Source organism: Monodon monoceros, unplaced genomic scaffold (genome assembly GCF_005190385.1).
Source record: "Monodon monoceros isolate NGI ecotype Baffin Bay Population unplaced genomic scaffold, NGI_Narwhal_1 Super_Scaffold_3, whole genome shotgun sequence".
Lineage (NCBI taxonomy): Eukaryota > Metazoa > Chordata > Mammalia > Artiodactyla > Monodontidae > Monodon > Monodon monoceros.
In genome coordinates, this window is record NW_021703780.1 from 78,106,718 (window position 1) to 78,178,806 (window position 72,089).

The window sequence follows — 72,089 nt, forward strand, 5'->3', positions numbered from 1 at the left end:
TTAGCACTTCTGACCTTGCACTATCCTGATTTGTGAGTTGTGCTCAACAATCCTTGAGGGTCTCATACAGGGATTAGAGCACTGCTGTACCTATAATATACTTTTAGTAAACGTCTATCCTTTTTTTTTTTTTTTTGGCTAGCTGGCTGGATGGGTAGGTAGCTGGATGCAGAAGACCCAGTTGCTTTCCTCTGCCCAGCATTCTTATTTCTGGAACTGCATCCACAACGACCACCACCTGTTCTATGAGTGGTCAACCATGGTGCCCATCCCTTCCTTGGTCACATGAACAAAAGTATTTCCAAATTTCCCTGCAATAGCAATTGACCCAGAAAGGGCAGCTGATCCCAAGCAAACTCCTTCCCTGTAGACATTTTCATGATAAAAGGTTGGTAGAAAAAAGAAGGTATGGAGGTCATTAGTGTTAGTCACCAAGTATTTTTAGCTCTCTGCCTTCAAGGCATATGGGGAGTTTATACTTCCCAGCTTCTCTGAACTTAGATGTGGACAAGTAACTTGCTTCGGCCTAGAGGTGTAAGCTAGTGTCCCTTCTGGAAGAACCCGTGTAGGCCTATTTGTGATTCTCCAAGCTCCCATCCCACTGCTGCAATGATCAAGGAAGCATATGTTAAGATGAAACCTCCCTCAACCTGGGTCTGTGAAAGACTGTATGAGAACAAGCCCCAGACAAAGCACAGTGGACATGCAGCTAAGCATGAAATAAGACTGGGGAGTTGTTTGTTATAGCAGCAACACCTAGCTCATCCTGAGGGACAGAGAATAGATGCTACACAGGAAAAACAATACTTCATCCTCTAAATAATAAGAAGCTTTAACCAAAAAATCTCAACTCCTAGACCCTTCCTAAATAGGAGCTTTCAAGCACACACTCAGAGCAGGCTAAAGATACTGATTTTGTTATTGTTTCAAAGGATCGATTCAATTGTGGCCCAATATCAAACACGATGTGCTCATTCTCTTAAGATACCTCTGTTGTTAAATAATATTGAGGAAATGATTCCAATTGCTGTATTTCCTTCTTTGCTATCTGCCAAGAATATACCCCAGAATGGTGTCGGAGCAGCTGGCAAGAACCTTTGCAAAAAGCTAGAATCTCCACTATTAACTGGTTGCTTGTGACTCAGAGTGGGGGAGATGGGGGGGGCGAGCAGCCAGCACAACGGAAGGCAGATCACTGCCCATTAAATCTAACAGTGAGACAAAGAAAAGGGGCAAATGAGGTGGTAACAGGCAACTGGAATTAGACTGAATTCACCAGTAATACCAACCAGAGAAATAAATGGCTTCTCTCCACCACTTAGAGGAAGAAGAGGTAAAGGGTGTGATGGATAGGTCTGTATTAGAAAAAAAAGGATCACAGAGTTTTTGGTTAATGATGGCTCCCTGTCAGGCACAACATGGGAACAGCTCTCACCCACCTTTGAGAGCCCACACCTTGTGTTACCCCTCAGTAATTCCTTCAGCAGCTGTGTCTGAAAGCTTTGTCTTTGTCTAAATTGACTTAGCGGTCATATGATCTCAGGCTGATTACCTAAAATCTCTGCGCCTCAATTTCTCCATCTATAAATCAGGACTAAGACTGTTGTAAAGATTAAATGCAATCAAAATGTTTGATTGAGCTCAGCAAGGCCTGGCACATAGTAAGAGCTCAAGAAATGTTTAGTTAACTATCATTATAGTTTTTATGTCTTCTTTGAAAGGATCTTGTGCATCTACCTATGTTGGCTAGCCCTTTCCCTTCTAACTTTTCAAGGGCTCAGGCCTTTATTTTCTTTCCCTCTTTTATTCAAGGACACTGCATTATGTGCCAGGCACTGTCCTGTTGACAGTGATGAATGAGACACACTTCCTTGTCCCCAGTAGACAATATATAGAAGGTAATGCAATCAGAATGTAATGCAAAAAAGGGCCATGGCACCGGGGAAGAGGGTTCCAGTGGTCTTACCCTGAGTAGGTGATATCTGAACAGCACCCTCTTCCCGGGCTCAGCTCCATCCCCAACCGGAACTGCAAACATCACTCTACAGATATTAGGAAACTAAAGCAAAACTCCCCACCCAGCTTTCAGTGCTATGAAAACTGTCCTGAAGGAAAGAGCTCCAGGAGGCATGGGTAAACTCGAAGGCACTGTGACTGATGGCTTGAGATAGGCATGGTTTTCCTGCTTGTGTACTGCAGATATTCATACCAAAAGCCATAAAAATAGAGCTTCTGTTCTAATAAAATTGGGAAAATGGTTCCAACTGCTCTATTTCCCTCTTTCTACAATTTCTGTGATAGTTTCTCACTGCATGCTCGTGTCATAAAGTTTCATTTGACAGTCTCCCTACATTTAGAATTTGTACGTATTGCTCCAGCAAAACTTGTACATTTTATTAGCATGACCATACATCCTGATTTGGCTAGGATAGAGCGGCTTGATTCCTGTTGTCCTAGGGTAATTATTAATAGCATTACCTTTCACTTGCAAAGGTATTCCAGCTTGAATGGTAAATGCAATTATACAGTCAACCTAATTTTAGTAAATTTAACATTTAAAAGAAAAAGTTTAAGGATATTCTGATGCTGAAGATACCTTAAGGGCTTCCCTGGTGGTGCAGTGGTTGAGAATCCTCCTGCCAATGCAGGGGACACAGGTTTGACCCCTGGTCCGGGAAGTTCCCACATGCCACAGAGCAGCTAAGCCCGTGCGCCACAACTATTGAGCCTGCACACCTAGAGCCCGTGCTCCACAACAAGAGAAACCACCGCAATGAGAAGTCCACCGCAACGAGAAGCCCGTGCACCACAACGAAGAGTAGCCTCCGCTCACTGCAACTAGAGAAAGCCTGCCCGCAGCAACGAAGAACCACTGAAGCCAAAAATAAATACATTAAAATTTTTGAAAAAAGATACCTTAAAATTATAAGAGAAGTTGGACTCATTTTCAGTATCATTCATATCATAGATTGACATAATCATAGTGATAATAAAATTACTTAACCATTTATTAAAAAGGAAGTATGCTAGTCATTATGGTAAGGACTTCGCTCATTTTATTTCATATATAAGCTTTATGGTTTCATTTTTAACAGGTTTCTACAGATGTGGAAATAAGGTACAAGACAGAGCAACGGCTCATTGAGGAATCATCCAGGGGTAGGTGGAACGATGCTGTGGGAGGAAGGCACAATCATGGTACCCAGAGGGGATGAAGAATTTACTAGAAGCAAAAGAGGCCAGCAATTAGGCACAAGGCAGAGACAACAAAGTCTGCTTCATTCAAGGCCAAGCATACTCCTTGGCTAGCACCTTGCAGAAGTTGAAACACTAACACTTCTTGGCTTTGGAGCTTGAGTCAAATATTCAGCTGCCCAGATGGTTACTTGAAGCCCTGAAGTCCACTGACCTTAGAGCAATGGGATACAAGCCTTTGCAATAATAAAGTTTCTTCTGATTTCAACTATCCTCCTCCCCTGTCCCCACTCCCAGCTTTTCCTTGGCCATACACCACCTTTTTAGAGCTCTCTAGAGCACTATCAAATTATAAAGAAAAGCATGACATTTAAAAATCCAAGGGTCATTAAAAATGGATTCAAAAGTTATCATGGCCTGCAAAATCCGTGATATGGCTCAGTTGCAGAAGACTAATTTCCCATCTCCGCTCAGATTAGTCTACTGGCTAATACCATGAAGTGTGGTCAATGGATCTGAGCAGTGGGAGATGGGTTCCGATCTCTCCTCTTGCATTTTTCACGTTCTCACTGCCACTAGCACCGGATCCTCATTTCCAACATCATCATTCATCTAATCCCTCCAGGTTTCCACAACTAATCACATCTTCATAAAGTTTAATTTAATGTAATTTAACGTAATACTGCCCTCTTGTGCCTCACCACATGAGGGGCTTTTTTGGGCAAAAGATTATCTTTAATTAAAAATAAAATTTATAATTTCAGTACCTTATCGAAAATTATGCTGAAGAGCAGAGGGTATATTTCTTGTTTATCTCCCTTCATCACTTATCCCAGTCTTTTTTTATACTGGTTTCCATCATTGATAACTGCAGACCAAGAAAATCAACTCTAAAGGCAGATTTTAACATAAATCCACATGTGATTATTTTAAAGTAGCATATGGACAGAAATAGCAAACAATGAATCCAGGCTGCCCAGGAATGAGGAGTGCAGGAGAAACTGAGTAAGAAATGAGGAAATGAAAAGAAAGTTGTTAAATAGACTCAACCACAGCTGGCTTAGTGATTTCAATATACTTGGTTAATGGGCAAAACAATCAGAGAGAGTCCTTTAATCGCTTTTCTGCTGAGTTCCTTTCCACATCTCCATGTTTGCAGAGATTAAGTAGGAGCTCCAATCAGAACCTAAAACTAAACTCAATAAGACAGATCAGAGAATGTTTTTTTTTTTGATGGTGGTGTGCTCTGGAGACTTCGGAGCAGTGTGTCTCTTAAAACTGACGGTCAGTGCTTTCAGTTTGCAAAAGATTATTTGTAAAAACTAAGTAATGTAAGGGCAGAACCTAACATCAAATAACACACAAATTGCCACTTTCTGAGTCATATTCCTGCTCAAAAATTGGGTCTTAGTATTTTTCTCTTGATTAGTCATCACTCAGCACTCTGGGCAAGAAATGATGGGCAAGAAAATGATCCAGGAAACCTTGAATGCTCTATAAATCACAGAAGCAAAAAGGATGTAACCAAGCTGACTTCTAAGATAAGGTGAAACAGAAAGGTACTGCATAAATGCCTCTGGTGGTGAGCTCTTCTCTTCCAGGGATAGAATTTCTGAGAATTGATCTACTATTTCCATTTGATTTTTTAACTTCAGCATCCATCTCTGTGGTTATCTTAGAAGATGGACACTCTGGCTAGGATAAGATGTCTGAGGACTGCATACACAGCAGGGATACCTAAAAAATCCACTCTATGTGCTTCTCTTCCACTCCCTGACTTATCCCCTACCAGGCCATACTTTGCTTTCTGACGAACTCTTTCTACCAAGTCCAGAAGTTTCCGCTTTGCCCAGGGCTCAGTATATTCCCCATGTCTTGAATGACCAAGAAGCCCCCTTTCCCTTTATCTTCTATTTCCACGTTTTTGTCTTAAATATTGTGCCCCCTGCTGGTCTCTTTCACACAGAGCCCCCTCAGTGTGAGACAAGCAAAAGTATTTTGAGAGGTGATAACAGGGTCATCTTACCTGGTTTAGCAGTTGGGGACAGGTTTCCCTGAGAGACTCTCACTCTCCCTGAGAAAGGGCACCTGATACTGGGTAGGGAAAAGGAGAGGAAGATCATTTCCAAAGAGAGGCACAGCAAAGGTGAACATCATAATAAAAGAAGGAGCTCAATGTGTTGAGAGAATTTAAAAATAGAGTTAAAATCAAATAAGCAGGGAAGGGAAACAATGTCACAAAATGAAACTGGGAAGGTCAATTTTGTGCCATTTTTCAGGGGAGAATAAGAGTTCTTATCATCATTGTACTATCAGGCTCCTCTGTCTTGATTCTTAGTACCTCCGTTTTCAGGGCACACAGAGTTCTGTACCCAGCAATTCCCTCCACCTATCAAAACTACATGTCAGTCACACAGCTGATAAAACTCAGTCACATGGAGAAGCGACTGCAAAAGTATGGCGAGTCACAGTAGTTTCTGAAGTCTCAGGAAACTGCCGAACCCATGGAATCTGTAGGTGGCCGGACTTCAAACCCAGTGCTTCACCCTGGCCTTCAGTTTCCTCATCTGTAAAGTGCGCCTTTCTCGCAAGGCTTTCTGTGAGGATCACCAAGGTGTCAGAGTAAACTGCTTAGCGCAGTGCTCGAGTGTCACAGCAAAACAGTCTTAGCCAACATTGCATTTCAATTATGGACAGAGCTTTAGGCAGGAAGAACAAATCCTGGTGGCATTTTAGGTAAGAGTGAACTGGAAAAGGGATATGCCTTTTGTTCACCTTGGAGCCACGTGCAGATCTCCAACTTCGCACATCGGAAGACCAGGTTTACCACCTCATGAAGCAAAGCAAGATACACTTCATAAACCCACAGCAGTCGAGGCTGAGCTTGGAGCCAGCTGGCCTGGCAGCCAAGCCCACCCACCAGTGTCCCTATAGCAATCACGACCAAACCACAATTGAGAGGCAAACACAGGGGATACCCCTGGCGCGCCTGGCTCTGGTGACCCAGGGGTATTGTGCCACTGGGCCACACAGGACACCTTGTATATAAGGCCACTCTTTCAAGACTGGGAGATTGTAGGTAGTATACCTAATACATAAAAACAAACACAGAGAGTTAGGCAAAATGAGGAGACAACGGAAAACCTTGCAAAAGAAAGGATAAGACAAAAACCTCCAAAAAAGAACTAAACAAAATGAAGATAGGCAATTTACCAAATAAAGAATGCAAATTAATAGTCACAAAGATGCTCATGAACTCAGTGAGAACTTCAACAAAGAGACAGAAAATATTTTTTAAAATCTGATCTAAAGAATACAATAAGTAAAACGAAAAATACTTTATAAGGAATCAACAACATATTAGAGGATGCAGAAAAACAGATCAGCAATGTGGAAGACTAGATAGTTAAAATCACCCAATTGGAATAGCAAAAAAGAAAAAACAAAATTTTTAAATGAGGATAGTTTAAGGGACCTCTGGGATAACATCAACCATACTAACAGTCACATTATAGGAGTCCCAGAAGGAAGAGATAGAGAAAGGGGAATAGACCCTATTTGAAGAAATAATAGCTGAAGCTTCCCTAACCTGAGGAAGGAAAAAGACATCCAAGTCCAGGAAGCACAGAGAGTCTCAAACAAGATGAACCCAAAGAGACTCACGCCAAGACACATTATTATTAAATTGTCAAAATTTAAAGATAAAGAGAATCATAAAAGCAGCAAGAGAAAAATGACTAGTAAGGCACAAGGGAACCTACATAAGACTGCCAGCTGATTATTCAGCAGAAATTTATAGGCCAGAAGAGAAGGTCATGATAGATTCAAAATGCTGTAAGAAAAAGACTAACAACCAAGAAAACTCTACCCAGCAAGGTTATCATTCAGAATTGAAAAAGAAATAACATTTCCCAGAGAAGCTAAAGGAGTTCATCATCAGTAAACCAGCCTTATAAGAAATGGTAAAAGGACTTCTTTAAATGAAAAAGAAATGGGAATAATTAGACACAAGAAAATTATGAAAGATAAAAATCTCACTGATAAAGCAAACATATAGTAAAGGTCATGGGTCAACCACCTTTAAAGCTAGGATGAAGTTTAAAACACAAAAGTAGGAAAATCATCTATATCTCTAATAATCAGTTAAGCCATACACAAAATAAAAAGATTTAAAATATGATGTCACAAACATAAAACTTTGGTGGGGGCAGTAAAAATGTAGTGCTTTTAGAATGAGCTCAAACTTAAGTGACCGTCAACTTAAAATAGACTACTATATATATAGATTGTTATATATGAACCTCATGGTAACCACAAACCAAAAACCTGTAAAAGTTATATAAAAAATAAAGAGAGAGGGCTACAAACACAAAACTAAAGAAACTCATCAAATCCCAAGGGAAGACAGAAGAACAAGAGAAGAGAACAACTACCAAAAAAAGAAAAAGAACACAATGAACAAAATGGCAATAAGTACATACCTATCAGTGATTACTTTCAATGTAAATGAACTAAATGCTCCAATCAAAAGACACAGGGTGGCTGGATGGATGAAAAAAACAAGGCCCATCCATATGCTGCATGTAAGACATTCACTTCAGATCTAAAGACACACACAGACTGAAAGTGAAAGAATGGAAAAAGATATTCCATGCAAATGGAAATAAAAAGGTGATGTAGCAGTACTTACATCACACAAAACAGACTAAAAAAAAAAAAAAAGGCACTGCAACAAGAGACAAAGAAGGCATTACATAATGATAAAGGGATCAAACCAACAAGACAATACAACACTCGTAAGTATCTATGGGCCCAACATAGAAGCACTTAAATAAAAGAAGCAAATATCAACAGACATAAAGGGAAAAATGGACAGAAATACAATAAAAGTAGGGGACTTTAACACCCCAGTTACATCAATGCAAAACAGAAAATCAAGTAAACATGGGCCTTAAATAACACATTAGATCAGATAAATATATACTGTATCTTACTAGATATATAAAGAACATTCCGTCTGAAAGCAGGAAAGTGAAAGTTCATTTAAAGCGCACATGGAACATTCTCCAGGAAAGATCACATGTTAGGCCACAAACAAGTCTCAATAAATTTAAAAAGACTGAAATCATATCAAGCATCTTTTCCAACTAAAACAGTATGAAACTAGAAATCAATTACAAGAAGGAAAGTGGAAAAACACATGGAGGCTAAATAACTGCTTCTAAACAACCAATGGGTCCATGCAGAAATCAAAAAATACCTGGAGACATAAATACAACAATCCAAAATCTATGGGCAGATAACCAACAAGGACCTACTGTATAGCACAGGGAACTCTACTCAATATTCTGTAATAACCTATATGGGAAAAGAATCTGAAAAAGAATGAATGTATGTATATGTATAACTGAATCACATTGCTGTACACCTGAAACTAACACAACATGGTAAGTATACTACAATATAAAATAAAAATTAAATTAAAAAAAATCTATGGGCAGCAAGAAAAGCAGTTCCAAGAGGGAAGTTTATAGTGATATCACAGGAAACAAGAAAAATCTCAAACAATCTAAAGTTACACCTAAAGGAACTCGAAAAAGAAGAACAAATAAAGCCCAAGTTAGCAGAGGAAGGAAATATAAAGATCACACCATAAATAAACGAAACAGAGACTAAAAAAACAATAGAAAAGATCAATGAAACTAAGAGCTGATTCTTTAAAAAGATAAACAAAAGAAGTTACAACCAAACATCACAGAAGTACGAAGGATCATAAGGGATTACTACAAAAAATTATATGCCACCAAATTGGGCAACCTATAAGAAATGGATAAATTCTTAGAAACATAAAATCTTCCAAGACTGAATGGGGATGAAATAGAAACTCTGAACAAATCAATTACTAGTAATGAAACTGAATCAGCAATCAAAAAGCTCCCAACAAACAAAAGTCCAGGACTAGCTGCCTTCACAGGTGAATTCCACCAAACATTTAAAGAAGAGTTAATACCTATCCTTCTCAAAATATTCCAAAAAAATGCATAAAGGAAGACTTCCAAATTCATCCTACATGGCCAGACTTACCCTGATACCAAAACCAGAAAAAGACACTACAAAAAAAGAAAATTACAGGCCAATATCACTAATGAACACAGATGCAAAAATCCTCAACAAAATATTAACTAACCGAATTCAACAGTACATTAAAAGGATCATACACCAGGATCAGTGGGGTTTATTCCAGGGGTTCAAGGATGCTTCAATACGTGCAAATCAATCAATGTGATACACCACATTAACAAACAAAGGATAAAAATCATATGATCTCTCAACAGACAGAGAAAAAGCTTTTGACAAAATTTAACATCCATTTCTGATTAAAAACTCTCAACAACATGGGTACAGAAGGAATATACCTCACCATAATAAAGGCGATATATGACAAACCCACAACTAAAATCATACTCAACAATAAAAAGCTAAAAGCTTTTTCTCTAAGGTCAGAAACAAGACAAAGATGCTCATTATCGCCACTCTTATTTAACATAGTATTGGAAGACCTAGCCAAAGCAATCAAAAGAAAAAGAGATAAAATGCATCCAAACTGGAAAGGAAGAAGTAAAACCATCACTACTTGCAGATGACATACTATATATAGAAAACCCTAAAGACTCCACCAAAAAAAAAAACAAAAACCTATTAGAATAAAGGAATTAAGTAAAGTTGCAGGATACAAAATCAATATACAGAAATCTCTTGCATATCTAAACACTAATAAAAAACTATCACGAAGAGAAATGAAGAAAACAATTCTAATTACAGTTGCATCATAAAGAATAAAATACCTAGAAATAAACTTAACCAAGGTTAACCAAGAGCTGTACACTGAAAACTGTAAGATGGTGATGAAAGAAATTGAAGGCAACACAAATAAATGGAAAGATATACTATGTTCATGGATTGGAAGAATTAATATTGTTAAAAATGTCCATACTATCCAAAGCTAGCTACAGATTCAAGGCAATCCCTATCAAAACACCAATAGTATTTTTAATAGAACTGGAACAAATAATTCTAAAATCTGTATGGAACCACAAAAGACCCTAAAGAGTCAAAGCAATGAGTATGAAGAACAAAGCTAGAAGTATCATGCTCCCTGATTTCAAACTATACTACAAGGACATAGTAATCAAAACTGTATGGTACTGGCACCAAAACAGACACAGATCATCGGAACAGAATAGAAAACTCAGAAATAAACCCACATTTATATGGTCAATTAATTTATGACAAAGGTGCCAAAAAAATACAGTGGGGAAAAGACAGTTTCTTTAATAAGTGGTGTTGGGAAAACTGGACAGATGCAGAAGACTGAAATTGGACCACTTTCTTGCATCATATATAAAAATAAACTCAAAATGGATTAAAGATGTAAATGTAAGATGAAACTGTAAAACTCCTAGAAGAAAACACAGGCAGCATGCTCTTTGACATTGGTCTTAGCAATATTTTTGAAATGTCTCCTGAGGCAGGGGCAACAAAAGCAATATTTTACAAATGGGATCAAATCAAACTAAAAATTTCTGCACAGTGAAAGAAGCCATCAACAAAACAAAAAGGCAACCTACTGAATGGAGGTTATCTGCGAATGATATATTCAATAAGGGGTTAATATCCAAAATATATAAAGAACTCATATAACTCAACATCAAAAAACAAAAATTCTATTAAAAAGGGGGCAGAGGACCTGAACAGACATTTTTCCAAGGAAGACATACAGATGTCCAACAGACACCTGAAAAAGATGGTCAACATCACTAACCATCAGGAAACTGCAATTCAAAACCACAATGAGATACTAATCAATACCTTACATCTATCAGAATGACTATAATCAAAAAGACAACATATAAGTGTTAGCAAGTATGTGGAGAAAAGGAAACCTTTGTGCACTGTTGGTGGGAATGTAAATATATGCAGAATATAAATATATGCAGTCACTATGGAAAACAGTGTGAAGGTTTCTCAAAAACTTAAAAATAGAACTACCATACTATACAGCAATTCTACTTCTGGGCATTTATCTGAAGAAAAGAAAAACACTTATTTGAAAAGAAAGAGGCACCCCTATGTTCATTGCAACATTATTTACAACTGCCAAGATATGGAAGCAACCTATATGTCCACAGATAAATGAACAGATAAAGAAGACGTGGTATATATGATGGAATATTTTTCAGCCATAAAAAAGAATGAAATATTGCCATGTGCAACAACATGGATGGACCTAGAGCATACTATGTTAAGAGAAATAAGTCAGACAGAGAAAGACTGATACTATATGGTTTCACTTATATGTAGAATCTAAAAAACAAAACCAACCAAGCAACAAAACAAAACAGACTCATAGATACAGAGAACACAATGGTGGTCACGAGAGGGAGGGGCATGAGAGGTTGGCGAAATAGGTGAGGGAGATTAAGAGGTACAAACTTCATGTTATAAAATAAATACGTCACAAGGATGTAATATGCAGCACAGGAAATATAGTCAATAATATTGTAATACCTTTGTATGGTGGCAGATGGTTACTAGACTCATTGTGGTGATCAATTTGTAACGTATATAAATGTCGAACACTATGCTGTACACCTGAAACTAATGTATGTCAGCTATACTTCAATTAAAAAAGAAAAAGAAAAAAGAAATATATTAAATGCTAACATATAAAATAAATAATGATAATAAAACAAAGAACAAATCTGACCATACCAACTCCCTAAACAACAGCTTTTCAGTGGCATGCCACCCCTAGTAGATAAAGGATCTAACCATTACTGACAGACCATTTACAATGTTACCCCTGACCAGTAACTCCATAGAAATCCTTTACAAACTTTAATGGGCATCACATTGCTTGAGGGTCTTGTCAAAATTCAGGTTCTGTTTCAGAGGGTCAAGAGTGGGGTCTAAGATTTTGCATTTCTTACAAGCTCCCAGGTGATGCTGAGGCTCCGACTTCAATGACCACACTTTGAAGAGCAAGGGACTACAGCTGTCTCTTACAAGCACTCCAAGCCTTCTTGGCTGACTGCCAATCTGGAAGGAGTACCCTTCTGTGCTGCTTTCAAGCATCCCATGAATACTTTAATCCTAATGTTCAGTACACTTGCATTTCTCCCTCACAGCTTGTAAGCTACTTTAGTACAGGAAATTCTTTATCATTTATAAACCATGGACATTACCCAGTGCCAGGAATGGATAAATGGACAGATGGATGGACAGACAGACGGATGAACAGAGACAGACAGGTAGGTAGGTAAGTAGGTAGGTAGGTAGGTAGACAGATAGATAATGAATGCATCAGGGGCAGATCAGTCTTTTCATCTACACATGTACAGAAGTTCTACTTGAATGAAATTCTTAGTTGTTTAAAATACATCTAGCTAAATGCATGGTGACACAATCACCGTGTGTGCTCATTAAAATCTCACCAAAAAATGTCAAGCATCTTTAAAAGCAGAGCTCCTCTTCCCAAGAAGGGCACTATGCCCTCTATTTTGGTTTCCAACCATGCTAGAGAGGTCACAATATAGCCTGTTCTTAAAAAGTGGTTTGAGAGAGTCTTCTTCCACAGTGCTGTGTGTGGACTTTTTATTCACCTGTATGTAATCCACAAAGCGCATCTCAATTTCTACCACCACAGCTGCTGTGTTATAAGCTAAATCACAGTAACAAGATCAGCCTTTATTAAGCACTTTTCACCATCCAGGAAACTCTGTCAAGCACTTTTACTTTAACTACCTCCTAGAAACTGCAATAATGACCCTGATATATGACACAGTTAAAGAAACTGAGATTAAAGAGGTTAAATTAGCCACGCAAGGTCAAACAGCTGGAAGTAGATTGGAACTTGGAGCCCAGGACTCCCTGACTCAGAAGCCATACTTTTATTCTCTACATCACAGTACCTCCCAAGGAACATGCTTTGGTCACCCATGGGCACATCAAAGCCTTTGGGACATCTGCTTTAATAGAACTTTGGATTTGTTACCACTTCAATGGATGTCCATTGGGCATGTTCATCATTGAAAATTCCTTGACAGAAGAAAATCTTTGCATTTAGTTCCTAAGGGGTAAATCACACTCAAGTTAGCCCCACCTCCCATCCAGACCTCTAGAACCTCACCCTCCTGGATAGCCTTGCATTTCTTTACTTCCATGTCTTATTTTATTAAAGCAGTGAGGGAGAATCAACATGTACCTGGTAGTAAGTGGCACATTAAACTACTCAAAGAATTCCACAAATCCTAAGTCTCCCCCAGACTGAAGGTGTTTTTCTTAGTGCTACAGTTTCTGGAATGATGATGCTTTCAGGTAAAAATCCCCAAATCTGCAGGTGTCCTCTTGTTTTCTGTATGGCTGCTGCTGAGACCTCTCTTCATCTGACATTTAGACTAACTCAGTTTTAACCCACAATTACATTGCCCTCCCAATGTCTTCTACCACTTCTCCATCTCTCCTATATCCCCAGCTTCTCCATGTGTTCTGTTTCCTCTGTCAACCCAGATGAGAAATTCGGTCCCTTGCCAGTTTCTGCAAAAGCAATGCTGAGAGCAAGGAAGAATTTATTAGAGGACAGGGGACCAGGAGAACAGTCACAGCAGAGCTCGTGCCATTTCACCAACCTTTCTCCTTACTGCCCTTTTCACTCACCTCCCAGAGAAGCCAACCTAGTCCCTCTGGAGTATGCAGAATACACACACCAGACACTGATGTTTATATAATCAGCAACATTTCCCTCTTCTGCATTCTAATAGAACCCTGAAATTTTTAGGAATCCACGTATACAAGCAACTCCGTGCTTCAGAGGACGTTTCCTCCCTCCCCAGCTCCAACAGCAGGCATGTCCAAGAGGAATCCCATTCCCCTTCCAGGGATATGTGCAGGTAGGGGCAGCAACTGATGGTCAATGAGAAGTGAGGAACGGTTTGCTGCGGGGCTTCTGGAAAAAGTGTCCTCATTCAAAGAAGACAACCAAAAAAAGAGACAGCTTCTTTTCTTCCCTCAGCCATGGTGATTAGATGTGACACCTGGAAGTGATGGAGCCATCTTGCTACCAGAGGAGAAGGAAGGTGAACTCATGAGATAGAGATAATACAGTAAGCTCACCAAACTCATTTTATTTTCCTCCTGGGCACCCAGCAAACCTCAGTTAATAGCCTCCCCTGAAATCAGGCAGTGCCACAAAATTGAGCCCTCACCAGTGGATTATGGGTGGAAATTATGTTTACAGCTTCCAGGCCTGGACTCTGAAACATCCTGCTTGATCCTCCACACTCTTGCTTTCTCCATCTGCAGGCTGGATTGTGCCTGCAGGTGATTCTGCAGCCATGTTCAAGACGGCAGGGCTACAGCATAAAAGAAGGCAAGGTCCTTGGAGGCAGCAGAAGTCTCCATTTCCATAGAATGATTACACAAATGAGCAGTACTGTTGTATTGTGTGAAGCCATTGAGATCTCAGGACTAGTTTGTTGTAGCACATTATGGACTGAATGTTTGTGTCCTCCCCAAATTCATATGCTGAAATCTAATCTCCAGTGTCATGGTATTCAAGGTAAGACCTTGGCAAGGTAATTAGGTCATGAGGGTGAAGCCCTCATGAACGGTATTAGCGTCCTTAGAGTCCTTATAAGAAGAGGCCAGAGAGCTATTTCTCTCTTTCAGCCTCGTAAAGGTATAACAAGAAGCTGGCAGTCTGCAACCCAAAAGAGAGCCCTCAAGAGAACCTGGCCATGCTAGCACCCTCATCTTGGACTTCTAAGCACCAGATTTCTGCTAATTTTAAGCCACTCAGTTTATGGTATTTTGTTACGGCAGAGCAAGTAGACTAAGACACAGCACATGACATTTCTTATACTGATTAATACAGCCAAATTCCTTGAGTGCTGAATCAACCAACCCTGAAGTCCTTCTACTGTTAGACTTCCTCTTATGAGCCAAACTTTCTCTTAATCTTTAAGCCCATTTGGGGCAAGATCTCATTTTTCCTTTGATGCAAAGCACCTTAACAGAGAAAGTCATATCTCTACAGTTCCCACTTTCATACTTGTATAAAGAAACCCATCTAGATGTTCACAGAACCAAGGCCAGGATCCACTCTGTTAAAGAAGATTATCAGTGTATATAAGAACTTTTTTAACATTCTCCAGGGGTGGTCTGCTTTCTAATTCTCACCATGCGATTTTCTGCCCCCTATTGACAAGATCTATTTCTGTGCTTATTTCTGCTTGACAAGTCCAGTAGATTTTAACCAGCATCCTCTTCCAGCCAGCCAGGCACCTATAGCAATGTGGGTTGTAGCAGTAGGCATTCTGGAATATCTCTCTAGATAAATCTATTGATCAGAACTCCTTGAGCAGTTCCCTCAGATCTCACAATAAGTTAGACTTTCTCTTGAGTCTTAACTTCTCAGTTCTTGGTTCAGTGGCCTCCCCTTAGTAGAAGGACCTTGAAGTGATGCTACCCTCTTTCCTCTGTGCATACTTTTATCTGCACCTAGTCAAAAGGTGCAAGCTTGGCCTTTCTCCCATTGCAGATGTTCCATCCTTCTCAGCCTGGGGTCTCCACTGTACCACCTGGGACTGATGCATCAGTGGATCCACCCACACTCTACTGGCTACCAGGCTAACTCGACTGGTCTTCCTACAGCTCCCATGGGCTATGCAGACATAGTAGACACAGAGAGGAAATGAAAAATTCCCAACAAACAGCACTATGGATATGTATGGCAAGTATCTACATATCCTCCCTCCTTATGGTATTCTCCCTTATAAAATGAAATAATTTGAGTCCAAAGTCTTTTCTGAAACTCCTCCTCCTTTCTCCTCACATTAGAATTCACCACTTCCTCCTTTATGAACCTTATTATGGTACATACAGTCCTTTGGCATATTCATTGATGTAGCAGGGTATAGAGGTTAAGAGCTTGGACTCTGAAGCCAGACATCCTTGGCTATATAACCTTGGACAAAGTAACCTCTCTAGGCCTCAGTCTCCTCATCTGTACAATGGGGTAATAATACTACTGATTTCATCAGGTAGTGGTGAACATTAATTGAGGAAATTGACTTAACGTGACTAGAAGAATACCTGGAACAGAGTACGTGCTCAATAAATACGCATGTCACTATGTGTATATCTGTCTCAGCTCTTCTTAGATTATAAACTCCTTGAGTTGAAGAACAAAATCTTATCCATCTTTGTATCTCTAGTAGTAGACTCTAAGTAGTGTTCTGTATGTGTTGACTGAAAGAATGAATGAATGAATGAGAAATAAGTAACTGAAAGAATTTCCAGTTGTGTCTATGGCTAACTAGCAATTATTTAGAGACTGTCCCACTGAAAATCATAGCTTTATAGTGAGAGAATTCCAGTCTTTGTTTCATCTGTCATAACCCAAACCAAGCTTGCTTCAGTTTTCTTGGCACCAGTGAGCTTTCCGATGCATTTTCTGCTTCCATCCCCACCCTCAACTCCCATCCCTGCTCTGTCCCCTGGCCTGGGTGAAAACTTCCTGCATATCCAACCACAAGAGAATGGTTAAGTAGGTTAAATCATACGATAAGGTCATTGAACAGATGGGTTAGATAACTCATCCTTCTATGGAAAGATGTTTGTAATAAACTGTTAAATGATAAAATCAGGTTATAAGACTGTATTATAGAATGCCCATTTTGGTAAAATATACATTTTGTATACTAAATGCCCAGACCTGTGGTTTTCACCTGCACATCAGACCTTAACTAACGACCCCTGCCCAGGCCCACTCTCGATCACTGGCATCAGAATCTCTGGGAGAGAGGTACAGGCATTGGTATTCCTTAAAACCTCCCCAGGTGATTCTAAAGATATAAACTGATATGTTATCAGAGACTGTCTCTGCCTGGTAGGATTGTTGGTGTTGTTATTTTCTTCTCTTTGCATATTTTTTCCCCTCCTATATACATGTATCGCTTTTGTGATAAGAAAAGAAAAATTGCATGTGATCAAAGTGGCGGTAAGAAGGAAGGTAGAGTGGAGGCAGCTCTTTAACATCAGCTAGTTCCCTACTGGAAGGGGAAGAACTTCCTTTCTAGAAACATTTGCACCCTGCACTGTTCAAATTGAGATTCCACAGGAACTCTGGAGGAGCCAGTGGCACAAACACACCATTGTGTTATAGATCAGTACCAACCTGTGAGGAGATAATTAAACAATAAGCTGGGCAACTCTAAAAGACCAGATTCATTTTTGAAGTGTATTAACCTTGTTAGTTAGAGCCTGGCTTTAACTGTCAACTACCATCAGACCTTAACCAAAAGAAGATACTGCACACAGGAGTCCCCTGATAGTATACAAGGTTGTGTGACAATGAAGCAGATGCCAATGGCTACTATAGGGACAAACACATCCAATCCTCTCCAATGCACAGAATTTGAAAATAATCTCTGAGTTGTCTCTAGAGTTCAAGATAATGATAAATTTAGGGAGTCACCCAAGTAGTGGGGTAGATAGGGAGATCTGAGAAAGCCCCACCAGTAACATTTGCAGGGCCGGGGCAAGAGTACAAATGGAGGTCTCTACATACTATAGGGACCTGTTTTATAAGTCAAGCTAACAAACTTATTCAGTTAAATAAAAGGAGACTAAAGAGACATCACAACCAAAATGTAACGTGCGATCCAAGATTAGATCCATTTACTATAAAGGACATTAATGCAACAATTGACAAAACGTGAACGGGGCCTGTGGATTAAATGAAAGTCATTTATTAATGTTTCCTGATGTTGGTAGTTGTATTCTAGTTATACAGGAGAATGTCCTCTTTTACGTCAAGTATACTCTAAAGGGTTGGGGGATGAATGAGCACTATGTTTGCAACTTACTCTCAAGTGGTTCTAGGGGGGATAAAGTTCTTTGTGTCGTTTCTTCAACTTTTGTTTAAGACTGAAATTTCAACTTTGTTTTTAAATACCCCTCACCCTGAAGTTTCACTATTATTGGCATTACTAGTTGTCTCCAACAGAAGGATGTATTATCTTCTCTTGGCTCCTCTTTTTAAACTACTAATATTCCTGAAGGAGAATAACATTCATTCATTCGTTCATTCATTCAACAAAATTTTACCCATCTATTCAATGATTATTTTTTAGCACTTATTATGCATCAGGGACTCTGTAAGGCAGGAGGGATACGCTGGTAAGCAAAATTAGTCTTGATCCTGGCCCTTTTAGGCTTCTGATCTAGTAAAGAAGAAACAAATTAATCCAAAAGTCACACAAACAACTATAAAGTTGCAATCGTGACAAATATTGTAAAGAAATATGTGATGTCACAACAGAATATAAAAGAGAAAATGACCTAGTTTGTTTGGAGCACTGAAGATAAAAGGGTAAAAGAGATAAATACTCATAGCATAATAAAGGAAAAAACACAAATTAACTTTATTATGATGTGATAAATCTAATAAGAGGAGTGTCAAAAAATACATTCGGAGCTTAAAGGAGGGTGTGAACATCAGGTCATGGAATAAGTGCTACCTGATCCATATCTTCAAAAACGAGTAGGCAAAGAAGTGCATCCGTATCCAAGGGATTCGTGTGAGCAAAGGTAACGGCGGTCATAGGGAGTGGGGGGAATGAAGGCTTGCTAAGAGGTCAATATCACAGTATGCCTGTCACACGAACTCTCTGAGAAAGTACGGTGGGAGCTATGGCTTCGAAGGCACGTTAGGACTGGATTGAGAAGGACCAAAAATTTGACTTTTTTTTTTCTAGGCAATGTGGAGCCATTACAGTTTGTAAACAGTGGAGTTATACAGTCACTCCTTTGTTTAAAGTTAACTACACTCATCCCCAGAGTCGAGATTCCAAAACACTGAATGAATAAATGAGTCTTACACCTAAAAAGGTGCTTGTTAAAAAAGACTCCTGAGAAAAGTACAAGATACAATCTAACATTCACTGCTGATATGGTCACCCCAGTTTTAAATGACACAACCTCATTCACCCAGTGTCCACTCTACCACCACAAAAGGGCTGAACTGTCCACACTCCCACCCACAAGGAGCTCCAATGTGTGCCTGAAGTGAGGCTCTCAGAATACCTCCCACAACGAAATGTGGATTTCTGTGGCAAACAAGATGCTACAATCTCCATGATCATTTTTACAAAAAGAGATGGTTTCTAGCTATACATTTAGGAGGGGGAACATCAAATCATGTTACGTTACATAATTTGAGTCAGAACTCTATATTACAAGTGACAGAAACCCAGTAAAACCAGTATAAGCAAAAGGAAATCTATAGGACCATAAAACTGAGAAATCAAAAAGTTAACAGATTTAAACATAGTTTGACCCAGAGGTCCAAGCAAAGTCAAAGGGATTCTGTGTCTCCCTCCATTTCTTCTATCTTCCTGAATCTATCTGGCTTCACCTTCAGATAGGTCCAGTCTTCATGGTGGCAAACCGTCACGAGCGGCACCCGCATTCATACCCTACATGTTTAGGATTCCACGTAGTAAAAACAAGCCTTTTTTCATAGCTTTGGCAGAGGAACCTTCGTGGATGGAGGAGGAAGACTCTTACGGAACTAAAATGGATCAACGGCACACCTCTAAACCCATCACGCTGTCTAGGTGGACAGGCTTGTCTAGTAGGCAAATCTGAGTCAGCCCAACTCAGATTAGAGAGAGACTCAACCAAAAATTAGAAACCTGTAGAGAATGTTTCAACTCTTTTACCCTAAGTGGTAAAAAAAAAAAATCAGCCTGCGTACACTGAAAGGATGAACCAACCACTTTGAGGAAGCTAAGGGCCAAGAACTTTTGTCTCCCCTCCAAAAAAATCACACGGTGACTGCGAACTCTTTTGTCAAGGAGCACTCTTTTTGTGCTAAGACAGGCAGGCCTCACACAGGAGGCAGCTGCTAGAATGACTTCATTACCGACAACTGCTCTGCTTTCTCCTCACTGCTAACAAGCTGAGAGGTCCTAGAATAGTTCTCCCATGAAGCTTTCTTTGGTCATATTTCTTTTTTAGTTGGCAGTTCAGAAAAGATACGTGGTGGGTAAAAAGCATCTCCTCTCAGTGAGTAAAAATAAAAGCAAGGAGGGGGCTTGACTCAAACATGTTTTACAAAGAATTTAAATTTGAAAGATATGAGACTTTATCATCTTTTGCATGTCTTGCTTTGGCATTTGTAACACACTCTCCTCTAAAGCATATGCCTACTTTAATACCCATCGAAAATCTGAACTGGTCTACGCCTGGATCTCCTAACGGTCACTTGAGAAATGATTTGCATCTGCCATGACGCAGAGGGATAACCACCACAGAGCTTAAAGCCACTGCAGCAGTGAAAACTCATGAAATAGCACTGAGGGAAGCCCCAGATTTTCTGGGTTTATTTCATGGGCAAAATTTTTCATCCCATTCTACAGGAAATAGCATCCCTCCAGGTTGTTCCTCTGGCAGACAGATTCATTACTGCTGAGAAATCAAAGAGCAGTTCTCACGAAACACGAAGGGCTGCAGTGTTGATTGTATTTATTAAGCAACCGAGGATAAAATATTGGTTGCGATGTTTCAGAAATCACACAAAATGATCCATGGAAGGCAGTAAGTTTTAACAGGTGGGGGAGAGGGCTAGAGAGCCTGGTCATCAGAGTTGCCCAGAAAAAAAAGAGAGTTATTATTTGTTTTTAATGAGAGACCTTGTAAATTATTGACTTAGAGGTGATATACAGAAGAATGAGGCATCATCGAAGGACTAAGAAATTAAAAGTCATATAAAATGAATGTCAGAAAGCGTAAAATCTAGGCCTTTGAAGATTAGTTTTTCCATATGTGCGTTCATAATAGAAAAAAATTTTTCCTACGAAAGTGTAATAAAAGTGAGCTCAATGACCCAGCTTGGTCACTTACTAATTGTACGAGTTTGGGCACATTTCACAGTCTTTCTACACCTCAGTTTGCTCATCTTTAAAGTGGGGTTAATAATGGTTGCCATCCTCACAGCCCAGCTGCATACAAAGAGCTTAGAACAGTCTTCGGTATGCAGTAAGTGATCAATATTGTTAGTACTGATGCTACCACATTATTATTAAGTTAGTTTGCCATGAAATCAAAAGCACAAATGTCAAAATGAAGTGGTCCCCATTTAAACTGATATTAGCCAAGGAGGAAAAGAATACAGTGTTTGAAGGCATTATGATAAAACATCTTTAAATCAAAATCCACTTCTTCAGATCCAGTAGAGTTAAGGAAAATGCCTTACTGGCATTTCCCTTTGAACTGCCGATTTTTAAAAAGTGTTTTTAAAACAAACGAAATAATTATACAGATTGGAAGCAAATTATATGGATTGCATATGACCAACTTCAACAGAAAAAGGAGGCTATGTGCCTGGTCAGTATGCAAAGGTGACCCTGCCCCAAGACTTACTTAAGAGAATAAACCATATTTGCCTTGGCAGACAGAGCTCTTTGTACAAGCACCTGTGTGGGTTCTCCTCCCATTTCTCTGACATTTCCATTTTTACATCCTTCACAAAGTCCTCTATGTCCACTTGTCTCTTAGTTTGTACTGTTCTCAGGAGTCCCAGTGGCTTACTCTGCTGAATAAGACGTACCAGTCAGCCCTCTTCACTTACACATGGCAGGACCTCACCTTGACTGAGTTAAACTTTAAGGAGTATTATTGCCAACATAACTAAAAAGGTCAGCAGATCTGTGGGCATCAGCAGGGCAGAATCCAGATGCCTGGATGGTATCCATTAGGAATGTGCTTTTTTTTCATAGCTCAACTTTGTTTTCCAAGATGGTGGCTGGCTCTCCTCACAATAGTAAATTGACCACCAGGTGCTGATCTACTTAGAAACACCAGCACAAAGAGAGAAACCTCCTTTCTCTAACATGTCCATCATATATCTTAGGGCTGACACTTACTGCACTGAACCAATCACTGTGCCAAGAGGAAAGAACACACATTTGGCCAGACCCCAATTACATGCCCAATCCACACAAATGATATTCGAAATAGTTAACAATCTGTAAATTCAGGAACCAACCAGAAAGGATGCTGGCTGCAGGACTGGGGCAGGGCCTGGAGGCCCCCTCCAAGGGCCAAGTTTTGTCACTTCACCTGCTGGACCACGGGGAGACCGCGGGTTATGCAGTGGCAAGCGGAGCGCGTGAAGGCAGCAGCTATTTGCCAGGTGCTATGAAGATATGTCAGCATTTCATCAGCTAGTACAACTGTACTGGTGCACACTTGGTGATTACCAGCTGTACATGTGTTTGTGTGTATTTATATGCATAATATAGTTTATATACAGGTGTATGTATGAAAAATAAGGTTTCCATCAGTTTGCATTTTACACATTCTCTTTTCCAAAAACTTCCAAAAGTATCCACACAGGTATCCAGATTTCTGAGAAATGTATCTTTGCCCGGAAAGATACAATAACTCTCTTTCCCATTATTCTTTCCATCAAAGAACCATCTGCTTTGACTTCAGCTCTCAAAGAAACAGTCCCTGAAAGATCCCTTGAAAGTGGCTCCAAGGTGATGCTAGTCTCAGGGTCTCCTGGTCCTCTCACAAGCCATCCAGTCATACTCACAGCCCTCCCCTGAACTCTCATTCATTTCCCAAAGGGTTCGAAACTCTCCTTTTAAAAGATGGAACAAACACTATGAATCTTAAGTGATCTAAAGGCAACCAGGGAAGCTAACTTTGTATTCACAAAGGAGGCAGCAATGGTCAGGTCCTGCCAGTGGGTGAATTTACAACATATAATTCTTTCAGAATGAGATATGCAAATTAAATCAATTAAATCCTGGCTACCGCTTGGCCATTCAAATGAGCACACTCATTGCCACATTAACTGAAACATCGCTGAAAGAGTCTTAAATTCAGGGTACTAAGTTGTGTCTGAGATAATCAACAGGTAATGCATTCATATTAGGACTGAGCAGGAAGAGCCGATTCTCAATCACTCAGTGACCCAGCCCTGCTCACGAGAGAGGCGAGTCACACGGTGCTGATAACCCAAAAGGAGCTCCATTTTTCAATTCTATTGGCAAGAGGCACCACTCGCTCAGGAGAGAAGCTGGGTTTTTTTTAGTCTCTGGACACTGAGCAGGCATAAGAGTGAGGAAGAATGACGACGGAGACCTAGACTTAGCAAGAGTCTAAAGGAATGAAATGTCAGAATAACACTGGGCCAATAGCTAGAAGTCAAGCCAGAAAATGGCTCTACCACATACCATCAGTAGCTCAAGACAGAAAGCTGGGTATTATCCTATCTTCCTCCCATTCTAATGATCCCTCTCCGCCAGCCAGTCCATCACTAGATCCTCATTTTTTGCAACCGAATTATACCCTTAATCCTTCAGCCTCTCTCAACCTCTATTGGTACCACCACCCTAGAACAAGCCATCACCATGTCTCCTCCTGAGTTTTGTAATTGCTTCCATACTGGTTTGCCTGCTTCCACTTGTTTCCCCCCAATCCATTCTCCTTGTAGAAACCATAGTGGCTTTTACAAATAGAAATCTCATCATGTTACACTTCAAAAACCCCTCAAGAGTTTCCTATTGCACTTTGAGTAAAGTCCAAATTTTTTTATTGAGGTATAGTTGATCTACAATATTAAATAAGTTTTAGGTATACAACATAGTGATTCACAGCTTTAAAGGTTATATTCCATTTTTAGTTACTATAAAATACTGGCTATATTCCTTGTTTTGTACAATATATCCTTACAGCTTATTTATTTTATACATAGTAGTTTGCACCTCTTAATCCCCTACCCTTATCTTGCCCCTCCCCCTTCCATCTCCCCCACTGGTAACCTCTAGTTTGCTCTCAGTACCTGTGAGTCTTGTTTCTTTTTTGTTATATTCACTAGTTTATTTTTTTAGATGCCACAAAAATCCAAACTTTGTATCATGGTCAGGTTGGCGAATCATAATGCTTCCCTTCCTGCCTCTCTACCCATGTCTGGTGCCCAATCTCCCCCTCCCCCTTCATCGTCCTCCCACACACACTGATTTCAGCCACACTGACCACCTTTCAGTTGCTCAAATATACCAAGCTCTTTCCTCCCAGCACTGTTCCCTCTGCCTAGAACATTCTTCCCTACCACCTCCAGCCTCATCCCCAACCTCTTTGCATGGCTGCTCCTTCTGACCTTACCGGTCTCACCCTAAATATGACCTCCTGAATGAGCCCTTCTCTGAGCAGCCTACCAAAGAACATTCTCTATTCCCCTAAGCCCAACCCCATGCAACACCATCTCCCCAAAAAGAAGGTTTGACACCTTCTTCTAGGGTTTTCACATCATCTCCTTTCTTTCGCTTGTCTCAAGAGACTGAGAAACAGAAACCCCAGCTTTATATCCTGGCTCTTTGAAGCCCATCAACGCTGCTGCAGCAGCAGTAAGAGATTAAACACTTCGAGACCTGCTCCTGCTGGGATCCATTTCCTGTATCGGCTGGCACTCTACAAAAGGGATAGCATTCGGATGGTGGGGGACCCACCTGAGATGATTTGCTTTCAATGCAGTCAACAAGGCGAGGCACTTCAGCCTCCCATTTAGTACCCCTTGCTTTGCTAAGGACATTCTAACAGAGTTTTAACAACCTAACTTGGAAACATTCTATCTACATATCAGTTGATTGGCTGAGAACTTTGATTTCCCCACCAGAGACCTCACTATTAATCCATGATTTATTAAGCTATTAGTCAAAGATTTCAACACCCCACACATGCTGTCATTAACACTTATGCTACCCAATCTCTCACGTTTCTTTTCCACTTCTTGGAATGACTTCTGGGGGCTGCTGCCTCTGGGTACCTGCCCCAAGAACCAGTGGCATCCCCAGCTTACTTCATGTTCTACGTACACCCTTCAGCCTGCAACTCTGATTTAGCAGAATTGCCACCAAAGTCTTAACCAACTTCTATGCTTCTTAATCTGACTTCACCTATCTATGCCCTGTAGAGGGTCTTTACTTTTTATAAATTTATTTATTTATTTTTGGCTGCATTGGGTCTTTGTTGCTGCACGCGGGCTTTCTCTAGTTGTAGCGAGAGGGGGCTACTTTCGTTGCGGTGCGTGGGCTTCTCACTGCGGTGGCTTCTCTTGTTGTGGAGCACGGGCTCTAGGCACGTGGGCTTCAGAAGGTGTGGCACGCGGGCTCAGCAGTTGTGACGCACGGGCTCTAGAGCGCAGGCTCAGTAGTTGTGGCGCATGGGCTGAGTTGCTCCGCGGCATGTAGGATCTTCCCGGACCAGGGCTCAAACCCGTGTCCCCTGCATTGGCAGGCGGATTCTTAACCACTGCGCCACCAGGGAAGCCCCCTGCAGAGGTTTTTGATATGCCCAGTGGCAGCTTCCTATTTTTCTCAACTGATTAGCCTAACCCACTTAACCAGATCCATCTTCTGAAAACTCACTCATTTTTGCAAATATGCTTGAGAATATGATGCAAAAGGGGCATACAAAATGTATGCCACCTCTGACAGAGTCCATCAAATTGCTCGTTTTGTATAGTTGTTTTTAAATACATTTTTTAAAACAGAATCTTATCTCTTTTTTTTTTTAATCCCTTTCTGGGGTTAAAGAAATGAAGTCTGGCGGAGGGGGTTACTAATAATCAACTTATTATTACCATTGTCATCTAGTGTTAAAAAGATACTTTCTTCCTACTAACACTAGCATAGATAGTAAGCATCACTCTAGAATTTAGCTCTCCTTCTTTCCTCTTTCTCTTTTGACATTTATTGCCTTTATCAATTAGAATTCCTAATTCCAAGAAACCAAAATTTACTCTCAATGTCTGAAGATAAAATGGAATTTACTGGCAGGAAATTACAAACACAATATCAACCAGAGATTCAAGAGTCAGGACTGAGAAAAGTTAAGGAGCCATGAGACACTGGAAAGCTGGTATCAGGCATAGTTTGGCTAGTTACTGCTCCCACAGACCTCAAAAGACAACCGTGCCTATGGCTGCTGCCAACGCCCTGAGTGAATGCGAATGGACCCTTCTTTGTGTTCTTTCCTCAAGATTTAAAGTCCTTGGTGAGAGAATATGATGGGCTGAGCTCACGCACGTGCACATGCCATAGCAGCCAGGCAAGAGGGAGACAGGGAAACTGGCTGCAGAAATGGGTGCTGTGGTACATCACCAGTGCCTCCCTTCAGGGCCCAATCCCTCATCCCCCAGCTGCTGGAGATGTTGCCTGCTGATGCCTCACAGATGATTCCCTCCCAAGGAATCATCGTCCACTGGGAGGAAATGCCTCATCCAAGGGTACACCCTCTACTAGAGGCAGCCTGTATCCAATGCCAGTGGATACAAGGACACAAAAGTCTGGCCCCTGTGCCTCAATCTGGGACATCTCTGAAGGACCATCCCAGACTCAGAGCTCCTTGTGGCGTTGGCTGACATGTCTATGCAAACAACAGTTCAACATCATCCTGTTTTCCTCTCTCCCTTACAGGCATTGTTCCTCAGAGTGCACCCCAGTGAACCACACACAGGCAAATAAATGTCTGTCTCAGGATATGTCTTCAATCTATGATGGCCGCCCTCACTTTCCCAGAAAGAACTGCCCTTAATAGGAGAGTCTGTGGTAAATATGACAGGCCTTGGATACTGGGTAACCAAAGAAAATGGCATACATCCACTATGTCCCATACTTTTCCATGTTAGACAATGCCATTAGCAAATAGTTCTCAATTTATAGTTCTATTCTTAAAACGCTAGTAAATTCCTATGAAGTCAGGTGAGTTTCCTTACCCCCACTCATCCCCTCCCTCCCTTCCCTGTTCTCCCTCCTAGATCTCACTCCTTCCTATACCTGTATCTATCTATTTCTATGTCTCTATGTACAGCTATCTCTATCTCTAGAAATGATAGCAATGGAGAGATGGAGAGAGACAGATAGCAATAGAGATAGAGTACAGAGATAAGAGACAGAGAGAGAGGGCTGTCCTCAGGATCTTCTCCCTTCCTGGAATTCCTTCTCCTTTTCTCTCTCTGCCAGTATAAATCCTACCTATTCTTACCTGGAAAATCAATCCCTTAGGGAGTTTGGGATTGACAAGTACACACTGCTATATTTAAAATGGATAAACAACAAGGACTTACTGTATAGCACAGGGAACTCTGTTCAGTATTACGTAACAACCTAAATGGGAAAAGAATTTGAAAAAGAATAGATACATATCACCTCACACCAGTCAGAATGGCCATCGTCAAAAAATCTACAAACAATAAATGCTGGAGAGGGTGTGGAGAAAAGGGAACCCTCTTGCACTGTTGGTGGGAATGTAAATTGATACAGCCACTGTGGAGAACAGTTTGGAGATTCCTTAAAAAACTAAAAATAGAACTGCCATACGACCCAGCAATCCCACTACTGGGCATATACCCTGAGAAAACCATAATTCAAAAAGAGTCATGTACCACAATGTTCACTGCAGCTCTGTTTACAATAGCCAGGACATGGAAGCAACCCAAGTGTCCATCAACAGATGAATGGATAAAGAAGATGTGGCACACATATACAATGGAATATTACTCAGCCATAAAAAGAAAGGAAATTGAGTTATTTGTAGTGAGGTGGATGGACCTAGAGTCTGTCATACAGAGGGAAGTCAGTCAGAAAGAGAAAAACAAATGCCGTATGCTAACTCATATATATGGAATCTAAAAAAAAAAAAAAAAAAAAGTTTCTGAAGAACCTAGGGGCAGGACAGGAATAAAGACGCACACATAGAGAATGGACTTGAGGACACGGGGAGGGGGAAGGGTAAGCTGGGACGAAGTGAGAGAGTGGCATGGACATATATACACTACCAAATGTAAAACAGAGAGCTGCCTTTCCACCAACCATGCATCTAAAATATGGCAGCCATCTGTACTTGTTATAGACCACCACAGTCCATTAACATACATTGCATTACACGTATTACCAAAACAAGTATTTTATAAATCAGGAGCAACTCTCATTTTGAAGATGTAGTAACTTCAGCCCAGAGAATAAGTGATTGTCCAAAGTCATGTAGTCAAAAAGTAGCAGGAAGAGGACTAAAATTGAGGCCAGAACCAATATCCCCTCCTCTAGGCCACAAATGAGCAGGGTTATTTCTCATCAGGTTAGCTTACTCTCAAGCCCCATGGTGAAAACTCTGGGCTGTGCATCATTAGAGTTTAATGTTAGTTTCATTTTAAGGAAGGTTCAGAGTTATGTGGTTGCCAGAAATGGAAACCCACCCAGACTGCCTTAACTAAGAGGAGATTTTTTTTTTTTTAAGGTTCAGGAGTATCTCTTGGAATTTTAAGGCTGTTAAGAAACTGACACTAGAAAAGCTAGCTCAAACCAAGGAAGGTATTTTTCTCCATTCTTCACTGCAATGTCATCTCCTGGTCTCTCGCTCTTTCTTCTCCCCTACGTGTGCACATTCTTCTCAAGTCCAGCTTTCTGTTTCTTCTTAACCGTGAATGAAACACAGCTGCCTGAACACCTTTACCGCTTCCCAGTTCCAATGCCACCAACTAGCTCCCTATCATCCCTGTGTCCCAATTACAAATTCCCAGGTGAGAATGCCTGATTAGCTGAGCTCAACCAATGAAAAGATTCACTTTACTCAGGTGTCTATCCTCATCCAAGCTGCTGGAGTCATGGAAGAGTATAGTTACATAATGTAATCATGATTGCAGGACATCACTTCTTTGTGTGCTGAGAGGGACAATTTCTCAGAGAAGGAGCTGCCCAAAAGAAACTATTAGAGGGGCTTCCCTGGTGGCTCAGTGGTTGGGAGTCTGCCTGCCGATGCAGGGGACGCGGGTCCGTGCCCCGGTCCGGGAAGATCCCACATGCCGCGGAGCGGCTGGGCCCGTGAGCCATGGCCACGGGCACATGAATATGAATATGCTCCTTGAGGGCTACGGGCATACCTTTATTTATTTCTGTATCCCCAGCACCTGCCAGCACTTGGCAGACAGGACATGCTCAGGAAATGTTGGGGAAAGAAAGAAGGTCAGGCAGGAGGGAAAGAATGAAGGAAGAAGGGTTAAAGGACAGGAACCGTTTTTTATATATCTCTGCATGTGTCCAAAAATGCTCATCCACAGGCTGCAGTGTATACAGTAGTCTGCCCTTCCTGTCACCCACCCAACTGTTACCAGATATATATTGAGCGCTTACAGTGTACCAGATGGAGAGAGAACATCTCCACCCGACTCGTGCATGTGGTCTCTATCCCGAGCATCACAACACAAGGGCAGTTGATTCTACTGTGGTCACTGTTTCCCAGCATTATTTGGCCAACAAAGTATCCTCTGCGCACTGTGAATTTTGTGAGGAAGAGTGAGGGTCATCGCTTGGGAAAATGGACATTGATGTCACTGACAGTTCCCCCAAGATGGTACAGGGCAACATTCCACTCAATGAGTCACTAGTCATTTTCTGGTACAGCCTGAGCTTTCTCTTCACTAATTACATTGACCTTTCTCAAGGCAAAGATTGACACTGTGAATATATTACCTGTTTCAAAACTCATCTGTTTGTAAATGAAATGGTGGCGTGGTGCCTGCGGAGGTTTGCAGACATGGCCACATGAGTGTGCCTCCCATTTGGAAGATTTTACCACATTTAAGTCATCTGAGGCTTTTAAACCAATTGCCCTGGGACTTCCCTGGTGGCGCAGTGGTTAAGACTCCATGCTCCCAATGCAGGGGGGGCCTGGGTTCAATCCCTGTTCAGGGAACTAATCTCACATGCATGCCGCAACTAAGAGTTCGCATGCCACAACTAAGGAGCCGGTGAGCCGCAACTAAGTAGCCCGTGAGCTGCAACTGAGGCACACACGTGCCACAACTAAGGAGCCAGCGAGCTGCAACTAAGGAGCACACAAGCCACAACTAAGGAGTCGGTGAGCCGCAACTAAGGAGCCTGACTGCTGCAACCAAGACCCGGCACAACCAAATAAATCAATTAATTATCTAAAATAAAAATAAAACAATTGCCCCAACCATTACCAAATCTTGGGACTTTCTTCAAGAAGAAATACTACTAAATATAGCCAGATTTTAGCTCCATCTTTAAAAATTTGTTTTGCTGACTCATCCTAGCTTTGGGTAGACTTCTGAATTCCGGAGTGGAATGACCAGTAATGATGGAGACTGCTTCAGTTCAGTGTCCCTTAGCAACCATCACTTCACTTTCCTGTTGCCATAACAACTATAGCATGAACATCAAGGTCATCAAGCCCACTGAGCCTCTCTCGGGAAGCTGAATCTTTCACAGTCTCCCGTACTCTCTTCTCTGTTTGCTCTCACAGAAGGTGTTTTCTGGAAAATGACATTTGCTTCTCCCTTCCTCCACTCCATACTACCTTAGAAAGCAATCTATTTAAAAGGAACAAGATAATCCCTAAGAAAGGGGATGCAAAGACCCAACTTCATAGATTGATAAAGCCACCATAACCTGGTATTTAAACTGTGCTATATCTTCAAATGGTTCTGTTTTTCAAAAATGGAGAGACAACATGGCTACGGGAAGGATTTCAAAATTCTCAAAGTCTTCGATTCCGGTATGACATCTGTCACCGTCTTAGGACTCACTTAGGTCCTCCGGCTTGTAGTTTCTGGGGAAAAAGTGTGTGGGGCAGGGTGGGTGGGCGCTATATGTGATGATCTCCAAGGTCCCTCTCAGTTCCCACATTTTGTGAATCCACATTCCGACATGTCACCTCTTGCAAAGGCTTGCTTTTAAGTGGTAAACGGAAGCCAGTCCCAGCAGAGGGAGGCTTGTCCACCTCTCATTAAAACAATCAGCCTCGTGGAACAAAGGTAAAAGGCCCCTCGCAACACAAGCTTTTGGGCCCACTCTGGCGCTCCAGAAATACTTAATCACTGCGAATAATTAGGCAGCAGCGAAACTTTCCCTTCTTTGTGTTCGCTTAAGAATTATAAATAATCGACATAAACAACGGCTTTTCACCTCAGCTCTCACCCCCGAAATCAGAAGAATGAGCTAGATATTAGCACTTAGAGACAGCATAATTTTGTAGTTCTATTAAGGCCGACAAATAAATCTCCCAGCAAAATTGATTCTATTTTAGGGGAAGAAAGGGTCTACTTAGACCCTTTCTTCCCCTAAAATACAAGAATAAGTGATCCTTAGCCTGTTCCAGATAAACCCCACTTGCCAAGCTTTCCAAGTCATCACTGTTAACTGCAACCATCTTCTAAAATTCTGCCCTGCTGATCACACAATGTAGCTTTCAATGTACATCAAATAAATTTCATTTCAAGACTTGTGCATTGCACTCATTTACTGAACTAAAGACCTCACCTTTTTCCTTCACTTTTTGATGATTTTTTGTCAGAAAAAAAATATTTCATTAGTTCAGAACAGTTCTTACGGCATCGTGCCTTTTTCTATTTGCCAAAGTGTTTATGATATTGTTATTTATGTTTCCTTTCTTTTTTTTCCCCCAAACAGCAGTGCTAGCTGAGGTTGATGCTCTAAATTATCCTCTGTCCCCTTGCTTGTTCTGCCAGTCCTTGCTGACATGAAAGCCTTAATGCTAGCTAATCAGGGTCCTCTCCCCCTGCCAGCATGGACACCTTGAGAAACTGCTGGGGGGCAGGAGGTGGAAATCGGCACCAAGACGTACCTAGCTGAAACTTTTTTCGTTGGGTAAAGCGAAGACACGGCCGGAAAGAAGGGATGCTTCCTGATGGCCCTTGTTTCGTCAGTGCTTTCTCAGGAGGAAAAAGGTGACTTGGCAAAGGAGGAAGAACACCTGGAAACTAGTCAATGATTTCATCCTGCAGGCATGGAGATCTGAATAGTGTATTCCGCAGAAGTGGAAGATGCCAGCCACGCAGCAAATGATAAATTCCTTATAAAAATGCTCATTAGAAACTCGTGCCTGGCACGTAGTGGGCACTTAATAAAAGTCTCTGGAATGAATACATGAATCCCAATGTCAGTAATTAGCACGTGCTGAGGAGAGGTAGAATAAAGGTGCAACTCTGAAGAATTCAATCAAATTCATCCACTCATGGACGATCCACATAATTCTATCTCATATTTATAGTTTATATGGTATTCTTCCTGCTCAGTGCTCTGCGACACACTCTCACTGGCACTCACGACATCCCTATGAGCAGAAAATTTTCGTGAAAGCGGGGGTGGTGGTGGTGGTGGAATGAACTGGGAGATTGAGATTGACATGTATACACTAATATGCATAAAATAGATGACCAGTGAGAACCTGCTCTATAAAAAAATAAAATTTAAAGAAATTATTTCAAAATAAATCCCTTCCAAGCCTCTGTCTACTGAGTCAGATATATCTGCAGGGAGATAATGATGTAACAATTATCTGCTCATTTGTACTATAAGTTGACTATTTAAATAATTACGTTAACAGAATTGTGGTCTTCATAGAATCTGGGGGAAAAAAAGAATCAAAAGGTAGGATTGGTAAATATGTTTCTTGGAGTCACCCTGGGTACTCAGAACAGTGTAACAGGTACAGGTGTCACAGTACCTGAATATATTGGCATCAGACTTTATAAATCATCTCTTACGAATTTGGCTAATGTGAGTTAGGTCACCAGAGCAAAGTTAACTTCGAACCCACCATACAGAGAGCCAGAACCTGTATCATGATGAATCTTCGAAGGCATTAAACAATATGAAGCTCTGCCTGAGGTCCCAGCTGGCCTCTTTGACACTGCTCTCTAACTTTGGTAGTAATCCCAATTCTCCAACTGCATTGACTGCTACAGTAAGCATATTGTGTAAGTAATTTGTTTTATAGATCAGTTTCTCTCTTTGAGTAACTATAACATACCTACCATGTATTAGTTACGGCAATGCTAACTACTGTAAGACACAAATCCCCAGATTTCAGTCATGTAATAGGACGAACTAAAAAAAAGAAAGAAAGAAAATTATCCTACTCCCATTTTATAGGTGAAGAAACTGAGATGGACATTAAACGACTCACTGAAATCCTACAGTTAAATGGCTAGAGCACTGGGGGTTAAATTTAGTGCTCCTGACTCCCAGCCCAGTGGCTTTACCCTAAGGTCTAATCTTTTCTAGAAAGTGGATGAATTTGGAATTAGAATTCCTTACCTATAAAATACAGTCAAAGCAATTTTTTTAAAAAAACAAAGGCATCAGTTAGGATCCCTGGTTGCTAGGAAAATAAACCAACTGCGATGACCTTTAGCGAGAAGGATTCGCTGGAAGCATGTAAATGGCTCAGTTCCAGGGGGCAGCTGGAAAGTGGGGTTTGGTGATGGCAAGGGCTCCAGGGGCTGATTTGCTAGAAACAGGAAGCACAGCAACTCTCTCTCTTCAGAAATAGTCTAGTCAGAATATTGCAAGTGATACCACTCTTATGGCTGCCATTGCCAACAGTGGCCATGAAAATTCCTCCAAACACTTTGCTTATGCTAATATCAGTACTTCAAGATTTAAGCCCCAGGAGAGAGCATCTGATTGGCTGAACTCAAGTCACACAACGAGTTTCTGGCTCTTTCAGAGAACAGGTAGAGGTGGTATCTGCTCTCCTCTCCTCACCCCTTGGTTTCTGCAACAAGAGAGAGGTACATGGAAGCCCACATCCAATGGAGGAGGGATAATTCTCCAGAAAAAAAGCTGATGGCATTAAGATGAATGATTACTGAGCCAAAAATGAAAGTCAACTGCTTGCCATTCCAGGTTATAGATAAATACATTATTCAAGACAATTTCACTCGGAAGTTAAAGCCTAAATGTAGAAAGCTGGGCCACCTCTCATCACTTGGACCCTTCTTGGCGTCCCTGGAGTGACATAATGAAAACAAGCTAATAGCACACACAGAATCCTAGAAAACCTGGCTGACTTGGTGAGATGTGGGTGGAAGGAGGCATTTCAATGCCCACTTAAGGAAGCACACGTCTACAAATCCTTGTGTTGGTTAAGCCCTGTTCCATCCTGCACTGTCCTGCATGAACAGTGTACTCCTCCCAGTTCAGTGTACGGCTCTTCCCATAATAAACCACAGCTCACAACCAGAGTGAGGTTCTGATTAGGAAAGAAGTGAAGAGTAAGCTGGTACAGGTAATTTCTTCCTTTACTTTGGATTTTGCCATTGAGGGCCTCACCTGGTGATCTAGTGAGTTCTTTTAGTCAATGAGCTCTTCTTTCTAAGACCTTTTCTACTTCTTAACTTCAGGGACACTCATCAGACTTACAGGTAGGTTGGCACCACAGTGAATAACCGTGAGTTTTGTCTATCCAGCACCCCGTCTTCTTCCTTCCAGAGATAACACCTGGGTCCCAGCAAGGAGGAAAACAACCTCCCAGACTCTCAGAATACACAGTGCTGGTGGGGCTGAGCATACCCTCCCTTGATCCTGGGATGGGCATGACCAAAGCCTGGACAACTCACATGACCCTCCCTGCAGGCAACAGTGATTGGTTCAGGACACGAGCATGTTACCCAAGTTGGGCCAGTAACATTCAAGTCTGGGACTTCTGATGGAAGAATCGAGAAAAAGGAGGCTTTTTACATTGAGATGACAAAACTGTGAGGATAGCCTCCTGCAGCTGGTTGCAGTCTATTCACCATAAGATAACGGGCTGTCTAAGCATGAGGATAACAGAGAGAGGCAGAGCTGAGAGATGGAGATTTTGATCCTCACTGTTTGAGCATTTGCCTCCTGCCTCCATTCAGGAATCTACCCCCTGAATTTTCAATTATATGAGCCAATAATTCCCTTTTTGTGATTGAGTCCATTTGAGTTGTATTTCTCTCCACACTTGTTTTTCACAAATATATGAATAATAAATCCATCTATTCACTCAGCAAATATTTTTTGAGTGCCAGGCACTCTGATAGGTACTGGGGATACTATCCTGTGCAAAACAGACACAGGTGCTGCAGTGTGGGGGTAGAGACATGAGTCAAGACACAGATAAATATGCTTTGAAAAATGGTGAGGAGTGCTAAAAAGGAAAATATAGAGCACTACGAGACTATATAGAAGACCCATCTGACTACTCCCTGACACAAAAGAGATTGTAAAACGTCTACAGGTCAAGAGGATGTTGACATGAGACAGCAATACAGGGTCACCTTCAGGAAAGACCAAGGCAAATGAGAGGCAGACCAAACCAGACAGGTAAGGCAGTTTCACCCCCACTTTACGTGAGTAGCCCTCTTTTTTTTAATTGTGGTAAGAACACTCAACACGAGACCAGCTCTCTTAAATTTTTAACCGCACACCACAGTATTGGTCGCTATAGGCACAATGTTATACAGCAGATCTCTAGAACTTATTCATCTTGTGTAACTGTAATTTTATACCTGTTGAACTATAACTCCCCATTTTGCTTTCGCCCAGCCCCTGGCAACCACTATTCTACTCTCTGCTTCTATGTGTTTGACTAGTTTATATCCCTCATATAAGTAGAATCACACAGTGTTTGCCCTTCTGTGACTGACTTATTGCACTTAGCACGGTGTCTTCCAGGGTCATCCGTCACATATGGCAGGCCTGCCTTCTTTTTAAGGCTGAGTCATAGACCATGGTCTGTGGACCACATTTTCATCATCTGTTCATCTGTGATGGGCATTTAGGATGTGTCTACTTTTGGCCATCGTGAATAACGCTCCCATGAATATGGGAGTACAGACATCTCTTCAAGGTCTTGATTTCAATTCTTTTGGATCTTTTTAAGGCTCCCTAACGTAGACCGTGGATACAGAGATGAGAATAAGAAAACTTAAGTGTTCCAGAGCAGGGAATACAGTCTCAACTTCCAATGGAGACATTTCATAGAGAAAAATCCTAAATGAACCCAAACTTGCTCAGCTTGTTTTCACTGAAGGACTCTTTGAGCGTCTGCCCATGACATCTTATTTTACCAGCACGGTAAAATAAGATGGGCTGGGCCATGAGGGAGGCAAAGGAAGGCCCACAAACACCCTCATTGCCCTTAAGATGCTCACAGTGTTTGTACAGGAGAAACAGTAAGTCAGTTTATCCAAGGGCATGGTTGTGTGAAGCAGATAAACCATGTTCAAGGACAGTGATTCTCAGCAGAGAGGAAGAAGGTGTTTGATATTTGAAAAAGCATTCAATACCCTAAAAACATAAGACTTTATTAAACAAGTGTGTAGCCGGTACAAAACACAGAAGACAGCAAAAAGTACTGAGGAAACATGAAATTTTTACAGTTCTAGAACTTTTTCATCTAAAGGAGAGGTTCATAGCAGGTACAGCAGCAGCAGAAGGTAGCACTTATCAGGTACAAGGGCTTTGGGGTCAGATGGTCCAGGGTTCAAATCCCAGCACTGTCACTCACTAGCTGTAAAGAACGGGACTCTGGGCATAGGATCTCACTTTTCTGCATATCAGATACCTCTTTTAAACAACAGGGATACTAATAATGCCTACCTTAGGGAGTAGATGTGATAACGAGATGGGATAATTATTGGAAAGAACCTTGTGCTTTCTGGCACACAGTAAATACTCAATAACTCTTAGCTATTATCATGACTATCATTGTTCTGGTCTTTGCCGGTGTGAACAGATTTGGCTCTTAAAGACTAACATTGCCCTAATAGCTAATAATAACAGTTAACTTATATAGAGTATGAATTGCATGCCAGACATTATGCTGAGTTCTTCCCACACTAATCCTCACTCATGCTCAGTGGGGAAGTACCATCATTACCCCCATATAACAGGTGACAGCACTGAAATACAGAGAAGTTACTAGTCTAGGCTCACAGCTGAGAAGCTGCAAGGCAGGGATTAACCCTATACAGTCTGACTCAAAGTCTCCACACTTTACCACGATGCAACACTGCTCAAGGCAGTTCTGAATTCTGTCCAATCCTCAAAACCTTCTGCAGAGATGTTTTTCAAAGATTTTATCTCAGGCCCACACCAAAGTCTCCCATTCAGTAAGTCAAGGTGGACCTAGGAATCAGTATGCTTAAAGCTCTCCAGGGGATTCTGCAGATCAAAAGAATTTAGAAACTCCAGCTTTAGAGGACCATGACCCTGATGACCCTGGCGGGGAGTTAACTGTAGCTGCCCCCCAGCCCCATCACCATGGTCTCTAGAATAGACAGTGCTGCATCTTCCACCAACATTAAAGAATTGTTTTCCTGCAGAGCTTAACTCAGTTGGGACCAAGGATGTAACTCAGCAGTCAGGGACTCATTCCAGGTGTCAGTTTTCTGCATCGAAGTCAAGAGCTTTCTTTGCCCAGACTTAAGAGCCACTCAAGTATTAATTTCGGTTCCATTATAAATCACAAGTTGTAGCCCATGCCCACAGTCCTTGAAAATATTTTGAGCTCTCTAGACTCATGAAGTCTGTGTTCCACTCCCCCTCAGTTTATCCCACTCCCTCCCAGAATGTTACGCTGTCCATTAATGACCATCCCGGTCCCCCAGATCACAGTCAGGCACCAGCCCCTCAATTGCCGCAAAGAGATATAGAACATTCTCCACCTGATTCCGAGCCAAAAGGTTCCATCACAAGGCTCTGTGCAGGCTCAGAGCAGAGGAGTTAACCACTTAAGTGGTCTTTGTTATATGGTTGGCACTGACTCACCACAACGAGGAAAAGCTCTATCTGATTTTCTGGGAACATTTAGAATGAACATTGCCCTCAGCAGGCCACCTAACCAAGACCAGAAGTTGTTCCCTGAAACCTGTAAAAACCACTGGAGCTGAGGGCTGTATACCTGTGGCTGTCAGCTCAGCCCAAATGAAGCTATCACTTTCACCATATGATCCCAGCAAGTCATTAAAGACGAGTGGCACCCATACTTGTAGATCAATAACCCAGGCAAATACATCCAACAGCAGCCAGACTCAATGGGCACCAAGTCCATGTTTAATCCAGGCCAGGTATTTGCATACGGTGGAACCATACAATTGCTAAACTACTCCCCCCACCCCGCCCCACCTTTTCTAGTATGATATCCCGGCAGTCATTGCTGCTGCCTGCAGCAGCAAAAAACCTTGTTTAGACAAGTTTTTGAAGCACATTGTTCACACAACAATGGAAAGAGAGACACTGAGCAAAAGCTCCGTGCTGTGACTGATGTGTGATACAGCCTAAGGTGACATATTATAAAAAATTTAGTTGAAACAATGCACATAGCTGGAGCTCTTTTGCAAATGTAAACACAAGTACCTTCACAGCAATTTCCTCATTATCTACTGGTGGTCTTTCTGCACTCTTGCTTTTGCTCCGCCCTCCTTGACAGAGTACTTTGGGGGACTTCTACGGCTGACTTTCATGTAATACAGATTTTCAGCTCTATTAAAGATAAATCGATTTTTAACTCTATTCAAAAAGTCTAGGGGCAATGTCTTGTGAAATCAAAAAAAACCTTATTTTTGGCACAGGGGAAATTATAAGGGTAAACAATGATACCTGGTGGCAACTGTCTTCAATCTGTGAAATGGATCTCTTCAGGATATATGTGGACAAGCAGAAAAGTGAACTGCCTTCCAGCTCACCCCACCCCTACCCCCATTCCCTGGAATACACATTGAAAACACATTCTCAGCATGTTAAATACTGAATCCCCATCCATGAATTTCCAGATGAACAAGCAAACCATGAAATTAAATGTAAGCAGGTAAACCTGGGGAATGTCTACTCTAAGATTTTTCTCTCCCTATTTCTGATTCCTCTCCATAAATGTGTTAAATATAACTATGTGCTATTATTCATGTATCCTAAAACTTATTCTTTTGTGCCACTGGGGAAATTTATTCTCCTTTAGTAAGAGTTATTTCCATATTTTGACAATCTATTTCTTACCCCTATTTTTCTTGGTTAATGGCACATTCATGATCCACTTTGGAAAGGCTATTTAATTCTCAGTGCTGCAGTGATTAAACACATTCAAGTGACAAACAAGTATTGAGCATACTCTTCGTGATGAAGACACAGTGTCTACTCACACAAAAAAAACTAAAATCAAAGGAAAGCATCCATCTCAATCTTCCCTCATCCTTCCAAAGGAGCAACATGCCCTTCACAATGGTCACCAAACCATCATTTGAGTACCACCATTTTCTAAGATGTAGCAACCTCCTGGTTTTGCTGTTTATCTGTTTGGACCGCTTAAAGCCAACAACAATCCCTGAGTTGCAAGCAAATTAGTCATGAGAGCTACAACCAGAATAGATAGAGAAAGGAGACTAAAGCTTACTGGACAACTGGTGGTAGTTTCCACACTTCCTCCCTCTCCTTTCTGAACAGCCTTCGATTTGCATTTGGAGATCCACATGGTTCCGGGAAGCTGACTCCACCCGAAACTCCAGCAGGGAAGCGTGTGACCTCAACTGAACCAATCGATGCATTCCACCCTTCAGATCAGTGATTGCTTCAGGATTAGGTAGATGTTTTTAAAAGGATGTGACTGTAAATGGGACAGAGACTCAAAATTAACAGTGACTTAAACAAGATCAAGGTTTGTTTCTCTATCAGATAGAACTCAAGCTGGGATGATGACTGTGCTCTGTGGAGGCAGCAGGGGCCTGAGCTGCTTCTACCTTGTTGCTCTTCTAGTCCTAAAGTCCGGCTCTTATCTGCAGATTTCCAAGATTGCTTACAACTAGAGAGCTCCCATGTTTCCTCTTCTTTACTTTAGGGGAAAAACACGAAAACGGTACACAGTAGTTCTGCTTATTTCTCATTGGCTAGAACTCAGTCACATAGTTACACTAGCAGCAAAAGAAGGTGGAAAATATAGGGGTTTTTTTCAGGCATAAATGTGCCCAGATAAAATTACGTTACTAGGAAAAATGAGGAGAATAGATATTAGAGGTCAACCAGTAGCCTCTTCCTGGCATGTGAACTAAACTATTTCAGATCCTCGTGTTGTAACTTGGAACCCAAGAAAACAGGTGAATATTCTTCTTCTGGATGCATGGTTTGCTGATGTGGGAACCTGAGTGACAGTAGCAATTTTTACAACCATAAGGAAACCAATAATAGGATGAAGCTGGCACCTGGAAGAGGGCAGAATCAAGGAAATCCCAGATAAAAGTATCTAGATATCTAGTAACATCGTAAAATTCTGAATCAAACCACATCTGAAGCTCTATCTTCAGACTTTTTCACTTAAGTCACCCTGTAAACTCTCCATATTTTCTGAAAGCTTCAATTGACATGTTCTTATTTTCAATCAAAACTTCCTAAGATGGGCTTCCCTGGTGGCGCAGTGGTTGAGAGTCTGCCTGCCGACGCAGGGGACGCGGGTTCGTGCCCCGGTCCGGGAGGATCCCACATGTCGCGGAGCAGCTGTGCCCGTGAGCCATGGCCGCTGAGCCTGCGCGTCCGGAGCCTGTTGCTCCGCAACGGGAGAGGCCACAGCAGTGAGAGGCCCGCGTACCGCCAAAAAAAAAAAAAACAACTTCCTAAGATACAGAATGAGAAAGGGACAGAGAAAGAGATGGGGAGAAAGACCCAGATAAATACTGAAGGATGCGAGATAGCCATTAACACAAAATTTGACCAAAGTTACTTTGAGAAACATGAAGGGTATAAACTAAAACAGAAGTGCTGAATATTAACAAGAGCAGAGAATGACCCAAATATTATCAAAACTTCTTAGAACAAAGAAGAGATGACAAAGAATAGCTGGTATTGAGCAGCCGAGAAGTATGTTCTGAATAATTCTTTCCCAAACTGCTAGTGGGGATTAAACTCTACTGCCACATCACACTTTACTCCACCCTCTTCCATAGAAAAGACTTTGTTGGGCGAGATAATGCCTTCAACCTAAAAGCCTCATTAAATTAGCAATTATTCCAGATCAAAGCCTTGGGTAGATGCCACTGGCCTTAACTCTTCAACAAATTCCATTGTGATGGTCAGTGTGAGCCCTTGAACATAGCTTTGTAAATTTCCAAGTATGTCGTCTAGGCTCCTTTAACTCTGGGCCCCATGAGAAGATCAAGCAATTACGACCCTTCTGGCCTTTATTTTCCCCTAAGATCATTATTGGAAGTTATTAGTCAAAACTTACAATATAAGTGAAGACAAAATAGGCACAATTTTTAGAAACTATGAAAGGAGTATGTTTTTTCTCTAAGATAAAGTTGAATAAGACGTGTTTGAATAAGAAGGAAACTGAAGAGGTGAGAAAAAGTAAGTTGGAAGAAATTGTGTTCTTCACGGTCACAAATAAATGAGACGTGGAGATGGAATTAGAATTGGGATCTACTTGTTCTAATAGACATCGTACCTAAAATTCCTTCCATTTTATTGATTTCCAGATTGAGAAGCATTTTAGTAGGGATAAGTACTAACAGAAATATGGCTTAAAGTTGGTAGTATCCTACTGCAAAAGGCCATTCAAATTTGTAAACAAAAACAGACTTTCCGGTAGGTATTTTTATATATTATTTTGCATATGAGACAGGAAGCAGACAAAAGAAGACTGTTAACTGTAGAGATTGTGGAGCAGGACATTTGTTCATTTCACAAATACTGACTGCCCTTAGTATGGGCCATGAACCACTCTGGGCGCTGAGGACACAGCGTTAAATAAAACAGACAAGAAACTCCTGTCTTCAGAGGCTTTAGGTGGTAAGGGCTAAGAAAAAAGAAGTATAAGGAGGCTGGTGAGTTCTGTGATAGCAGGGGAAGGAGTCAATTTTAAGTGGGAGAGTCAGGGAAACACTCCCTGAGGTGACTGTATTGGTTGTCTATTGCTCCACAGAAAATTAGCCCTTAACTTTGCATCTTAAAACAACATTTATTATCTCATAGTTTCTGTGGGTCAGGAATTTGAGAGCAGGTTAGTTGTGTGGCTCTGACTCAGGGTCTCTCATAAAGCTGCTGTCAGCTGGGGCTGCAGGCAACTGAGGCTGGCCTGGGGCTGAAGAATCTACAGTTTGGCAAGCCTCGGTACCTTTCTACGTGGATGGCTCTATGTGCTTCTGAGGGCCCTCACAACCCAGCAGTTAGCTCGCCCCAGAGCAAGTGATGAAGAAGAGAACCTCATCTCAAAAGTGACAGACCACTCCTTCTGCTGTATGCTCTTGGTCACACAGATATAACCTGGGCCACTGTGGGAGATTACTACAGCATGACTACCAGGGGGCCAGTATCACTGGGGGCCTCCTTGGAGGCTGGCTACATTGATATTGAATAAATAGCTGAAAGAGATGAGTTCAACATCACAGAACTTAAGACAAACAACTTAACTTTTATAAATTTTCGTTTTCTCATCAAAACACTAGAAAGTTTTTAACTATCTACACCATCATCGTGTTGAGAAGCCTTAGATAATGTCAAAAATTTCTTTGGCTCAGTGCCTGGCATTTCATAAATGAGCAACACATGTCAGGCTATTATCATTAGTGTGGATGTGGTTGTCATCCTCCTCCTCATTTTACAGATGAGAAAACTAAGGCTTCAAGATTTAAATCCTCACTGATGGTCATGCCCCTGAAACGGAAGATCATCATATTCAAGCCTTCTGAATCCAATAGCTTCTTTTTTTATTTTACTGTGCGGCCTCATAGATACCATGGGAAGGATGGATAAAAGAGTTGAAGGTTATTCCAAAGCAGGAATAAGAAAATTAAAATTATATGAGGAAAGAAAGGCAAAAAGACTCAAAACCTACTCCACTGGCAATTACCAAACAGGGCTAATCAGGAGTGCTTTTTGGCTTAATGTAATAGAAAACCCAACTCTCCATGGCTTACCCAAGAAGTATGAATGTCGGTAATTGCTTTCATTCTCACAGTTACCTTTTGTCCTTTTGTCTTCATGCTTGTTGCTTTATAGTTACAAGATGACTGCTGTAGCTTCTGGCATCACATTGACAATTCAGGAAGAGAGGAGGGTGGTACGCACAAGTTCTGCTTTCCAAGGTGCCTCAGCTGACGTTCATTTACACCTAATCAGCAAGAACTGTATCGATGACTCCCCTAGTACATGGGTAGGTGGCAAAGGCATGGCTTCAACCAATCACGATTCACCGCTAAGCCTAGTCACGTTACTGCCCAAGTAAAATCTGGATTCTGTTTTTGGAAAAAAGGCAAGTCTTTGTCTACTGTAGGCAACTGATAGGTTCATCCACAGTCAAGTGGATTCCCCAAGAGAAAAGCACCCACCAGCATGGTTGTTTGTTCCCACTTCTCAGGTGAAATCTATGTAAATACTCTCTGTAGCTTTTTTTTTAATTAATTAATTAATTAATTTTTGGCCGTGTTGGGTCTTCGTTGCTGCCCGTGGTCTTTCTCTAGTTGTGGCGAGCGGAGGCTACTCTTCATTGTGGTGCGCAGAGTCCTCATTGCAGTGGCTTCTCTTGGTGCGGAGCACGGGCTCTAGGCGTGCGGGCTTCAGTAGTCATGGTGCATGGGCTCAGTAGCTCAGCAGCATGTGAGATCTTCCCAGACCAGGGCTCGAACCCGTGTCCCCTGCATTAGCAGGCAGATTCTCAACCACTGCACCACCAGGGAAGCCCTGGCAGGTGGATTCGTAACCACTGTGCCTCCAGGGAAGCCTACACAAGCCATTTTAGATCTTACAGTTTGGGGTGAATTATCGGAAGATGAATAAAATGACTGATACTGATTAAACTGAAAAATATGAAAGGAATAAAATTGCTGAAGCTACAAAACTTTTAAAAGCCAATAATCTTCTAACAGAGAGGCTTATTGACATTTTGGCTAGATATGGAAAATCAAAGAGATTGGAATTATGAGGAGAAAATTATTCTGCTTTTTATAAAGGAGAGGAAGGAGGGGGAAAAAAGAGCAGCATAAGCTAGGGAAGTAATTATAGCAGGATACATTTCATTTCAGAAAAAGTTCTTTGATAACCAGAAAACACCACATTTTAAAGTTAAGGATTTAATACTCCTAAGTCCATTACAGATAGACTCTTTACCATGCTGGAAATAATTGAAAAGCAGAGGCATGCCATTGACCACTTTATGGCTTCTTTGATTTCTCCAGGCTGTTTGAAGAGTTGAATTCTGGAAAGGATTTGAAAACTGGGCATACCAACCCTGACCAGCTAATTGCCAATGAAGAAGAATGAATTACTCTGCAATTATATTAAAGGTGAAAGAGGTCCGAAGGAAAAATTCTAACAAAAAAATGGACTGACTTGGGATAAAAGCTTGATTGGTAACAGCCATGACTATTAAGATGTTGAGCCTGAGTTCAAAGGAAGGACAAGATCAACTTTATGTCTGACAGTCTTAAGACAAGGTCACCACCTTCTACCAAGTATATGCCAACTTATTCAGATATGTCATTCCATGTCACACATCAGATTTGTTTACCATGACTTGTTCCTGGATTTGCCCTTAAGGTTTTGCATCCAGGTCATTAGTTTGACCATTGTCAAGTTACAGACAAATTTATGACAGAGGAGCACAGATAGACTCATTCTTCTGGACTTACAGGTGGTTAGTCACCTTATGGAACTCATTAATCCCGAAAGCTGATAGAGCTTGAAAATAGAGACAGATTGCAAGCAGGTTTTGATAATTCTTGGATGACAGATCATAATGGGTCCTGAAGAAAAAAGAGGCCCAACAATTATCTTTTGAGCATCTAATACGGTTGCCACATAAAATACAGGACACCCAATTACATTTGAGTTTCAGAAAAACAGTGAACAGTATTTTAGTGTAAGTATATCCTATGCAGTATTTGATATATACTTTAAAATGTATTGTTTATCTGAAATTCAAATGTAACTGACCATCCTAGTTTGTTTTGCTTTTTCTTTTGCTTGTTTGCTTGCTTGCTTACTTGCTTGTTTTTGCTAAGTCTGGCAACCTTAGTCTCTATTAGTGTAGGGTCCAATCTTACATAGTAAGTTAAGGAAAAATTGCCTGTCTTAAAAACTATCACAAAAAACCATTTAAATCGGTCAAAGTCTACTCTACTTGATATTCTATCATTGTACTATCTCTCAGTGATTCCAAAACAGACCATTTTCCCTCAACATTGAAAAGTTCTCAGTTGAACACCAAATGAAGTCTGGGTTGTGTTTATGGGCCATGCTGTATAAAAAAATATACTGTCTGACTTTTTAAATTAATGTTTATCAAAACAGTATCAGCGCATGGTTTTAAATGCAAAAGAGTACACTTAATTTAATGACATAATGAAAAATTACATTCCTCTGCCTAACCTCTCTGCATACTTCAGACCAACTCTCCACAGCCAACACTCAGCTCTTCTAAATGTTTTCCTTAATATTTACTTCCATATTTATAATAGACCTATACTATTCTTTCTTAACTTCCACATTTTAGACATTATCTACACATTTTATGATGCTTCTGAGCCAACCTGTATTTTATGAATATTCCTTCTTTTTTGGACAAGCCTTCATAGTCCTTGGAGTCAATCATTGCCTTGGGTTTGTTTACCTGTTTTTGCCTGGTTTTCTAAGTGAGCTTTGTTCATATTTTTCAAATGGTTCAACATCTCTGCCACACACCTGTGAATAATATTTTCCATTTACCCAAACACATCAGTTCCATTTTCTTTCTTCCCTAAAGATCTCCCTCCCAGAGCTTTCCACCCACTTTACTCCATTCCGGACCTTCATTTCTCAGCCTGCTACTCAACTGTTATTCTAGGTCTTTTCCTTTGCAAGTCTCCTGTGTTGGAGTGCGCATTCCTGAATTCCATGTTTGTTTTTTTTTGTTGTTTTCTAACCAATTGTTTATAGGAGTACACCCTCCAGAATTTTCCCCGGGAAGGCTATCTGAGAATATTTTGAGTCTTTGCAAGCATGACAGTGTCCTTTCTCCAGAAAATAAATATCCTGTCTCTTGTCAGGGGTGCATAGGAAAGGGTAGTCTACTGTCTGGGCAGGGTGGAACAGGGAATCTGGGCTCTAATAGCTCCATATTATTTTCTTTTTTAACCAAACTCTGTTTCTTCAGCCCCATTCATTGCCCTGCTCTTGGTAATAGCTTTTTTGAATACAGAGTAAAAGGAAAAAAAAAAGATGTTACTAATTTTAGGGCTCAGTGTGTACCAGACCCTTTAGCTAATTTTAAAAAGTTCTAACATTTGTGCCTGTCATCAACCAAATCATGTCCTCAAATATTGTTTTAATGATGATAAGAATGACTCAAAAGGTCCTACCCTATATGATATGAAAAGGGAGAGATAGCATTTGCTAACAGTCTATCAAAGCTGTATTGAAGAATTCGAGAACAGGTATGAGGTGAGGATACACCTAAATGACTTAAGAAACCCCTAATGACTAGGGATTAAGAAACCCCTAAATGACTAGGGATGCAATACTAGTTGGTAAATAATATTGGTACTGGACTATAGCTAAGGGCAATAAAGGCTAGTATGTGGGAAGGATGGAGGCTACCATGCTCAGGACTCCAGTGATTAAGAACAGGGATCCACATTCAAGTCCCAGCTTACATATCTTCTCACAAACTCTGTTCCAGTTTCTAGCTCATGCTGAATTCTCCATCACTACTCTGAATCTCTCCCTTCTTGTGCTTTTCTGGACAGCATGAGGCCACGTTGAATACCATCCCAGTGCCTTCACTCCACAAAGTACCTCAGACAAAAGATAATATAGTATATGAACTCCTCTATAGATGGTTTAGAAAAGAGTGATGGGGCAGAGTCAGGGAAGGCGGCATTCACAACATTTTTGTAGTGACAGTCACTAAGGATTGGATTTCGGCCATCATTTTTTTAAATCCCTCTGTAACTGCCACTGGCTCTTAGTTTGTCTCTAGCTAATTTGCTAGCTAGCTCTCTTTCCTCCAGAGCCCCTCTGCCTCTTTCCACAGTGGCTCCTCAGAGCTCTCACATTTTTTTTTTTTTTTAAATGAGTGGAATTTAATTCTCTTTGTTTCAATTTTTCTACCTTCAGGACTTGTACAGAGACCACCATTTTGTTGACAAATAGCCGATGAATGTATTTTGCTAAGCAAAAGGTTATCTGATCCAGAAAGAAATGTTGCCACCTCTTAAAGAGACAGACGTGGCTGTGTATTATTAGTAAAGAACAGTTTTGTTTTGCTCACACCTTCTTATAGTTATATAGTATGATTGCATTTTTATAAATGCATACGTGTGTATGCACGTACACATACATACTTCATATACATAAATACATGTGCATATTATACACACAACTTTAGATACGTGTATAGAGAGAGAGAGGAAAAGAGAAATTTGTAATTATATTTACCAAAAACCCTTAATAAAGGGCCAGTGAAATTCTCTCTAGAAAGTGCTGTTAAAGAAGGGCTTTGGACAGTGTGCTCCGAGGTCCCGCGGATCTGTCTTTTGTTTCAACAGCGTTTGGACAGAACAGACCCAGGGACACCCCTTGCTCCTGCCTCCCACCACCCTCCAACCTTTTTTCCAGTCACAGCCTTTGGAATCAGCCACTCCGCTATCCTCGCTCACAGGGACCAGCCAACACCATTTTTTGGAGCTTAACTCCTCATTACCGATCAACCACGAGCTCCCGGATTCCTCAGAATTACTCCACCGAGGTGGAGGCCAACACCTGGCCAACGTGCATCTGCGAGCCTCCTACACCTACCTCGCTCTGGGCTTCTATTTCGACGATGTTGCTCTGGAGAGCGTGGGCCACTTTTCCGGGAATTGGCCGAGGAGAAGCACGAGGGCGCCGAGCGTCTTGAAAATGCAAACCCAGTGCGGCGGCCGCCCTCTCTTCCAGGAAGAGCAGAAGCCTCCCCAATATGAGTGGGGTAAAACCCAAGACGCTGTCGGAGTCGCCGTGCTAGCGGAGAAGAACCTGAACCAGACCCTTGAGGACCCGCCTGCCCTGGGCTGTGCCCCCGCAGACCCCCGCCTCTGTGACTTCCGGGAGAGCCACTTCCGGGAGAAGCAGGTGAAACTCATCAAGAAGATGGGCGACCACGTGACTAACCTCCGCAGGCCGGCTGGCCCCCAGGCTGGGCTGGGCTGGGCTGGGCGAATATCTCTTTGAGAGGCTCACTCTCCAGAACCACCGGGAGCCTCCGGAGCCCCCCAGGCTTTGAGGAGCCCCGCTCTGCAGCCACTAGGCAGCTTTTTAACCACCCTGGAGCCCTGTCCCAAGATGTGGACCAAATGGAAACAATAAAGCTTTTTGCAGAAAAAAAAAATAGAGCTTTGGTTTTCTGCATTTTTACAGGGATGTATTACTCAAATAATGAGAAAATGAAAGTGAAATTATCTCCATTTAGAAAAGTAAATTGAGTATGTGTCAGATGAGAAATAAACATGAGAAGTCTAAATAGAACCACAGAGAATGTTTTTAAAAAAGAAAGAAAAAAAGACATTTATAATAGAGAGGGAGGGAAGTCATGATCTGAAAAAAACAGAGGATGACACATCTTACGTCACATTCCCATAATAGCAATACAGAGGTCCTAAGTGTATTTCATGAAGCATGAAAAAAAAAAAAAAGCTAAAGGTTAATGAAAACCTAAAGTGAAGGAAGTTTGTTGTAAGACCTGCAAAATCCATGCAATCTGGAATTGCATTCATATTAAGTGGGTGGTTCATACTCTCCCCGCCAACCCCCCCCCAATTTACCTCTTCATGGATAACTCTGGTTTTTCTACCAGATTAATTCAGCTCAGATCACTTTCTTTATGGAAACATACTAAATAAATTAAGGAAATTAGCCAAGTTGGTCGACTTTATAAAGAAATGGTGATTATGTATGCAATCCCACATCTGGTAGAGACATGAGTAAAGGACCAAATTTCATTGCAGTAGTTACCATATGCTCACCCCATTTCCCTTAGCACTCTGAAATTGATGGTACCATTGGAAAAAAAAAAAAAGGAATCCCAGAGAGTTAGAAATAATCTCAAAATTAAAAAAAAAAACAAAAAAACAGAATAGAACATAAGTCAGACAAAAGGAAAGAAAAATTCCTGAATTTCTTAGGGTTTTTTTCCTGATTATAAAAGGAAAAAAGTTATTAAAGATGTTTAAAGACGATTCTTTAAAAGCCTGATGAGGTGACAATGACAGGCCAGGTTATTTGGACTAGCTCTCCCCCTGAAACAGCTAAAACTGCTGAATTAAACATTTGTAACCCTGTAACAGCATCAAAGAGCTGACAAAATAGAAAGGAAATACCAAGTAAGTATTAAAACTAGAAAGGTAAATGGAAAATTTATGGTTTGCTTTACTTCTGAAGGCATTTGCCAATCTGGAAGAAACGGAGCTGTGTTTTTGAAGGCCTTGTGGCACGAGGGAAACAAAAGTTAAAGCATGGGGCCCATTCAGTGTTGTGCGTCTGGTAAACCATCTCGCATTTATGCATTAAGCTGAGATTTTAAAGGGCTACGGCATCACAGAAAGGATCAACCATCAGTATTTCCACCCCATTCCTTCCACCCCAGCAGTTTTTTGGGAGAAGTACCTTGGTGTTAAGCAGAGCAGGAGAAAAGAAAGGAAGGAGAAAACAAAGAGAATTGTCCTTGAGAGGGTGTAAACCATGGATAAGCTCTCTTGAGGGTCTACAGTCCCAATTTTGCAACACCTAAGTGATCAAAAAAATATATGCCATGGTTTTAACTTAAAATAGTTCTCTGGTCATCAGGAAGTCCCCCCACACGCACACACAAATAATTGTTTAAGGGCAGTGAGCCACACAAAGACACCAACTATATAAAGAAATAATATACCATGAATGAGAACCAGCAGAAATAACAGACACCTAAGTACTTCAGATACTGCAATTATCAGACATCGAGTATTAAAAGAAAGCTATGCTCCTTTGTTTAAGGAAATGAGATAAATTTGAAAATGAATGAAGGGTACAGGAAATTCTAAAAAGTGTTACTGCAGATTTGAAAAAGAACCAAATTGAACTTGCATAAATTAAAAATACAATAACTGAAATTTAAAACAATACATAGATTGGGCAGGAGCTCACATATAAAGAGAATAAATGGACTGGAAGACAGAAGGCACTTATCCAGAATGCAGCGCACAGAACACATAACTGGAAAAATAAGAGAGGCTTAGGAGGGACCTGGCTCAGAACAGGTATTCAGCAAACAGTTGCTGAATGCTCTGACTATAATTTTTACTGATGAGATTATTTTCTGGCTTCAGATGTGAGCTGGCTCTTCTAGACTGGAACTTAGAGAAGATCCTGTAAAAGGAGTATCAATTTCAGTGACTGCAACTGAAAAAACTGATATGATCAACAGACATTTGCTGAGAGCTTGCTAACTGCAAAACACTGTGCTAAGCATCAGAGTTAAAAACACGTATGTTATTACACATAATTTATATGTTTTCTTATAAGAACAAGAATTTCATAAGGGTTTTATAAAGGCACAATGTTCTAACCAGATTCTTCTACTAGCTTGCTGTGCAATTTTAAACAACTTATGTAAAGTCTCTCTGAGGCCCATTTTCTCTTTTTTTAAGATGAGGACAATAGAAACAGAAAAGATAACACAGAAAGCAAAGGCTTTGCTCATGGCATATCATAGCTGCTCAGTAAATATAAGTATATTCCCTCATTAACTAAAAATGTTTTTTGATGCACTGGGCTTGGAGAAACCTATATATGATATTTAATTCAAATAGATTGTGAATCCACATAATCTCCAAAGCCAATGAAGTACTGGAATCTCCTTTTGATTATGTCATAGTTACTTAACAATATGTGGAGAATATTGCTAGTGACCTGTCCAGTATCCATCCCCCACTTCTTCCTAACAGAACCCAAAATCTATTTGTAGCAGTAACATGATGACCTAACGCTTTATCTCCCAGACCCTCGGAAGGCAAGTGTGTCCATGTGACAGCTGTAAGCTAGTAAGTCCGGCAATGAGGTATTTATTAGCCATGCTGCCACATGAGGCTTCCCATGAGCCCCTTTAGCCTTTGTCCCTCCAACAGCCACCTTGTGAGCATAAGAACAAAGCCACACAGAGCCGCAAAGAAGGAACAGAGAGGGAGCCTGGGTCCTTGATCACCGGGCTGCCACGTTGACCCAATACTGACGGCTCCCAGACACTTCTTCTGTGAGGCAAATGCCTTACTATTTAAGTTTTACAGGCTTTTTCATTACAAGCTGTATTAGTCGGAGTTCTCCAAAGAAACAGAACCAACAGGATACATATAGATATATAGATACAGATAAAGATACAGATATACATATAAAGAGATTTTTTTAATAAGGAATTGACTCACGTGATACGGAGGCTGAAAAGTCATAAGATCGGCAGTTAGCAAGCTGGAGACTCAGCAGAACCAATGGTAAAAGTCCAGGCCAAATCCAAAGGCCTGAGAAACAGGAGAGCCGAGGGTATAAACTCCAGTCCAAAAGCCAGCAGGCTGGAGACCTAAGAAGAGCCAATGTTTCGATTCAAGTTCAAAGCCAGGAAAAAAGCAAGGTCCCACCTCAGCAGTCAGGCAGGAGGAGTTTGCCCCTTCATCACGGGAAAGTCAGCTGTTTTGTTCTATTCAATTGATTGGAAGAGGGCCACGCATTAGGTAGTGCAATATATGCTTTTCTCAGTCTCCCAATTCAAATATTAATCTCATCTAAAAACACACAGACACACCCACAAGAATGTTTGACCAAATATCTGAGCCCCCTGTGACCCAGTCATGTGGATACAGAAATTGAACCATCACACAAGCAGTCAGATACAATCCCGATATACCAGTCTGGACCACTTCATGGGCACCTGTAAAAGAAAACCCAAGATTTCAAGAATAAGGTTTTTTGTGAGGTATCCCCACCCCCTACAATTTGACATTTAAAAAATCCACAGGAAGGGTAGTAGAACATGAACACAAATATTAAGGGAGTTAAGAATAGTGAAGAAAATCAGCTATTGTGGCTTAAAATGTTAACTAGCCCTCAAAGAATAGCTATAGTGAAAGTCTTGGGAATAGGCAGAGAAAACATGCTAGCCCCTTCCCCATGGAGTTCTTCACAATTGCTCCCTAAGGAACTTTGAAATTGCCAATGCTCAACCTGGAAAATGAGACACGAGTTGCTGGCCCCGCGAGAGAGCAGAAGCATGTACCTCATCGGCATTACAATGTGAATGTAATTTTCCTGATGTGAAATTCAACATCCTTTTTGATCATTTTCCCTGATACTTTGGAATCTGTGTATAATGAGCATGTAAAGCACAAACTTATTTTTATACATTAAAAGTGGTTTCATGAGTCCAAAGGAAAGGTCCTAATTTACATGTGACACTTGCTCACTCATTCATTGACTTGTTGGATACATTACTGAGTGCACCCTAAGTGTCCAGCTCTGGGGACACAAAGCCAGGTACTTTGTGAAAAGGTTTAGGAGCCAGCTCTGTCCTTTAAGAGTTAATAATCTAATATTAACACTGATAGACAGGCACAAACCTCATGGCACAGAATAAAAGAATTAATCTGGGACATTCTCAGACAGTGAAGTATTTATGTCACAGACAAAAGAGCTTAGCATTGAAGTTAACGTTTGCAAATAAGAGTAATTGGACATGTAATGAAAGTGTTTCTGTGTAAACTTCCATTCCCAATCTAGCTGAGCAAACTTGGGCAAATTGCAGAGCCTCTGTGAGCCTCATTCTCCTTGTGAGGAAACAAAGATAATGATATCTAACATTGCAGATTCTTTGATGCTTAAATAACAGCATATAAAACATATAACACAATGTCCAACACAGAGTAAATGGAAAGTACTTTTAATAGATGCTCCTGAAATATGACAATTGCCTGAACAATAGTAATCTCACTAGAAAAGTAAAGGGTTTACATACTACATGTATGTGTGAATTTCACAGACTTACCTTTTTTCAACCAAAGAGCCAGGGTCCCTGATACACCCCTAATGACTCAGTTCTCATCAAGGCAAACTATTTTATTGAAGCAAAGAGTATGGGGGCTGAACGTATAGGAAGAAGCCAAATTAAGTGATTGTTTAAATGCTTTTGCCAGTCATAGAATTAGCTATGTCTGTTTTGCATTATCAACCAGTGGTCTTTTGAAATTCCTGTCACTCCATCTTCTCTTTAAAATGAACAATTCTATATTGCTAAAAAAATATTTTCTATGTCCTTCTTTTAAAATATTCGTATTTCTGATTAACATAACACTACTTTTATTCATTTGTTCACTTAATTCATTAAAAATATGATTTGAGCACCTACTAAGAGCCAGGCACTGTTCTGAATGTAACATGTTAAATAATATCATCAAGACAGACACAGTTCCTAATCCCAGCTATTTTAGTCAAGGCTGCTGTTCCAAAACGTCTTCCTTTCACATCACTCACTTTCTTGGCCACTTATTGTAAAATGTCAGCCTTTAAAGATGGTTCATAACATAAGTATCCACTAAATTCCCATCTTTATTTATAGACTACAATTCATCAGGATGATTTTGATTTTCACTTCTATTCTCTCATCCATAGTTTCTCGAGTTAGTGAGTCCCAGGATGGACAGAAGTATTGATGCTTAATTTTGGTGGTTGGAAAAGTGCTCGTGTCAAGGTTGACTGAACAGTAAGTCATTCCCTTGACACAAATGAGGTCCTAATGCAATGTGATGATGACACATGAAAAGGAACCTTTCCGGTAAATTCTCTAGAGTTTTCATCAACTCAGCAGGTAGGAGAGATTGAATACCTGCTCAAAGCATATGTTTATCAGGGACATATGCACTAAGACATGAGCTATCATTTTTCCAAGCAATATTTTGAACTCCAAGTGCTTTCATGTTACAAGACATTAAAGGCACTGAACAGTCACGGCGTGAATTGCAGCTGTTTACTGTGTGGGGAACCAGTGGGTAATTCTCTGAACATCAAAAGATGTTGCTACCAAATTTTCCATCTCTCTCTGGACGTTAATGCTGACCCTGACTGATGCCCCATGAAAGACTAGTATAATGCCTTTTTAAATAACTTTTTTTGCCTTATGTAACCTTCACAGACCAGGTATTCAGAGAAAAAAATTAGCAAATTTCTAGGAAGAGTTGAAAGCCTGTTTTGTTTTAGATGTTCATCCTCGCATTCATGGAGAGAAGAGGTGAACACATTTCCAGAAGTTCAGCAAAACTTTTTCAGAAATTCAACAAAAACTCCGGGAAGGCTAAGAGGTATCCATCAATCCCTTCCATCCCAGCAGCACAGTCCCACACAAGGGCTTAACGAATGGCAGCACAAGGTCTGTACCGATGTCCTCCCTCAACTGGCTAATTTATACCTAGGAAGTAACTCGCCCAGCGGGGCCTGGCCTCTTTAATCATCCGCCAGCCCCTTCACAGCCCAGACTTGGTGATGAAGCCAGCACTGCTACCCCGCTGCTGGTAAGCAGATAGGAGCAGCCCCGGGTGTTCACAGGCTGGGAAATTCTCTGCCTCTCATTCTGCCCGTGTCATGCTTGTCTGTCGGTCTCCACAGCAATGTGACTGACTGACTCTGTCCCTGGCTCTATCTCTACTTCTAAGTCTTCCTCCCTCCCTGACTCCATTTCTGTCTCCATGTGAATCTCTCTATCTCTGCCTCTCTCTGCTTGTTCATCTCTCTCTTGATGTTCCTCTCTACATGTCTCTCTCTCTGTCTGTCTTTCTCTGTCTCTCTTTCTCTCTCCCTCATCTCTCTCTTTCTGGCTCTCTCTGTATCTCTGTGTGTCTTCCTCTGTTTCTCTGTCTCTGTGTCTCTCTGCCTCTGTATGTGTGTGCCTTTTTCCATCTTTCTCTTTCTCTCTCCGTCTCTTTCTCTGTCTATCTCTCTCTCATACCTGTGCACGCAGACACAAACAGCCAATGGCATTATTATTTTATCTTCACTATTAACCCCAGTAAACTATTAATGTCTCCCACACTATCATGATGAAAAACAAAGTTTCCCTGCAGAGAAATGCACACATTATTAGAAAACAAAATTCCGATATAAACACAAGGCAGGGTCTTCATAATCCTCTGCATCCAGGATTTACACAAAGACCAAAACATGTACTGAAGGCTCTTTCTTGTCACTTAGATCAGTAGCCCAAAATATCCCCAGAGCGATTCTCAAATCCATAACTATGTCTATCATTGGGTATAGGCTAAGTTATATATTTTATATTTCAATTTAATATTTTTTCCAAATATATGTAACTCAAGTTTTCCTTTTTTTTTTTCACCGCGCCATGTGGCATGTGGGATCTTAGTTCCCTGACCAGGTATCAAATCCATGCCCCCTGCAGTGGAAATGCACAGCCTTAACCACTGGACTGCCAGGGACGTCCCAAGGTTTCTTAATGTAGAATCCATGGCTGTCCACGGTAGGTGGTTTCAAGGGGGTCTGTAAACACTCTGAAACAGTACGTCATTTTCTGTCAGCATTTTTCAGGAAAAAAGTCCATAGCTTTCAACAAGATTCCAAAAAAAAGTCCTTATCAAACAGACAAAAAAAAAATATTAATCACCAATGGGGTTGTCATTTTCAAAAAGTTATAAATTCGTTATAAAAATTTTACTTTTGGTCAATATACATCTTATCAACCAAGGGAAGCTAATAGGTACACACCCACCATCATATGGAAGTTCACAAAACATTCTGACAATTAAAGCAGTGCAAATCACTATTTGAGAGGCTTATAAATTCCACCTACTGGGAACTTTTTCATTTGGCACTGCTGGTATTTTTCAATCCTTTTTATAATCCTTGAGAACTATTTATGACATAGTCCAAATGAGCTCCATCTACATAAATTTTTACCTTCCTGAACACTTCCAAAGAATCTTTCCTTTTCTAACAGAGCTCCTTAAACAGACACAGGAGAGGACAGAGACACAAAGCACTGAGCAAGCAGCACATTCTATTCTCTACAATTAGTTCCACAGAGGAGTCAGGGTACAGAAAAGGTTACCTATTGTCTTCCTTCTCAATACAGGATGAGTTTGTGTATTTGACTTCAACAACTGCCCAAATAATGAAACCACAGAAAATGGTCAAGGTTAATTCAATGTAGATACTTCACTTTAAATGCAATTGTCATTTCATTTCTAAAACACTTCTAAAAAGAAATGATTGATTGGGAAATTAGTATCTAAGCAAAGAACTGAAATAAAAAATGGGTTGTTTAGCAAGGATGCTAGCTTCAGGAAGCACCATGAGGCCAAGGATGGAAAGGTCCTTTAAGAACTCCACATGACAAAAGGGCCAATCTCTCAAACTGGCCTTCAAGGCTCCTTAAAATGTAGTGTGGGGCTTCTCCGGTGGCGCAGCGGTTGAGAGTCCGCCTGCCGATGCAGGGGACGCGGGTTCGTGCCCCTGTCCGGGAAGATCCCACATGCCGCGGAGCGGCTGGGCCCGTGAGCCATGGCCGCTGAGCCTGCGCGTCCGGAGCCTGTGCTCCGCAACTGCAGAGGCTGCAACAGTGAGAGGCCCGAGTACCGCAAAAAAAAAAAAAAAAAAAAAATGTAGTGGGAAACTTCAGATCCATCCTTATCTCCAATAGCCGTCAACAGCCATTTTACCTCTTCCCTTCTTTCTTGAAGCCAATATTCTAATAACCTTCCACGTCTTCGCTAGTGCGGCAGACAGACAACAAGGGGGCCACCATTGTCCCCAGTGTTCCTGGCGTGTTCACATCTTTGTATCATCTGATCCCCTTGTGTGCTTCCAACCAACAGAATACGGCAAAGGGGATGGGATGTTACCCCCACGATTATGTTATATAAGATTCTTTATTGCTAGCAGATTCATTCTGGAACCTCTCTCTCTCTCTCCATTGCTCATTTTAGTTTTTGTTTGTTTTTTGGTTTTTTGACTTTATTTTGCAGTACACAGGCCTCTCACTGTTGTGGCCTCTCCCGTTGCGGAGCACAGGCTCCGGACGCGCAGGCTCAGCGGCCATGGCGCACGGGCCCAGCCGCTCCGCGGCATGTGGGATCTTCCCGGACCGGGGCACGAACCCGTGTCCCCTGCATCGGCAGGCGGACTCTCAACCACTGCGCCACCAGGGAAGCCCCACTGCTCACTTTAAAGAAGCAATCTGCCCTGAACTCTACTGCGTCAAGGAAATCAATTCTGTCACCAATTTAATGAAACTTTGAAATGGACCCTACCCAAGTTGAGCCTCTGATGAGAAGGAGCCCTCGTTAACTTGATTACAGCCTCGTGAGATTCTGTGCAGAGAACTCAGCCAAGCTTTGCCCAAATGCCTGACCCACAGAAACTGTGAGGTAATAAACGTGTTATTTTAAGATGCTAAGTTTGTTACCCAGCAGAAAAAACTAATACAGTAAGTACTGTGCTGTCTTTCTAGAATGCTCTTCATCCTCTTTGAAATCCTGTCCCTTTGTAAAGGATCAGATCCAAAATTCCTCCTACCTTTTTCTCACGTAAAAGCTAACAATTTGTCCCAGGGCATCCCTGGCAGTTTGATATTCAGCCTCTTCCCAATAGCCCTTTCCCACAAGGGTGAATCTGGGCCTATTTTCTTACAGGGATTTCTCTACCTGTGCCCACACAGATCACCATGATTTCAAATACATCTACACAATCTGCTCCCTCTGCCTGGTAAGATCTTCGTAGTTTTGTGGTCCTGCTTCCCTGGGCCCATCACTCCTCCTTTTCTTACCACTCAACTCTCTTCCTCTCTCCACAACAAAGGGGACCCTTAACATCTTCCTGAACTTTAGTGAGACACCCACCTTTAGACTTATGGCCTGGTTTCTTCTTGGCTCTGAGCCCAGTCTGATTTTCCCAGCCAATCAAACTCTTTCACAAGCTTGAGAAGGGCTTGGTTATGAATCATCCCATCAGCGGACACAGCTCCCTAATCAACTCAATGAGGCCCTCACCACTGGTACACTGAAGCAAAGAGCTGTGGGACCAGCTTCTCATCAGTCACCTGGCCAGCTTTTAAATGCTTAGCACTGAGATTCAGGAAAAGATGAGCCCGTGTTTGAGCCCACATACAGGTCACAATAGATCTACCTCACTTTACTTCACCTGCATCTACTAAACATCAGGTGAGTGTAGACTTAGCCTTCAATGCCCATAAAATATTATCCAGTGCATATTAGGATGTGTAGGAGTGTAAACTGGGAAAGCCCTTTTTGCAGAACAATTTGGAATATCTATCAAAATATAAGAGTTTATTCCCTTTTATACATGGTAAATTATAATGCTGTACACCTGAAACTTACATAATAACAACCAAAAAAGGGTTTATAACCTTTGATCAAGCAATTCAACTGTGGTTAATATCACAGAAAACCATCTTCATGGGAGCACAAAAAGACGAGTACCGGGCTATTCTATGGAGCATGGTTTTTTGAGTAAAAATATGGGAAAATGTTGAAGATGGATGACATACGCTATGATATATCCATACATTCATACTATAGGGTGATACTCACCAGTTAAAAAGAATGCTGGGACTTCTGCTTCCAGGAAAAGGGAATAGACATAGTTTTCCCTAGTCTTCCTGCTAAGTATAAATAAAAACCCTGCACATTATATATAAAACAGACATAAGGAAACTCTAAAAGGAATGAAGAAGGCAGTTCAGCTAGGGATCAGAGATCAAAGAAATGACACAGTGGTAAATGCCCTGGCTTTTCTTTTTGCCTTATATATCCCCCAATTGGAGCTGAAGAAGCCAAAGTCCAACCTGTATACAAATGTTTATAACATTCCTAATGGCCCAAGACTGGAAGGGAGCAAGATGACCTTTAATGGGTGCAAAAAATTAAAGTGTGGTACATCCATACTACGGAACATGACTCAGCAAAAAAAGGAACTGCGAATACATGTGATAACCCGAACAAACCTCCAGAGAATTATACTGAGTGAAAAGAGTAGATCCCAAAAGGTTACACTCTACAGTATGCCATTTACATAACATTCCTGAAATCATAAAATAATAGAAACAGAGGAGATTAGCAGTTGCAGGTTTAAGGAGAGGGTGGGGCAGGAGAGATGTAGATGGAGCAACATGAGGGGTCTTTGTGAGGGAAATGTTCTGTATCTTGATGTATCAATGTCAACATTTTGGTTGTGATATTTTACTGTAGTTCTGCAAGATATTAACACTGGGCGACACTTGTGAAAGGGTACCCAGGATCTCTGTATTTTTTCTTCATGTGAATCTACAATTATCTCAAAAGTTTAATTAAAAAAAAAAAGAAAATACTGTCTCTAAGCTCTCCGAGATGTATTGTTTTTAAAAAAGTAAGTTGTACAACATTACCTAAGGTATGACCCCATTTGTGCTAAAAATAAAAACTAAATTTTATAGTGACTTAGTGAGTGGCAGGCACTGCTTCAAGCCCTTTGTAAATATTCACGCATTCAAGCCTCATTATAAGTCTATGAGGTAAGCACTATTTTTTTTTTATAAGTTTTATGGAACAACTAAGCCCGTGAGCCACAACTACTGAGCCTGCACTCGAGAGCCCGTGAGCCACAACTACTGAAGTCCGCGTGCCTAGAGCCTGTGCTCTGCAACAAGAGAAGCCACCACAATGAGAAGCCTGAGCACTGCAACGAAGAGTAGCCCCCGCTCACCGCAACTAGAGAAAGCCCACATGCAGCAACGAAGACCCGACGCAGCCAAAAATAAATAAATAAATAAATTTTTAAAAGAACTCATTAAAAATGTATTAGTTATCTATTGCTGCATAACAAATTACCTCAAAGGTTAGCAACTTAAAACAATAATATTTATCTTTCATGGTTTCTATAGGTCAGAAGTCTGGTTACTAATGAATCTCTGGCCCACATGTTCTCACAGGCTCTAATAAGGGGTTGCTGGGGCAGCAGTCTTATCTCAAAGCTTGACTGGGGAAGGGTCTGCTTCCAAGACACTCATGGCTGTTGGCAGGACTAGGTTCCTTGCGGGCTGTTGGACTGAGGGCCTCAGTTGTTCCCTGACTGTTGGCTGGCAGTTGTGCTTCTCTCCTTGCCACATGGGCTTCTATACTGGGCAGCTCACAGCATGGCAGCTTGCTTCATCGGGAGAGAAAGCAAGAGGAGTCGGAGAAAGAACGTGCAAGCAAGAAGGAAGTCACAGTCTTTTAAAACCTAATCTCGGAATGCTATCCCATCACTTTTGCCAAATTTGATTTGTTAATGTGAGTCACTAGGGCCCAGCATCACTCAAGGAGAGGGGATCAATTACACAAAGGGATGAACACCAGGGGACAGGGATCACGTGAGCCATTTTTGAAGCTACCTATACAAAGAGTTACACAGTGGCTGAGGGGCAGAACACAGATGTGCAGGACACTTTCAGTATCTCCATACTGATACAGCATCTTTTCTCTGTCTGTGTTCATGGCTAGTGTTCTCTATCTTGCCATATGCATCCTTTTAACAAATATGTATTGGATACCTATGACATGCCAGGCACTGTCCTGGGTGCTGAGGAAGGGCAGGGAACAAACAAACAAACTGAAAAATTATACCAGATGATACATTGTATCGGATGATAAACGCAGGAGAGGAGAAAAAAGAACCCTCTGCCACTGTTGGTGAAAATGTAAATTGGTGCAGCCACTATGGAGAACAGTATCAAGGTTCCTTAAAAAGCTAAAAATAGAGTTACCATATGATCCAGCAATCCCTCTCCTGGGCATATATCCAGACAAAACTCTAATGCAAAGAGATATATGCACCTCAATGTTTATAGCAGCACTATTTACAATAGCCAAGACATGTAAACAACCTAAATGTCCATCAACAGATGAATGGATAAAGAAGGTGTGGTACATATATACTAGGGAATATTACTCAGCCATAAAAAGAGTGAAATAATGCCATTTGTGGCAACACACATGGACCTACAGATTATCATACTAAGTGAAGTAAGCCAGACTGAGAAAGACAAATATCATATGATATCGCTTATATGTGGACTCTAAAAAAAAATGATACAAATGAAATTATTTACAAAACAGAAATAGACCCACAGACATGGAAAACAAATTTATGATTACCAAAGGGGAAAGGGAGGGAGGGAGAAATTGAGTTTAGGATTAACAGATACACACCACTCTATATAGAATAGATAAACAACAAGAAACTTCTGTATAGCACAGGGAACTCCACTCAGTATTTTGTAATTGTGTGTGTGTGTGTGTGTGTGTGTGTGTATAACTGAATCACTTTGTTGTATACCTGAAACTAACACAACATTGTAAATACTTCGATTTAAAAAAATTACATAGACAATAAACAAGGTAAGATAATAAAAAGAGATGTCAAGGGAGGTAAAGGTCGAACACATCCACTCTGCGGAGAGACGTGAAGGAAGTTGGGGAGATGTAGGGGAAGAGTTCCAAGTAAAGGGAACAGCAAATGCAAAGGCACTGAGGTAGGACCATGGCTGGTGTACTTAAGGCACAGAAAGGAAGCCAGGGACGTACCAGAGAAGTCAACAAGAAAGAAAGAAGGTCAGAGAGGTTGGCAAGGCCTTGCAGACCATGGTAAAAACTTTGGTGCTTTACTTGAAAGGTGTCAGGAAGCCAGTGGAGGGTTAAAATTTTCCTTTCAAGACCAGGTCATGGAGTAAGAGAACAAAGTATTTTGGGGGCCACTTTCTGACCCTTACCATTGTCCTGACTGACAGTTTTTCTTTCACCTGTTTTAAAGGACAGTTTTGTATCCAGCACAAGGTAGGTACTTAATAAATGCTTAATAGTGTTACATAATGTGGTGAGGTCACTTTAAAATCAGACCCTGTACTAATTCAAAAATGTTCAAGGTAACCAACTTTATTAATCATTTGTAATGATCCAAGTTCTAGACACATGGAAATGAATGGAACATGGCTCCTGCCCTTCAAAGAATCATCCTGTAGTGTCCACTCTACAATGAAAGATGTTACCATCAGGATGGCAGAGGATTCCAAGGATAATTTTGCATACTTTGGCCAAACTCTTCCTTGCACGGATTCCCAGGGTAAGAAATTGCAGAGAACTGAAGCATATTAATGAACTATATTTTATAGAAATTAGGTCATTTCTTGGCTAGCACTCTTCATGAAGTAACATATTTTCCCACCTTTCTACCTGAGTCATAGACAAATGAATCCAGTGATGGTTTCATCTTGAGTGCCAACTTTGACACATATTGGCTTCCAGGAAAACTATGTTAAGAATGATTCTGAGGCCACATTCAAGCCCATGCTCAATGTCTACCATGGATCCAGCATGAGGAAATGGTGGCTGACCATCTCATCAAGATTACATTGTAAATATGGTCCACCAAGTCAGTAAATGGCAACTCCTCCATCATTTGATTTGCTTGGGCCAACATCCTTGGAATCATCCTGGACTCCCCCTTCACTCCTACAGGCCACATCCAAATTGTCAGTAAAGGCTAATGGCTCTACCAGCAATGTATATCACCTCCACTGCTTCCATCCTGTCTCCATCTCCTACTAGTCTCCTAGGCACCATACTCATCCCACTGTTGTGCCCTGAACCTACCAGGAACCCTCCCACCTCCGGACTTTTGAGTTGCTAGTTCTTTCTAGCTGGCAGGCTCTGTCACCAGGTAACCACAGCTTGACCCTCCTCCTTCACCTTCTCAGTGAGATCTTCTCCACCTTCCTATTTACAATTGCAGCTCCCACATCCCCTCCTCCCAACACTCTTCCCTCACTTGTACATATCCCTCATCATCAATTTACATCTTATATGTTTTTGTTACTTATTTAGTGGATACATCCCTCCACTAAAATATATGCTGCACGAGGACAAAGATTTCCCTCCTGTCTGTTCACTATTTTATCCCCAGCACCGAGAACCGACGGTAGCTGCTTAATAAGTGTTTATCAAGTAAAGAGTAGATAAACAAATGGATGACCAGGGCTATAATTCAATGAGGTTCAGCAATTGTTGGTACTTTAGGAGCCTCTTTGTCTCTACACTAAATGGCCTTATCCTGTAATGCTCTGGTTACTTCACTATAGCCAATGAGTCTGTTTAGAGCTGCACTGTCTAACAGAGTAGCTACCAGCCACAGGTGGCTTTTTAGATTTAAATTTATACTAATTAAAATTAAGGAAAAGGGAAACTTCAGCTGTTCAGTCACATTAGCCATATTTCAAGTACTCCACCGCCACATGGGGCTGGCAGCTACCATACTGGACAGCACAGGTACAAAACATTTCCATCAGTGCAGAAAGTTCTGTTGGCCAGCACTGGTCTGGAATATCCACTCTGACTACCCCAGAGTAATTACTGTAATTAATCTTCTGATTTGAGAGAGCAACTAAATCAACTTGTTAAAATTATATCCAATAAGCACAAACTGAATATTGATCCAGGCCTGAAGAATTCTCCTATGGGATTGTGTGCCTGGGCTTTCTGACTCCATTCCACAGGGTCTCTTCTTCCTTCATCTTGGCTTTTCTCTGCTTTTCCAAAGTGATGAGTTTTCGGGGTAGAGGGCTTATAGATAGGTGAGTTGATACAGTAGCACCTCTACTGCATGAAAATTGACTCCTTAACTCAGATTGTATTTTGCCAATCTTCGAAGATAGAGGACACATGGCAATTGTCAGAAATAAAGATAGGAATGGGATAAGATTCTCTTTGTGGCTTGGGATCAGAATAGGAGTAAGTGGGTAACCAAACAGGAAGTGGACCAATTATGAAGGTAAGTGGACAGAACATTATAAGGTCAACAGTAGTTGACATTCATAGTCTGAGATAAACACACACTATGTGTTTTCAGTAGAGGAGCATGGTTTACATTGTTATTTACAGCCTGGGGATTCTGGTAACCCAGGCAGAAGTGCCCATCACCAGTTTTTGTTTCAGTAGGTCACAGGACCCACATACTGCTTCATCACTGATACCTCCCATAGGCATTACCCCCAGTGCTCTTTAAATAATCCAGCAAGCCACCCGCAGAGGTTGGGATGGGCAAACATCCTTCAGAATGAAGTATTTTCCCCTGCCTGCTTTCAGTTCTCTCCTCTCTGGAGGACAAAGGGAAGTCCACACTTCAGCACTTTTAACTGTCACCTTCAGGAACAACAGCAGTCTCTCTCCCTCTTCCTGCTTAATTACAAACTGCTTTCACATCCATCTAAGGAAATGTACCTATCCGTAGTAGACAACAAGCCTTGAGAGCCCTCCAGGCTAAGATCAGAGGTTAAGTTCAAATGAGATACCAGCACAATGTGACCTAATTTTAACCCTGCTAAATAATTAAAAGAAAAAAAAATTAAGCAATTTCTAAAAAAACTCTCTCCATCTTTTAATTTGCAACTAAAATTAATTTATTTTGAAAACATGCCATGTTTTATCCCCTTCTTTTTTTCTAGTCTGAGGAATGCTTCTGTTATTTCACAGCCAAAATGTTCCTTTCATTTTCTGAAGGCCAAATATTTAATGTGGTTTACTTTTCACTATTTAATGTTTGTTTCATGATAGTATCCTAATTTCATTCCATGATTAATTGGTTCTTCCCTTATTTATGCCTCAGTTCCATATTTTAGAAAGCTGCCCAATGGATCTTTGGGGATTCTGAATGTCTTGTTCATCTGTTGTGTTCCCCATCGTGCCTCAAAGAGAATCTGACCATGAATTGGTGTGGAATTCTTGAATGAATGTACAAATGAATGAATGAACGAACGAGTGGATACAGAGTCACTAGGCAAAGAAGTCATCACATGCTCAACATTGCTAACATTAGGGAAATATAAATCAAAACCACAATGAGATATCACCTCACACCTGTCAGAATGGCTATCATCAAACAGACCACAAGTAACAAACACTGGTGATGATGTGGGGAAAAGGGAACCCTCATACACTGTTGGTGGGAATGTAAACTGGTGCAGCCACTGTGGAAAATAGTATGGAAAAACTAAAAACTAAAAATAAAATGACCATATAACCCAGCAATTCCACTCCTGGGTATATATCCCAAAAAAGCAAAAACACTAATTCAAAAAGATGAAAGATACACGCACCCCAATGTTCATAACAGCATTATTTACAATTGCCAAAATATGGAAGCAACCTAAGTGTCCATCAACAGATGAATGGATAAAGAAAAAGTGGTATGTATACACACACACACACACACACACACACACACACACACACACACTAGAATACTACTCAGTCATAAAAAAGAATGAAATTTTGCCATTTGCAGCAACATGGATGGACTTGGAGAGCATTATGCTAAGTGAAATAAGTCAGACAGAGAAAGACAAATACTGTATGATATCACTTATATTTGGAATCTAAAAAATACAACAAACTAGTGAATAAAACGAAAATGAAGCAGACTCACAGGTACAGAGAACCAACTGGTGGTTACCAGTGGGGAGAGGGAAGGAGGGAGGGGAAATATAGCAGTTGGGAAGGGAAAGGTTATTATGGGATTATATGAAATCATGTTTAGATTTAAAGAATCTTTCATTCGATAAAAAAAAAAAAAAAAGCCATGGAAGACTGCATGGCCAGTCTTGGCCTGTGGCTCTCCACTTAGAGAATGTTCTCAGATCCTATAACCAGAAGCACTTTTACCAATGGGACTTGGTTGTGCAGAATAATCCTGCTTACCCCAGCTCAAGAGTAACTGGGTGAAGGAGAGATACTGTGAGAACACTGGGATACAACACAACTTTCAAACAATAACAAGGACCCAGACAGATGCCACGTACCTGAATGGGTTTAAAAAGAAAAAGTCTCGGGACTTCCCTGGTGGCACAGTGGTTAAGAATACGCCTGCCAATGCAGGGGACACGGGTTCAATCCCTGGTCCGGGAAGATCCCACATGCCGCAGAGCAACAAAGCCCGTGTGCCACAACTACTGAGCCTGCACTCTAGAGCCCGTGAGCCACAACTACTGAGCCCATATGCCACAACTACTGAGCCCATGTGCCACAACTACTGAAGCCCACGTTCCTAGAGCCCGTGTTCCGCAACAAGAGAAGCCACTGCAATAAGAAGCCCACGCACCACAACGAAGAGTAGCTCCCGCTACCAGCAACTAGAGAAAGCCCACACGCAGCAATGAAGACCCAATGCAGCCAAAAATAAAATAAATAAATTCATTCAAAAAAAAAAGGCTCTTTGGACTTTACCCATTTCTTTTAGGCAAAAAGCATCTGCAATAAGTAGAATGTACCAGGGAACAACGACAACACAGAAGTGTTCGCTTTCCAGCCACATACTGGCACCTGAATCATCTTGGCTGAAATGGCTCTCAGTCACTCCTCTGTTGGTTTCTAGGTGGCACAGGGAAATAAATGCAGACTGAGCTCTAACTTAGCAGGACACCGTGAAAATGCAAATGCCAAAGCGGTAAGTACCAGAGACTGGAAAGGCAAACTGGTGGTAAAGGAATGAGTATGGGCTCTAAGTCAAACTCCTTGCTCTGCCCATTACTCGGTTGTATGCAGCTGTGAGACCCAGCCAAGTTACTCAACACCTCTGGGCTTCAGTTTTCCTATATCTGAAACAGGAATAATAACAGTACCTACTTCACTGGGTTGTTGCACAGAGTTAGCAAGTTGACATATGTAAAGCACAGAGAGTACCAGAAAAGTAGTCACTCATCAAAAAATGATTGATCCTACGATGACAATGACAATGACAATGATGTTGGGAAAACTGTACTTTAGTTAGACATTCCCATCCTAGGACACAGCTTATATTATGGACAGATCTGGGCTGCATCCATAATCCATAGGTCCTATGATACTACAGAAGAAGTGGTTCCACCATATTTCCACATATACACCCACATGTGAGAGGATTCTATAGCACAGATGTTCTGGGCCATCACCACAAAAGTGGACGGTAGCAGAATATAGCATTTATTAGACTGGCACAAGCTCAAACCTCAGCTCTTTCCCTTATTATCTATGCAGCATGGACAAATTAGACAATTTTGCTCTGTTTCCTCTTCTACAAACTAGAGATAAAAGCAGTACCTGTTTCCCTGTACTGCCACAAAGATGAAATAAAATATTGCATGTAAACTTTCTAGTCCATCTCTGCAGAGGAAGTGTTCAATAGAAAGTAGCTCTCATGATTTATCTCTGGTTAAGGTACTGGTGGGGCACATCAACCTGTTCCTTTGAGCCCATCTTGGGACTTTGATCCAATGAACCATTGACTCTCCAGGTTGCAAGGGGCCTCCAGGATCATTTACCCCATGCTCCTTTCTTCACAGATGAGAAATTCTGAGGCTCAGAGAGGGGAAGTCACTCGCCCAAGCTTACCCATCTGCGTAGAGGCAGAGGATTCGAAACTGGTTCTCCTATTTCCTGTTCTGGGGCTCTTTTAGCAACAACTGAATTGATCCCCTCTGGGAGCACAGCCCTCCTGATTCTCAGATGCTATTTTCTTCACCTTATCCCACTGTCTCAGATGCTATTAATGCCCTAGCCATCATCTCTCAGCATCTGTTGCTCAGTTTATGTCCTGGCTTTTGGTAGAACATCTCTGAGGATGCTACACACTGTCTCCCAGGGATTCGCCCCTGGGACTAAGCCCCAGCTGCCCCCAGAGGTGGCCTGCTCACTAATCTACCTTGTGTGGGCTTCTTTCTTTTCCACGTCTCACTTCCCCATCACCTTCCCAGAGCTTCCCAGAATCACCTTCCAAATCAACTATTTGCATTCGGTGGTTTACCTTGTGGTCAGCTTCTGGGAAGTGCAACCTAAGACACATACGGGATAATTGTTTGAAGAGGGAAAAAAAGAGGAATAACACAACAGGAAAAAAATCAGTACAAAACAAAACACATTGCTTGCCGAGTGCACAGATACAATCTGGGCATCACAAAGAGTTGAATCGGAAAGTACAAACTGGTAATTGGGAGTCACGCAGGCTAGAGAACCTCAAGCGCCCTGGCATGTCTCTGGGTCAGACCGTCAGCCGACGGTAAAGTCACCGGACTCCTTCTATGGACGGTCCCACAGCACAACACAGCATCTCATACCCATAACTCTGCCAACACATAAAATACCCTGTTTTCTTTCTCCCCTAAAAACCTCCCTCTCTCTACATGTTCTTCAAATGTAAATTCCCAGCCTCAGAAACCTCAGTCCTTCATTTGCCTTCCCCAACACATCAGTGGTGAGGGTCATCATTCAGACTGTCTCTAGATGGAAACAAATACACTGGGCATTTCCCAGAAAACGAATCTTCCATAGTTAAGGTTTTCAGTAAAAATACAAATGCCAGTCACTTGATTAGGCACTATACATAATCTATTCTTATTCTTGCCCCAAACTGTAAAATGGTGGGTATAGGAAATCCCATTCTGTGGGGCAGTTAAAGCCCAGAGAGGTTCGGTGATTGAGCCTGGGTCACACAGCTCGTACACAATGGAATAAAATGTGAACCAGTCCTTTCCCCCAAAGCTTGAGTTCTTTCCACCCTGTGACATCCAGCCTCATGTTCAAGATATACTACCTCCTTGAAACATGAACTGCCTTAGTCACTTTCTCCTGAGCTTGGCTAATTTAAATTTTGCAGCTAACACAACAGCTGCTCGAATGTGATTCAGAGAGCTTCAGGGCCCCTCTCAAGTTGAAGACCTCAGAGGGATTACAGAGGGGGAAACAAATGCAGCTTGTCTCCTAAAAAAGAGGTAATTCAGACTAAGTGATGCTGGAATCAGGCTAGTCTGCAGGCTACTTTCCCAGCCAGAGCCAGGGGAGGTCAAGGTCAACAAGAAATCCCAAATGAGAAAATGAAGTGCTCAGCTGTATACCAGGAGGGTTGCCAAGAAATCCATTCATTAAAGAACAGGCTTCAGTGCCATGAAAAGCACACAGCTTTTGATAAGGCAGAAAGGCAAGCCCACAGCCAAACGTCTGGGAGCATCCTTGCAAGGAGGAAGCGGCTTCTTCCATTTTGCAGCCCTGGTGGTGTCCAGTTGGGGGCTCCCTTTGACAACTGGCTCTCTCGGTCAAGATTATTTCCATGGTTACGATGGCTATTTATTCATCATTAGAAATGACGCGTTGCGGGGTAGGGGAGGCTGGGGGAGCAGAAGTGGGATTGAAGAAAATCTAGAAAAATGGGCCAAGCCCAAAGTGAAAATGTCCAACGTTAAAATATAGAAATGCCAACTCTTTGAGAAATAAAATGTGAAGCCATTTTAAGGTACAGAAAAGTCAAGAAGGGACAATAAATGACTTTTTTTAAGCTCCTCACTTTTGCAAGAACAAAGGACACTCACTATTTTATGTTCATGAAAAAAGGATCCAGGAATTCCTGCTGTCTTTAAAGGAGGATAATCATTTCAAATCTCCCTCTGTGAGTGCCAAGCTGGTGCTGAAGGAGACTGGTAATTTTTGTGTGGGAGTGAAAAGCTACAGAGAACTCAAGGTTAAGCAAGCAGTTAATGCAATATTGACAGTGGGGTTTGCTGACAGACCGATGTGGCTCCCGGCAGCCTGGCATTTCCACCTCACTTGCATTAGCCATTTTTGGATTAGGAAGAGAAGGTACAAGAAGTAACCATTTGCCAAGGGGTCAGAGGATCTGAGTTTTAATGGATCAAGAATTTCTGCATAGGAGGGATTTGCGATAGGGCAATGGATAGAGTGTGGAAAACTGGAAGGGGAAAGTTGCGAAAACTGTCTCGAAGCTGAATTTGCATGACCAGCATAAAGCTATTCCTTGGATTGTCTATGTCTGTGCAGGGCCTTAAAGGGGCTGATAGACGCATGGGTGGCTTTGTTACTTACTAGCCATGTGTGATCTTAGGAAAGTTACTAACCTCTCCAAACCTCAGAGGTCTATCAACATGTACTGAAGGCTTACTGTGTGCCAGGCATTGCCCCGGACACTGAAGGACCAGTGGTAAAGCAGACAAAAATCCTGTCCTCAGGGAGCTGACATTTAAGGGATGAGAGACACAAAACCTAAATGGGTACTCTGATTCCAGGTGGTGTTAAAACTGAATAAGAGAATAAGAAGTGAGCGGGGTCAGAAAAGGGAAAAAGCTGTTTTGGAAAGAAGGCATCAAAGAAGTTCTTTTTCTGAGGAGAAAACACCTGGGCAGAGAACTGAGCAGGGCAGTGTTCCACATCCTTTGCGGCACTACTGACATTTGGGGCCAGGTAACTGCTGGTCATGGGGACCGAGCTGCGTATGTAGGAAGTTTATCAGCTCCCCTGGCTTCTACCCAGTAGATGCCAGTAGCACCCTCCATAGTGTGACAATCAAATATGTCTCCAGACAGCTGCCAGATGTCCTCTGTGGGGCAAAACTGCCCCAGTTGAGAACCACCGGTGAAGAGTAAGGGAGAGAGTGATGTGGTTGTTCAAGGGCAGAGTATTCCAGGCAGAAGGAAGGGCAAGTGCAAAGGCACTGACAGGGTGGGAATAAGCAGGTGGTTTGGAAGAAGAGAAAGGAGTCTAGATGGTTAGATGCTGATGTCAGGGAAGAAGAAAGAGGTTGACGGTGAAATCAGAGCAGCAGTGAGGGGTGACATCACGCAGGGCATTAGAGATGGTGGTAAGAAGTTTGGAATGTGAGTGGCAAGAGAAACTACTGGAAGGTTTGGACACGGAAAAGCTCTGACTTCATTTTCATCTCACTGGCTGCTGAGGGGAGAACTGACCCTCGAGGGTAGAACAGAAGCAATGGGACCGCTTACGGAGGCTCGCTCCAGCATCTAAGGAGAGATGCTGGTGCACAGACTGTGATGATGGCAATGGGCATATGGAGAAGTTGTCAGAAAAAGATTATATCTTGATGGAAGAACTGCCAGAACTGGGTGATGTACTGGATGGGAGAAATGAAGGGAACAGAAGCCAAAGAAGTGCTTAGTTTGGGGTATGAACATCCAGGTGGGACTGCTGTCATTACACTGAGCTGGGCAAGACAGGGCGGGAACAAGTTTGGGTGGAGGAACCGATAGTGCCAGCTTGGATGTGCTGCTTTTGACATGCTTCTCCAGCATTCCAGGGGCATGTGAACACAGCAAGAGTCCAATTAATGGGACAAGAAAAAGAGGGGGGAAAACACACAAGGCTGAATAATCACAGCATAGGGTTCTTTACTTTACGAAGGTTTATGAACCACTATCTAAATTATGCGTTTCCCTCAGACATTTCATTAAGACAAATTTGGGAAGAAAATTTTATCCATGTCACTTACCCATACCTTTCACTCGCAATATTTTCTTGCTAAAATAGGATAGCTGATAGGAGGAATTATTTGAGTATCTAGGATCCATCATCCATGAGAAGCTGGGTTAATCTTCACGACTCTCCCTCCATTTATTTATTAGACAGTAAATCAGTGGCAGAGTTCTTTGGAACCAATCTCTTTACAATATTTCTCTCTATGGTTTCTTACATTAAAAAAAAAAAAAGTTGCACTCCAGAGAGAAGGATTATAGACTCAGATGTTGACTACGGAAAAAAGTGATTTTCAAGGAGTTTAAGGGTGACTTTTATATTTAGAACAAGCTGGGCTTTCTGTCGTTGAGTAGAGAAACTGCTACTCGTCATTAATTAAACAAACCCCTGCTGTTTCTCTCCATGGAGCATGCTGCATGCATGTTTTCCTGTGAAAAACACCAGTGGGTGGTTGCCATTTGGAGCATCAAACTCTGCGACTTCAGGTTTTTGCTTCTTATTTGTCATTGCTGTTTCTCTGCCCTTGTAGTCTTAACCCATACGGCACATCTCTTCCAATTACTGGGACATGGAACCTCAGTTTTAGATTCTCTGAAGGATCGGCAAATTTTTCCTATAGAAGCAAGAAAATGTATATTTTAGACTTTGCAGGCCATATAGTGTCTTTCAAAATTAT

The 72,089-nt window shown here is 41.4% G+C and overlaps 1 pseudogene; it reads left to right on the forward strand.

Annotated features, from left to right (window-relative positions):
* Nucleotides 1-43,113: 43,113 nt before the first annotated feature.
* Nucleotides 43,114-48,342, forward strand: LOC114907608 (annotated as a pseudogene).
* Nucleotides 48,343-72,089: the final 23,747 nt, after the last annotated feature.